This window comes from Nyctibius grandis, chromosome 5, assembly GCF_013368605.1.
Source record: "Nyctibius grandis isolate bNycGra1 chromosome 5, bNycGra1.pri, whole genome shotgun sequence".
NCBI lineage: Eukaryota > Metazoa > Chordata > Aves > Nyctibiiformes > Nyctibiidae > Nyctibius > Nyctibius grandis.
The window spans coordinates 44,199,478-44,271,566 of NC_090662.1; positions in this window are offsets into that span (position 1 = coordinate 44,199,478).

A 72,089-nucleotide genomic window follows, 5' to 3' on the forward strand; every position below is an offset into this window, starting at 1 on the left:
GTCTTTATGTTCTAGAGAGCTTCTGGAACAGGGCTGGGCAGAAAATGGATTGAGAGCAGCCCTGAGGAGAAGGACTTGAGAGTGATGGTTGATGAGAAGCCCAACATGAGCCCGCAACGTGCACTTACAGCCCAGAAAGCCAATCGTATGCTGGACTGAATCAAAAGCAGCACGGCCAGCAGGTCAAGGGAGGTGATTCTCCCCCTCTGCTCTGCTCTGGTGAGACCCCACCTGGAGTACTGCATCCAGCTCTGGAGCCCTCAAAGCAAGAAGGTCTTGGAGCTGTTGGATCGAGTCCAGAGGAGGGCCACGAAGATTATCAGAGGGCTGGAGCACCTCTCCTAAGAAGACGGGCTGAGAGTTGGGGTTGTTCAGCCTGGACAAGAGAAGGCTCCTTATAGCAGCCTTCCAGTACCTGAAGGGGGCCTACAAGAAAGCTGGCATGTAGTGATAGGACAAGGGGTAACAGTTTTAAACTGAAAGAGGGTAGATTTAGATTAGCTATTAGGAAGAAAATCTTTACTATGAGGGTGGTGAGACACTAGAACAGGTTGCCCAGAGAAGTTGTGGATGTCCCCTCCCTGGCAGTGTTCAAGGCCAGGTTGGATGGGGCTTTGAGCAACTTGGTCTAGTGGAATATGTCCTTGACTAAGGCAGGTGGGGTTCGAACTAGGTGATCTTTAAGGTCCCTTCCAACCCTATGTTCTATGGTTCTATCAGTTTTTTGTCTGAAAGCTAAGGTTTCTTCCCCAAATCCATCTTTGTTTCCATGCACAGATTTCTGTCCTACCTTTTTGATTGATCCTAAGAGATAGCTACTATCACAGAACAAATGCTTTTAAAGCATTTATTAATACTTGTTTTCACTGATGAAGAGAAGGGATTAGGTACTTCTTGTCTCCCTGTTGTTTGTTGATGTTGCCCTGAATTACTCCTTGGGGGTTGGTTGCTGTAATGTTATTTTTTTGTAACATTGCAAGTTATCACTGCCAAAGTCATGTCTCAAATCAGAAAGAGAGAAATTATAAATCTCCAGTTTGATTTCTTGTTTCCACCAACAAATCATATCCAGTAGAACTAAATTATGTTTCTAAAGATAATGTGATTTTGACTATGTTGACATTCTTTAGAGTTTAATTAGATGTAAACCATATGTTATATGACATTTGATATATGACTTGTTGCTTTGTGGAGATAGGCCACATCACCCCTGACCTTGAAATGCAGTGGAAATAGCAACCTAAAAGTATTTGTTGGAATCTAAAGGAAATTCACACAAACCTTCAGTGATCCATTCATAAGACAAGAGTATTTGAACAACAATGTTCATTTCATGAATACAGTTATAACATGAACTCAAGAGAATTTTGAATTCCGTTATGGTTCTAAATTAATAGTTCACATATGTCAATATCTCATGTGTGTATGCCTCTAGATAAATTTAAGACTGGTTCTATTCGTTTATTGCAGTAATCCTAAGGCATCTCAGACTAAAAAATTTCTGGAGAATTAGCCATTTATTCCTACTCTTCACTTTCTTCCCTATAACTAATTTTTAATATATATGTCACCATATTATGTTGTAATATATGCTAATCACTATATTATATATGGAGGTTGCCATATTTCTCTAAACAGGACTTTTAAAGGACTTTTTGAAAAAATATTTTAAAAGCCTGAAAAAAATTACAAATATTTCCCACTTGCCAAGGTGTAGCATTTTTTTAACTTTTTTAAATGTAGTTAAACAGGTAAAGTGTAATTTGTTTTTAAAATCTACACTAATTTTTGCAATTAAAACAAACAACATTTGAGCCCCACATTCACCTCACTTCTGGCCATCCATAATCTCTGCCCTATTCCTACATCTTCTTTGTGCTCTCTGTTCTGGCTCCTCAGAGCAGGTAGTTCAGTATAGGAATGTTACCCAGGTAGCATTGCTTACTGCAATGGTTTGGGCTAAGCCACAAGGAGCAGGGTGAGAAAGTAGTATGTAGCCTGCTGAGCCAAGGAGTTGATGTGGAAAGGGAAGCTGCCAAGATGCATGGTCTGGTCTCAGAGAAAGTTATTATGGTTCCATCACCACTTCTGACAGTCCTGTTTTACTAATTTCTGTTTATCAGTTTTACCTTTAAGGTATTCTTTCCCCTATTATCACACTTTCTAAAATTAACAGCAGCAGTCTTTCACATGGTTATCTGCCTTCTACTTTCAATCTTTTGCAAAAAGCAGAAGCAAAATCTGCTCAACCCATGCACCAAATGATCTCTAGTTCAACAGTTAATTACATAAATAAACTATAGAACATTTTCTTTATTAGAAGTCATTGTAGAAGTTGTTTCTGTGCTAGGATACAGTTCTTAAATACTCTGACCCCTGCACTTTAGAAGTCCAAGCTGCTATTCCAAACTGCAGTGGATTGTATACAGTGAATTTGAATCAGTAAAACATAAGTCCTCTGATACATCTGATCCCTTCTATGATTTCTTTCACATACGTCAACTTTGTACAAAAGAAGCACAATATCATAAATGCTTATGTTAGATGTTTTGTGGTTTAGATCACAAAATTCTCGTGAAATAGAAGAGTAATTTTACATTTTGTACTACTCTTTTTCCTTTGCTCACTTATATGTTAGGGACATTTTATTCAGCTAATATCACACCTCATAGTCACTTCTAAGGACGAAATAATTTCAGCTTGAAGGTTATGTAAACCTAGACACATGAACCAGGAGATTATATTCAAGGTTAAAAAGGTAAGTATGGAATTCATAATTGTCTCCAGAGATATAATTATGTCATGAGGAGAGGTATTTTAATTGCTCTCCTAGATAAGGATTGCATATAGCTATTACGTTCAAAGCTGCATATAGAAAAAAGAAATTGTGCAAACTAAAGAAAAGGAAGCATCCACTTCCCTGAAAAATTTCAGAAACTTTTTTTACATATGTATAGCACATTATTTTCTTTCACTTCCATTGTCTTCAAAGTAATTTATAGAAAATACCCTGTGCTACCCAACATTTAATTTTCCTACCTATTGTTTATGTTTCCAAACTGAACAACGCTCTCATGGCAACACTTTACCATGAGGCCTCACAAAACTGGGATTCAACATAGGTAGTTTTGTTAAATGAAAAATATAATTTACTTTCCATTGTTTTCGTATTTTAAACCCTGTCTGCATTCATACATTTCTGCTGTCTCAATATGTTCTGTTTCTGTGGGATACCCAGGGAAGCTCTCTCTAAAACAAACAGGAGAATTCTGTTTCCTTTTTTTTTTTTAACAAATTCCCTGACCTGAAACAATAGAAATGCTGAAGGATGGGAAGACCTTTTGAAAGGTCTATACATTCTGGAAAACTTAAACACGCTCCTGTTTTTACGAAGTGATAAAAGTAAAAAAAAAGTCAGTCTCATATGACAATTTCCTATCTCTAATTCAACAGCCACATCAGAACATAATAATTTGACACCAATATTTTCAGTTCTCTTCAATTTTATTGCAGAATACTAGTAAAAAAGCCCAACCAAACAAAAAATGGGGCTAATGGGGACTACCGAAATTGTGTAGAAAAATCACCGGTACGTTTAACTTGGTTTTTCTCTATCCTAGTTCAGTCTGCCTTTTTACTAGATTTAAAGTACAGTCACTACAAAGCTTCTCATATCTATTTCCTCAGGTAAACCATTTCATTAATCTGCATAGCCAATTATGTCTGCCAGCTTCAGTGATTAATGAAATGGTTTATCTTAGGAAATAAATATGAGAAGGGTTTTTTATATTTTTTGTATTAAAACCCCCTAAATTTAAAGGAAGGGCAGCAAATGCAGGTTATTGCCATAACAATTCCAAACAATGAGGCATCATACTTTTTTTTTTTATGATTTGGTATTCATCAGTTCCCCCTGGCTTGAAATACAAAAAAAAACACTTAAGTAAGGTTTCTCATAAAAGAAAGAGAAAGATCTACATTCTTTTTTTTCCTTCTTCTCTTGTTACTATTATGAAAACAAATACAAATCCATGTTCTGTTTTAAAGAAATTGCTTCTTGTACAGCTTTGTCATTCTGCTTGTGGAAATACTGTGTGTGCTACAACTGGTAGCTTGGTTTGGGTAAAACCCCAAGTCTTTCTCAATGAATCACCAGTTAATAGGGAAGATCTGGGAAGATGGAGGCAGGGAAGAAAGAGGGTCGTGGAGTCAGGCCCAGGATGCTCAGGAGTCTTAGAAGCACAGAGCTGGGAGGAAGTCCTGGATCACCGAGTCTGGTGGCTTGGTATCACCAGCATCATGTATTATACTCATTCGTGGTTTATATTCAGTCAGAATTAAAAATTCTTATTTTTCTGTCCTCCCCCGCTCTTGTTGGAATGTTATTTTTGACATTTTCTTTTCTGATAGTTGGAAACCTTCTGATCACCAAGTTGCTTATAATACTTTTGCACACATTTTCTTGATTTCTACCCTGATGCATCTGTAGATGTCATCATACACCAGACTTCCCTGTTTGCTAGATAAGATGAACCTATGTACTTTTAATCTTATTTTTTTCTGCTCTTGATCTCTTTCTCCATTACCTACCTATGTGCAAAACCTTTCAGGAGTAACAGCATTCTATATTGTATGTTCTCCCAACAGCACTAGACTTTGTCTTTGGGTACTTCTCTTCCTTCCTCATTAACTTTAAACTGTGTTAGTATAACCTCTTTAATCTGTGTTGATACTGACTTAGAGTGAAGTGATACAGCTACAAAATAGTCCGTGTATAGCTAACTCCTTTTAGGCAAATTCAGGATCTATTCTAGAAATGAGAAGTCAGCATTAGACAAAAATTACAGAGTTAAATTTAGATGCCTACAGTATAGGTCTCAACAGCTGAGCAAGTTAACCTGTACTCCATTTATGGGCAATTTTAGGCAATGACTCATCTGATTTATTTTAGATGCCTACTATAGGCCAAAATGAACTTCCCTCTTGACCTCAGTGATGAGGTTTCTATTAACTGTAAAAGGAAAATCAAGGGACTTATTCACATATAAGTATTATTATTATAGGCATGTAGATTTAACCAGATAAATCTCACCCTTACGTCTCGTGCAAAGAGACCATGTTTTCTTGCACAATAAAAGAGTAGAGAACTAGTTACGTAAACTTTAAGAAAATATTTAGAAGGAAAGATAATTGAAGAGAAAGTAGTTAACTCTTATCATTATCTATGTATTCAATAATAAAACGATTAACTATTCACTAGCTATTAAATGAAATAGAATATGCACATAATATCAGTATAATACACTTGCACATGAACTGTTGAAAACCAAACCAAACCAAACCAATCCATGACCAGTTCTTCCATTAATTTAGTTGTTGACAGACCCATTGTTAGAACGGATTGCAGTGAGTAACCATCTGGCTTGTATGAGTAAAGATTTTCTTTAAGAGACTTTGTCTTGTGGGATTCTGCTCCTTGAAAAGTAAAAAAAAAAATCAGAAAATGTTTTCTTCCCCTTTAGGTGACCTTTCTCCTTTCTGGATCTCCAGTTCTAGGGTAGAAAAGCAGCAGTGTCTTCCGTGAGCTTCAACACCTGTTTTTCCTGAAATACTTGTGTGCAGGGTGAGTTTTAAGCAGAGGTTACTTCACCAAATATCAAGAATTAAAGAAAAGTGAGTGATCAAATATTAGGAAGATTTATGAGCAAGAAGATCCTGAGATGAAACACTCCTAAAAATCCAGGCTAATAGTAAACATTTGCTAATTTTTGTTATGTTATTCAATGATATTCAAAACTCTCATCGTCTGTGACATTCCAAATTCCAAAATGTTCATCACCCAACTAGTGTGTAGTCACCTTACCAGCTTGAGTGAGAGCAACACGTAAGTGTCAGGAGTGGTTACAGGTTAGCTGATCCCATTGATCAGAACGAGGGCAATTGACTGGAGAGAGAAATTCGCACACACATTGCAGGACTACTGCTCTCAGTCGGACAGGCTTGTCTGCACATGCACCTGAATGATGGTTACTGGGTAACTCCAGGCAGTAATCCAGTCATTGGTCCTGGATAGTAACCAAGGACTGCAGCTGGAATCTGTTGATCCGTGACAGTTAAAGGTTGGACTCGATGATCTTAAGGGTCTTTTCCAACATTCTCTATGATTTCCAGGAGTATATTCTGTGAATGTTACAGCTATATGATCTACTTAATATGACATTGTTTTAATATCATCATGTACCAGGCTTGCAAACTGTACAGCTCAATTGGTAAGGGAAAGTTGGAAGGTATAATCTGGAAAAAAATTCTTGGTTTCCAGAAGTATGTTCTTCCTAATGTATGGCTGTCTATATTTTCAAAGTGTTTTGATATATATGCTGATGGGAAAATTGTTTTAAACAGTAGTTTTTCTATTTTTGTACAATGCTATTGAAGCATTGCTAAGACTGGAGCCTGGGGTGAAAATGTGGAAGCATGTTGTCAACGCTAAGGGTAATACTCTTCCTCAGAAATATTTATTGCAAAATTTAAATTTATTTTAAAAGTTGTATGTGCATTGCAAATGGTCTTGAACATGTTTGCTACCAGAATTAAAAGACAAATGTTTCTAAAGGACTGTGAGGATGGGAGTGCAGATGGAAACACTCTGAAGACAAGCCACCATCTGGAAAGTCTAGAGACCTTTTTTCCTGGTAAAGGATGAAGGATACAAACCATTCCCCTCCAATAATTATTGGGTCTGCATTCAAAACTGTATGAAAGGCAAAGAGTGATTTCCTCAAAAATACTCTTGTTGCCTTTTTATCAGGCTGGCAAACACAATTAAGCAATGGGACCAAGCTGTCCTCTAAATTTACTATCACTTGGCACACAGGAATAAATATCTTTTGGAATACAGATTGGAAAAATAGAGGTAGTCCATCAGCAATTAAGATGGATAAGTTTTGCTTCTTTCTGAGGGTTTGCTGTCATCTGACATGTCAGTTAATACTAGTCTGAGAAAGAGCAGGTATGTAAGATTTTCTTCATACCTATACAATCAATAGAACATTCATGCAGCTGGGAATTTCTCATTTTCATGCATTAAATTAAAATAAGTTTTCAGTCCCAGCCACTGGTCGATGATCCCACATAGAGCAGAATCAGTGGACCCTTATTTCATCTGCCATGACTGGATAAATTTTAGATAATTGTGACCTTCAGTGAGAGTTTTGTACAATGTTTGGTAGGTTATTTGATGGACCGATGATTTGGAAAAACAATTGTTCATCTTACTAATAAGTAATTTCAGGTTTCTGGAGAGTGTTTCACCTGCTGCACTAGATACTTCCAGTTGGAGTAAATAACATACCTGAGAAACTAAATCCTTCTTTAGACTCTTGTTTACACCAACCGTTGCTCTTACGTAATTTTACTGATTCTTTGCTCTTTTTTCAGAGCTAGATAATTTTTTGTAATGTTTATTTCGGCATCTAAACATTACTTTGTGCATCTCATCATTCACACTTAATCAAGGACAGAAAACTGTCGTTATATTTCATATAGTTACTTTCAGTATTAAAGAGCTATTTAACATAAGTTTATTATATAGATGTCTGTAAATGCCTTTGAAAAGAGACTTGCAACATGGGATATTATTCTTCAGCTCTCTATGCAGAGAACATAAAACTCATTTTGTATTATGACGTAACATCTTTTTCTGTGAAAATCAACCTGGCTTTGCAGATTCTCGGCTCCTGTGCCTACATAGTTCATCCAACTGAAAAGATGATAATATAATACAAGAAGTAGCATTTTTTTTTTTGCCTAGCACATGAAATTGCAGAAAAAGCAAAAGTACTTTTTTAGTGTTTAAATATTGCAGTAAGTCATCATGCCTTGCATTCAGGTGGTGCAAAACACAAAAGTTCTAAACCAAACTTTATGGACGTCACTGGGAACCACCTTCAGCTATTTTTTTTTTTTTATCTGTTTCTGTGTAAACATTGGTTCCAAATTCTTTGACTGTATTTCAGTTTGTTTTCTTCATGTTACATTGGTAGTCTGAACCATGTTAATAGTATTAGAAAATAATGTATATTCAATAGTTACTGATGGTGTGAATCACTCATATGCCAAGCTTAAAAGTCTGTAATGTTTTACCCTACCCAAAACATATACCCATTCCTGTCCCCAGAGCAGATGTTCCTATTCACAATCTAATACACACAAAGAAATACAATGGTAAAATAAGTTAACAAAGGCATTTGGCTCATACTACCTCGTACCTGGGTGTTAATAGGCAGAAATCCTATTTGCTGAGGGGAGTAAAAAAGATCATGCTTTGCTGGATCGGGATTAAAGTAACTGACATTCCCTTCAAATTAGGTTTTGTGCTGACAAGTAGGTTGCAAATCTGTTTACTAGATGATGTCCTAAAAAAGCTGTGTTCCCAGAGAAAAGAACTAAAGAAGCAACCTCTCCAGCATATGTTCGCCCTGTTCCCTGTTCTGTGTATTGACAAAAGTTTGTTTCTTTCAGGCTGTTGATTACTGAGCTTTCTCTCCTGTCTTAAAACCTGGAGTTTTCTTGGGGCAAAAGTGCAGAGAGATTGAACAGAAGGCAGACTCCCATCCACTCCTTCTCCATCTCCATCTATCCTTAACACTCTGGGAACAGAATATTCAGAATTAAGGTAATATATTCTTCACCATTTTCCCCCATTCTACCTAAAATCTTTTAACACGGAAGAAGTTGTTCTGATATTGAAACATTTTCTAGAGAATAACACAAGGGCCATCTCCCACATTCTCTGTTACCTAGTGTTCAGCCTATGACATTGAATTTAATTTCCCTATTGGTCTCTGCAAAGTCTATCGAGTAAACTAGCAAATATGTATTTGTCAGGTGTGACCAAAATATTTCTCTCTTTCTTCACTCCTGTGAACAATGACAGTTGCAATCTATTATATATATATGAAGTCTATGGTTTTCACCTTTTTAAAATAACCTCTTATTCTTAAGGAAAGTATTTGACTTTCAATCAAGTAAAATCTGACACCAAAGAAAGCTGTTGTAAAATGGTTGTGTTTTTGTTGCTTTTCTCAGACCAACGTACTCCTGGCTCTTCGTAAAATGGTGTAAAAATAATAGGCTTATGAGGCTTGAGTGATCTCTACATTTTTTAAAGCTTAATGGCAAAATAATCTGTTCAAACACATGGTCTACAGTCATCATTCCTTTAACTGCATGTTAAGTACAAAAGTAATCACATTAAACTGTAACATAAGCAAACAAAACTCCATTTGACAGCTGAAGGCTTTACACCTATATGCATTGGGGGCTGCTTTTTTTCTGCAGGCTGTTGTATAGGCAGATTATTTTTAATATGTTAATAGCTAAATGCTAGCCACCTTTACCTAGTTATATATGAGAAAGAGTATTTGTTTAGGAACTTGGATATCAGGGTTCAGTGCCCTCACTAGACTGAAAGATGTAAAAACTTTCAAAATGAAGACATCTCAGAAATCAATGTCTTCAATAGGCAAAAGAGATTTCAAATATTTTCATCACCATTCAAAGTTACACAAAACGAATTTGTAAAGTAGGCAGAACAACTCTGGAAAAAGGTCTTTTCTACTAAAACTACTTTATATTGTAAACCTTCCTCCTAATTATTGCTACAATTATGTGATTGCTTGAACATCCATTTATTCCTCACTTCATGCTGCTCTTCATAATTCACTAAGGAGTTTCTTTAATGTATATACTGGCAACACGTTCCAAAAAACCTAACTGCTTGTTATATATACTTCTTGGTTTAGAATGGCACATAATTATTAAGAAATAATAGAGAAAACCTATATTACATTTCAGCCATTGATGAGGGTGGATTAACATATTCTAACTGTAAGTTATGAAGTTGATTTATCCATTAGTAACTGATTTTTTCTCTGATTAATGTTTATAGTATGTTTAGTTCTTTGGTGAATACCAGGGCAACAATCTTTTATTTTTTTGTCCAGGGGAAAACACGAGATCCCTTGTAAGACAGTAATGCTAAGACATTGTACTGTGACTATATATAGATATTTTCACTTCACATTTCAATCAATTTCAAGGCCTGATGACCAACGTAACCTTCTGCTACTTAAGCTGTGGTTTCACAGTCAGGTTAACTTTGTAACTTTCCCAACACAAATGATACTTTTACCTTGGCTCTTATGGGATGCAAAAAGACCAGGGTTTTGACCCAGACTAAAAAGTAAATGTTTTTCCTCTCTGGGTTAATTTTGCCAGCATCAAGCCCTGATTCACTTTGCCACATCGCTATAACTGTTAGGACCAGTACAGAGAAGGGGCCAGCACAGAGGTGGGATGTCTTCATACCATGGTAGTGTCAGCTCAGGTCAGCTTCAACAGATGGAGATCTAGATGGTATCCATGCTTATATGTAATCCCTTGAAATATTTTTATCTACTAACTGTAAATGAAAATACAGAAATTGCCATCTAGGTTGAGACTGATCATTATTCCTTCCTGACATGTCAGTTACAATTTACAGGGCTGGGGAGGGACGTGTCTTGGTTCTCCAGCATGGCTGCCCTATCATGGTTACACAGCTTCATTTCCTGCCCTCTACCTTCTGAATCCAATACTGGTCAGAATCCACTGCTTTTTTCAGAACAGAGCTGCAATTGTTATAGGAAAATAAAGAAACAGTGAAGCTTACCCTTCTAGAAATAAAATTTCCTAGCCCATGCTAGTAAAAGGCAGGTTATGTTTCAAAGTGTTTGATACTTTTTCTTTCTATACTCTTAGGGAAGGATTTAGGTCCAGCTATAAAAATTTTAATCTCAGATTTGATCTTGCCCAGTGTCTCATTTCCTAAACAATCTCAGTGTTCTGAAAACATGAAAACCAAGAATATATTGGCCCAAATCCAAAATTTTCATGAATTAACCACTGAAAAATTAAAAAATCTTTTGTAAGAAAATTTTTTTCCTACATGTCATTACCCATTTTTCTATCACAATTAGCAATAAATATTGATCAGAGTGCCGTGCTGCAACAATTAATCTCATTGTTTAGTTGTATATTTATTAGTTTTAAATTTTCCCGTTCGGATTAGTTCTTTTCATATGGAAAAGGGAGAATAGAACATTTCTGTTCTATGTTCCTGTAACAGTATTTAGTAGCTTATTACAGTTCTTACAGTCTCAGTTTTTCAAAACCTTTCAACATTTATGCAACAGTAAGAAATCTGTGGCTTGAGTTTCCATTGAAAAACAACAATAAAAAAGTATTTTCTCTACCTTTGTTTTACTGTGTTGCCTTCTAACACTGTTTCTTTGTTCATTACTCTTTAAGAATCCTTGAAAATATTATTATGTGCACCTACAGTCCCCTGTGCTTTATCTATAATGCTGGATAGGAGAGGTCCAGGGGCTGATTTCTGGCTTCAAGGCCAAGTGGAATGTATGAGCTGGTATCCATGAGCCCTGCAGGCTTATCCCATCTGTAGCAGATTCATCCTGTGAGAAGTAGGTAGAGTGGTCCAAAATACAGTGAGAGAGGCAGCTAAATTTAAATAGTGCAGATAATTATGGGTTTCATATGCAAGCTCATTTCCAGGACATGTAATTTATCAATACAGCCATTGCCACACATTTATGTCATGGAAAGCTTGCACTGTACATCTGGGAGCCTACATGCTGTTTTGCTGAGTTGTGCTGACAGGCAGGAGAGACTGGTCATTTTGTCTCTAGTTTAGAAAGATGAGTACTGAATGTTAATCTGAAGTGGAAAGCACTAGAAAAAGTGCCGTGAAGTTAAATCAAGGTTTGTATTTATACAGTACTTTCCAGCAGAGAACTTTATGGCTAATCCACTATTGGTCACAATTAATCCCTAACCAGGAGAATAACTGGGAAATTAGAAGGCATGCTACTATACCGCAAGATGGATAATAATTACATTATTCATTAAATTATTAAAAATAATTTCATCATTAAATCAAAACAATAATTTCTATGCCTAAAAATGTAGGTTGGCTCAAGGGAAGGGACAAGGCCCAGCTTTTTAAAGGAGTTTTGCACAGGAGTTAAATAACGATATACTTGGGAACAGTGGACCTGAATGCTAGAATAATACTCTATGCATATTGGGTGAGAATGTGTATGAGATAGGAATAAGGGAAGAGTGGGAAAGATTTTTTTTGCACTGTGCAAGATTTTAAATAACTAGTTTCATTGTAAAGCCTGCAAAGCTCATGATAGAAAGACAAGTAACATGTGAAAGTTACCCTTAGGAAATTATTCATTAAAGGACTACTTTGTCCTGGGTTCTTATGATAATAAAAACACAACAATGACAATTAATCATGAAAGCCACAGCTGAGATGTCACCAGTGGATATAGAAACAAACAAAAAAGGAAAAAACAAGCTTGAAGTTAATCAAGAGAGGACAGAAAAATAAATGAACTGTGAGACATATTTAAGTACCATAAACTTTTGCCATAGTGTTGATTTGCCAGGAAAACTTAATCATTATAGGGGCTACACCCCAGGCATATACTTGAGATTAAATAATGAGCACATTTAGTCAATGAAACAAGTGAAAGCAAGGTTTCCCCAAGAGAAGAGACAGAAAATCTATTCCTTCCCAGCAAAATGATAAATAACCTACCATTAATGTCCCAATGGAAAATGCTACAGAAAGGTCATAATGTAATAGCTTATTCCTGGCTTTCCAATAAATGGTAAAAGAAAAATAATATTAAAAAAAAAGAACTTTGACCAAAAACAAGAAAAAAATAGAAAAACAGAAAGAAAATAGAAAAGCTGCGCATACGAGATTTCATAATAACCCCTTGCCATAAAAGTGTGCCTCTTCAGTGAAATTGTTGGCACTGTCATTCTACTCTCTGAGGAGGTCCAATTGCTTCTTATTACTTGAATAAAACTAGGCTGAAAATTAGAAGGCTTTCCTGTACCTTAAAACAAGTGAGATTGTAGAACAGCCTTCCCAATGGAGTAATGAGAACAGCCAGCTTCATTGGTTTTCAGAGGCATGTCATCACTTTTCTGAACAGGTTTAGTTACAGGGTTCCTCAGCCTAGGAGATACTTTCCACTGTTTTTAAGAAGTTTTAGCTCCAATGAGGGAGCCATTTTCCTCATTCTCTGTAGCCATTGTTCCTATTAACTAAAATGCCCTGTTAGTAGCTTTACAATTCAGTCCCCTGTACAAAGAGGGAAGAAAAAGTAGGCAGAAGGTCTTTTGATTTCAGCTTTACAGAAGTGCAAGCTATACACATACACACTAGAGAGCTCATATTTGCAGATTTAGAAAGAAGAAGGAAGACATCGTGAATGGGGGGCAGAAGACAGTACAAGGAGTTTAACTTTCAGAGAAGTATGGCGGTAATTATAACAGCCACAACATGGTTAAACTGACCTCATAGACAATGCCCTTGCTAGCACCACTAATTATATCACTTGCAAGAGTGTTAGAAGAACTATGATAATAAGCGTAGCATCATGCATTCAAGAAGTTTTTTTCCTAACTTCACACTCTACCAGCTGTAACCTGAGCAAAAAGGGTCTTTTTTGCAGTTTCAGTGAACTGCCCACTGAACTCGGCATGTCTAATTTCGCTGTAATTATCAACAAAAGTCTCTGCTGAAAGATTTTGTTCTTTCACTTTTGGTAGACACAGGTACATGTGGTTTCTAAAAAGGAGAGTTTTCCATCCTACTATCCAATAACTTCATGCATTTAACAGCATACTTTCACAAGAGGTGTCTGTGATTGCTTTGATGTATAAAGGAAAGTAGTCATTTAGCTAAGAACAAGCTAACAAAAACAAGGAAAACTTTTCTTCACACAAAAAGTTGACACTCCTGATTCATGATGGGTACACACAGACAAGCTGATAGCATTTTGTTTTCCAAAGTAAAATTAACCATTCACATTTGCCAGAGAGGTTCTGAAATATATATGCAGGCTACCCAGTGATCATAGGTACACTGAAAATTTATTTTCTGTATTAAAGGACTTTATTCCCACTGAATATTACAACCATACTGAGAGCAACAAAAAAGTCCATATAATCTTCAGGCAGTTAGTAGCAGGTGTTTGTGAAAAGAGAGTAAGAACAAGCTAAGTGCAGAACAACATTTCCCAAAATATTTGCTCTCAGCTTCCAACTATCAACTCACCTATCTGAGACAGAGGCTGCATTTGCTTGGGTGTGTTTAATAGCTCTTGACAGACATTTCCTCCATGAAAGACATTTTCTAATCATTTATGAAAGCATTTATACATGTGTTACATAAAGCACTGAATGGCAGTGAACTCCCAAATTAAATTTGCTGTGTGTGAAAAAAATATTCTATATCAATTGTCTTTTTTTTTGTATTGTGACGAACAGTGATAAATATTTTCTAATATCTTCTCTGTGCCAGCCATGATTTTATAAACTACTGCAGTATCCCTCCCTTCAGCTAGCTCTTCTTCAGCTGATGAGTCCTTATCCAATTGACATCTTCTCCTACAGGAGTCACTCCATCTGATGCTCCTTTTCTCCTTATTTTATACCTCTGTATAACTGGTTGCATCAGGTTGTAATGGAGGATACTTCAAATCATGGAACTATGTAAAAAAGAGGCAGAAGAGCAGTCTTTATTATATGGCCAGAAGGTAAACTGCTTTGCCACAAGTTTCGAAGCAGCAGCTTGTCTACACATCCACAATATATCAACAGAAACCATACCTGCTATACCATTGCGTTGTTTGCCTGTGGAGTCCACTGTCTGCACCATACCTAGCTGTACTGAAATAATAGCAGAATTTGCAGTCAGGAAGAAACGACAACATTCTGACATTTTGTTTCGACTGAGTGGAAAGTAGGAATACAAGTAAATGTTTTCTGATCAACAAAATTTCCCTCTATGTGATTTCAGAAATCTCAAAAAGTTTTATGGTCATGCTTCGCTTTGATAAGAATAAAGCACTTCTTTGATGTAAGGTAGTACTTTCTTTTGACTTTAACACTTCAGCTTTTATTTATATTCACATTAATTATACATAACAACATTAAGGTCAAAATGCAAAAGTCCGAGGGAAGTACCTTAACCTTGTCAGAATGAAATATTTCAATGTTATCTAAAAAGGTTTCCAACAGTTTGTTAAAATTTTTCACTGAAAAGAATGTTTCCACAAAACATTTGGACTTACCATGAATCAACATATTTTGAAAGAACACTGTTCTCACATCAAATGTTTGACCAGGATTAATTATTATTCTCTCCTTCCTACACATAAGTGTTGTCAAGAAAAAGCATATTTCCTATTAAATGAGATGCAGGGAGGCAGAAAGACTGCAATACTTAAATGATCCTTGAGGAACCCTTAAGGACTTTATGCCCAAAATTTAGATGCTGAAACCCTTGTCCCAGCTTCTATCTAAAGCTTAAAGTGCCTGAAAGCTCCGAGAGGCAAGCATAGGAAAACCTTATTTATAAGTTTAGGATACTATATTCCTAGTGTTTACCTTCACACTCCCCTCACCAGAGATGACAGCTCTGCAAAAAAATGGGTAGAAGGGAAGGTGGATCCTTACTTCGACTACTTAAGTTCTCCATTGTTTGTATTAGTTTAAATTGAGGTAGGAAATGAGCCTGCATGAACAGCAGTAATCAACATTACATTGTCTTTGACACAAGGCTGGTGTAAACCACTCCAGTCCTCCCTTACTCCTTTTTGTCGGGTCTTGCCCTATTGCTGAAGCTCACAGCTTGCTCTGAACTGTGCAGAGCAGCAGTTCTTTGGAGGTGGACTGTAAAATAGATGACCTAAACTATCTCCTGGAAATTAAAAGTAGCAGGCTGGGACGGAGAGAGGACTGTCAAAATCTGACATCCATGTAACTTTGTCCTACACCACCAGACAAAAACCCAGGACTTTGGTGGCTATTTTTAACCGTGGTCTGGTGTGTGCAAAGCTGCACAGGCTGCTTGTACCGGCACACCTGATGTGACAACTTAAGAAGGGGGAAAAAGCAGGAAAGGCCAGGAAGGGGAGGGTGTTTAATTAGCAGTACTGCTGAAAAAAAGTTTGCGAAGGTACATCCTCAAGCCCTGCTACAGCTAACTGCCTGATACTGGACTGAAGCTAAACCAGAGAGTCCTCTGGGGGCAGTCAGAGCAGTCTGACTCAGGACTACCCTCACTCCTGCCCACCACCAGCCTTCACTCCCAGCACCTTCATTTAACTAAGCTACAACCTGGTGCTGAAAAAAAAATGAGATGACAGAAAAAAAAGGAAGGCAGATAGTTCTGCATCAGTTAGCACACTGAAACAGCTTGGGCAAACTCAATGTAGAAAGGGGAGGCAAGGAGGTTGTGGGCTGGACCACAGCAGCCCCACAGCTCCCTCCTTGCCAGCCCCACAGTTGGTCTCACAGGTAGACCACAAACTACTTGATCTGCAGCCAGTAGTATAGCTCATAGTTTGTAGTCAACGTACTCTGCAAAGCATTTCTGAAAGTGCCATGACTTAATCTGTTTGGCTGCTTTAACTTCTAGTGTCTCATTGCCCAATTCAGAGCTTTGGTGAAGGCTCAGCCCAAGGGTGGTAAGATGACCATAGTGCCTTTTTTATGGCCAAGTGGGAGAGGGTTTCTAGCAGCCTGAATAAAACATGTTGAAACTTGTTTGCCCGGTGTAGCATGATAATATAATATGAAAAATCTGAACAGCAAAACATTAGATGATGCTGCTAACATTTTTTTGGTTTTCTTAATTAACGTTTCCTGCTGCACTACATAGCAAGAAACAACATATGTTGTGTGAGCTCCAACTGTTCTCCACCCACCTTCTTTCTCACAACAAAAACAAAGGGGAAAAATGTAGAGCTATTTCACTTATGCATAATACGTTTTTTGGATATCAACTAAATCTTAGGCAGAGAAGTTTCCAAAATGCAGTGTTGAAGTTTTTATTGAATACTAGAACTTTTAGTGAATGACTTCTTTCTTCCTTCTGAGGTTATATGGTACATGCATTTTGTCCCCTTTTATTCGTAAAAGGGCAGAATGTTCTAAGTACCAAAACATTTTGTATTTCTGAGGCAACTAAAGGTCTCCAAGTGGTACCAAAAAGGTGGAGAGTTAACACAAATACACAACACATTACATTCTCAATTCAACAGAATGAATTACCTCTAATCTATTTTTATGTCTCCTGCTGACCCATATGGTTAGTATCCAAAGCCAATTGTAAGCCTGATTAAAGCTTGATCTAATAAAAATAGTGATTTTTAGCCTTCATCTTATTTAATACCTGCACTGCTTTTCCTTTAATTCTCTTTAGACTTAGACTTAGACCCCTAGCCCTACACTGATTAAGAGTATGAGAAGGATTCATTTTTTTTTTTAATATTGAACAATAAATAAATTCCGTCCGGATGGAAATATACCTCTGATGAAAAATATTTTCATGTATTTTTGTGTATATTTTTCTAACTTGTGTATCATTAACTAACTTGTATATATTTAGTAACATCAACACATTATTCCAAATGCATTACAAACCAAGACTTTGTTCCTGCTTACACTGTGCATTCAGGCAAGGCATGAGGTCCTAACTAAAATATTAAGCTCATATACTGATAAGACTATAACACGAACACTTAATTCCTCGCTATTAGCCACTTTACAAATTTGTAAAAATTTAAAAACAATAATACAAATGAACTTGAAAATCTCTGGGTTTCATGTATAGCATATGTTTTATTGGTTTTTATATCCTTGTTTCATGAAAATACCAATTACAATTCAAGTCAAATCACAAGCTGCTTATCAGGTTTAATACTACTTTTTCCTTTATCGTACCTTTAATCTTGAGCTAAGTGATTAATATTTAATATAAATTATGGTAGTATTTTTAAAAAGCAAATTAATCCTTCAAAAAGCCACTGACTTTAATAATCTAAGTGAAACCACTTCGTTGTCTCCTCTGTATTCTCAATAATATAAACAAATAGATATTCTGTAGCAATCTTTTTTAAGAACTTTTTCTTCTTGTATGACTTTTGTTCCTTAAAAGTAAAGACGCTGAGAAATGAAGTCAAGACTACTATTTCATGGATAATTTTAGCTAGTTTTCTTCTTGTTTGGAAGGTGTCTTTAAAGGTATACACCTAAAATAGTTATCCTTATCTTCTTTTATAGTCAATGGAGAGAAATAGATTCTTCTGAGTAATAATTCACCTCATCCTAAGGTAAACATCTAAAATAAGTAAAGTGACTCACATATTTTTAGGTTCTACTTCTTTCCACTGACAGTAAAGAGAGCTTATGTTACATGTTTCAGGGGTTGATGTAGATGCTATATAATAGTTCAAACCACTTCTGGCTTATTTGCTAGTTTTCCTTTCCATTTCTACTTAAGTTTATACACTGGTGTAACCTCATAAATTGTTGTCTTGTCACTTGTGTTCACCTACACCTTCTCACTAACTTCCAACATTTCATTCTGTAGGGTTTTCTTTTCTTAAAGCTATGATTCCTAGAATTTCAGGAATTTTACCTTCAGTTAGAAGGATTCTTGTCACAAGAAAAATTGATGGGCTAGATTTTTGTTCTCTACTGTGAATGAAGTACTAATAAAACCCCCTTAATTAAATGGTCCCATCTTTCCATTCATTTAACTGTAGTTCTGTATTGTAACAGGGATTTCATTAACATAATAAGAGTGGTAGTTTCTGAGACTGATAGTTAAAATGAAAGATTTATTTTATATTTATGACATGGTAAGATGCTAACCTAAGGCACAGCAATTCTTTCATCATTTAGAAGACCTTTCTAAAACAAGGTTTACAATGAACTCACTAAAGAACTTATATTTATTATGTCTCCAATTAACCTAAGAGGTACTGAATGCAATTCTGCTTCACTTATACTAAACAATAAACATCATAAAGAAATGGATGTTTGTCAATTTTTTGGATGATTCCATAAGACTGACTTCAGAATTGATGAAAGGCCTTGTTACAACATCAGCTTTAGCAACATATATTAGTGTGAAAATAGGCATCTTTTTTGTTTTTTTTTTTATAATTCATTATTGAAAACTGACTAATTTTCAAGAAAGAAGGCAGTTCAGTATTGTTCCCAGGAGTGAAAGCACATACAAAAATTAGTTGTCAATTTCAGAAATGTAATTGAAACATTTAAGAGCTTTGCGGATTCCAAGTCATTAATATATATTCCACGGTAACCTAGTTCTGGATCAGTCATATTAATCTCAGCCATAAATGCATGTCACTGAAATGTCCATTTAAAATAGTGGTCTAGGCTTCCTTTGTAGTCAATAAGAGAGAGAGGCATCTCTAGAGAGCCATTAATCTTAGGTACCATTCTTAAAATAAGACACATTCCCCCTCTTGGAAGTCTGTCCACTGCATGCAAAGGAAACTTAGGCTAAACACCTATATCTCTGTGAGATGGGAGGAGTGATCCAGTTGTGTACACGTATGCAGCCAATAGCATCTGAGACACCTTTGGGTATACAGGATGTCTATATGCAGCTGGAAGATTCAATTCAGAACTTATAGAATCTGTACCCTTTTAGAGTAGTAGTGTTGGCTATACCAGACAACCTAGGAGCACTAAGCTGGTCTCAAAAGGCACTACATGCTAATGTTTAGTTCATGTGACTAATTTCAAAGCTTTTATACATCTCAGGGCATCTTCATCAAGAAAAATAGGTTTTGGAAGAAAAAACTCTGCACTGTTCTTTGCCCAAGTTGCTGAAAAGCAACATCGATTTCATAACCTGTTAGGGAACAAGCCTTTTGATTTCATTGTCTAATAACCGGACTGCAGCCTTTTCAGAAATGTATGCATGTGTGTTTGGGGAGACAGGTGGAGAGAAGAGCTCCAATCCTTCTGTTGAGGCAGGGACAAGGAATAGCTTAACCACCAGTTCATTGTGTCACTTACTTTTTTTTTCCAGTAAATAATCCTTTGTTAGAGCTGTTTTCTTGCCCACCCCCTCAGTCTCAATTCCAATCTGGCAAATTTACAGGTATGAATCAGTTATCTTCAAATTCTGGCCATAATTCCATCCTTTAACCTTCCAAATGTGCCCTTAGGAAAAAGGAAATCCTGTGCTCAAGAGAAACTAAAAGTGAGAAATCAGGAAGTATTTCTTGAAAGGTTTAATTTATCATCAAATCTGTTTCTCAATGAAAGGCTTTTTGGAATACCATTTTTGTCTTGCATTTATATTTTGATTTGTTTTCATGGTATCTCTTGATGGTATCATATAAGGATTCATCTCATCAAGAAATCTAATAGGTAAGTCTTTGGGGTAAATATTGTAATTATGTAGGCTGCATCTAACAGAGTTAAGTACCCAACAGGTTGATTCCATCTGGGTGTCCAAGACTGACAGAAAAAGTCACCCTCAGGAAGTAGCTCTCCTTCTGTTGGCTACCTGAGGAGCCTCAACAACTGACTATTACATACCTAAAGTTAGGTGAGCTAGATCTTGTCTACAGTGACTTCAGCACAATTGTTAATTCTTCATGTGTTGCTACTTGTAACTCCAAGACATCTGAGCTGTTATCAGTAGGGTAAATTGACAAAGATAAAAGGTAAATCAGTTTCTGAGTTTCTTCCTTTTTGCAGTCCTATGCCTCTCAGCCTGGTGCTCCTTGTGAATTTCAAAGAAGCATTTATGAGTTGTTAGCTCTTGCCCTTGACCTTCTGTGTGGTTTAACTTTCTCAGACACCCTTTTTCATCTGCTCCTATCTTCCAAATACAATCGGGTTGTCAAAATAAATTAAAATCTCTTCCACAACATTCTCCGCTGCATATGAAAATGCACAGGAGTCCCGATTATTCATGCAAATGCAGATCCAAAAGGAAAATGTCTTTTCTTTTTATTGATTGACTGCTTTGACTATTTTGACTACATTTAAAGAGTATAGTCAGCCATCTGGGAACATTTGTTTGGTAAACTTTTTCAAAATCAAGTGCATTCATTACAAAGACAAAATGGTCTTCCTTTTGGGAGGAAGGCAAAGGGCAGGAAATTCATGTATTATTGAAGTTTTTGATTAGCTCAAACTGAGGCAGTTGGACATAACATTACCACCTAATCAAATTATGCCTTCTCATTTGACAATGCAGGATACATTAATTGAAAGATAGCATTACATGGGTGTAAAAAGGCAGATTTTGCTAACTTGGTATTTCTGCAGACTCAAATATAAAGCTTTTACAAAGTAGTCTAGAATTAGGAAATGGAAGCCTTCTTGCATTGCATAATTGCAAATAAATACAACTAAAGTGTTAGCACACATTTATCATATGAATGTTGCTCATTGAAACTCTGAACATCAACAAGTGACAGTAAAGAAACTGAGGACTTGTTTTAGCTCCTGAAAAGCAGAAACAAATAATGGATTTAAGTCTAGTGTATAGTCTGAAAAAGCTCCACACAAAAATCTATAAGAATTCATGTTTTAATACCGACAAATACATCATAGAGGTTTATAATAGATGTTATCAGTAAAATCATAGTATCAATACCCAGATGGTGGATTTTCTATTCTGAATAAAACTTTTTTTTTTCATTCTGGTGTCCTAGTGAGATATGTAGCATATTGCATTTTAAGCAACATAATAAACTGTTCTCTGGCTTAATATATGATGAACTATGCGTAGCAATGTCTCACCTCCTACATTAACGGCCAAACGTAGCTACAGTAAAAGATTTATCATCACCTTGATGGCTGTGTTGTCCATTAATGGACTAATACTAGACACTAGTATTAGTGTCCAGAACCACACTCTCTGAATATAAAACCAGAACCACATTCTCTGAATAAAAAAAGCACATAATTTATCTCAGGGAACAAAAGTAAGGTGTGCATAGACAGACAAGAATGTCCAATGTTCTTATAAATTAACTAGGCAATATAGATCATAGTAGAAACACCCGATAGAAATTATGTCAGTGCTCTACTGCCTATCAATAACTCTTTATTTCTAACAGCTCTCAGCACTAGAAACTTTTGAAATTGGATTTTAAGGAATATTGAATACCGAGATATCTTTGTGGTTGTTTAAATTGGGTTCCTCCTAAGCCTGGCCAGACTGGGAGAAAGTTTGAAGATGTTTGAAAATTCAGCAAATAGACTATAAAGTTTGCATTAGTGAAAGAGACAGGTAGAGTGAGAAAAATGTAAGACAGCCTTGAAAATGAAGACTAATTATTTGTGTGGGATACAAAGAGCAGGCGAGTCAAATAAACTGAAAGTGCTGAAACATTTAGCTTAGAAGATGGCAGAACTGAATTAGGAGAGTAAAAAAATCAGTATTGTGGAGGGATTTCTACCAGACATATTCCTGAATGCAGGAAGAAATTCAAGGAAAACAAATGCTGTAGAAGTCATGACTGGCATATGGCCTGGTAGAATTTACAAGAGGAAGACAATAAGAGCAATGACTGATAGACTGGAGTCAGTGTGTCATGGATGTGAACTGAAATGCAACCATGTATTTGCAATCTATGTCTGACTCTCATGCAGTCACTTCTTTCCGTCATTTGTACCAGGTAGCTAAAACAGTCTACTTGGAGACAATCTTAAGCTAGTAAGGAGAGAGGTGTTAGAGGCTGTATCAGAGTCAAAAGAACGATAAGAGACATAGTATTGCAGGGAAAATCTGCCATCAGAGCTACAGTGAGCTACACTCTTGGAAGTTAGTATTTAAAATAAAGAAAACCCCTCCAGAATGTCACTTGTTCAATAACCATATGTTGCTAAGTGAAATTAAGAGACAAGACTAATAAACTTATTATATGAATCTCCCAGAGTGAAATTTAAACCAGTGCAAGAGAGGTTTGAGACCATACGATTAGGATAAGGCTCAATCTTAACTTTTTAAGTTGATTCCTAGCCTATTTACAAAATAGTATTGTGGATACCATCCCCTTATGATTTTTTAAAGAAAGTTAGTAGTTTTTCAACCTTGAATGTAAGGATCTTTAACAGGTTCACTGGAAAATTGGTTAAAGCAGTAGAAAGCAGACATTGATGACAGGATGTATATGTAAAATTGCTTCTCAAAGCCAGAATTATCTCTCCTCAGAGAGTAAAAGACACTTCTTCTGGAAGTGGAATTCAAAAATGTTAACAAAAAAGGGGAGATGCAAAAAAACTTCCAGGTGAACTGTAACTCATTTGACTAAGTTTTACATTTATGGCTGAAAAAATCTAGTGATAACAATTAATATGTGAAGGAATACCATAATGGAACCAGTAAGAATCACAGCAGATTCAGGTCAGAAAAAGCATATGAGGACCCTATGAATTATGATCTACTCACTGATAAAAAACATCAGAGGAATAATACAGGATAGTTGAAATACCTGAAAGTTTAATCACTGGCAGGAAGCTAAGAAGAAGGGTGGCGAACACTAATATGAGCAATGATAAAAAGAAGGAAAGAAAGTTACTGTTTGGAGTGTGAATTTAGTGCTCTGAAAAGATGTTTGGTAAACTTAGATATTTATTTACAGAGTTGGTCAGGATCAGCACTGAATTCCTCACACAGTCCTGCCAAAGCATCTCTGAATTTTCTCGAAGAAAGTTCATAACACATTTCCCAAAGTTCTTTGCGTACCAAAGTTGGGATAAAGCTGGCTAAAGGTGATGACTGTATTTGGCCATATGGCTTTGCATGTGAAGAGAAACATGAATTTTTACAGCACAATTAGTCCCAAAGGAGACATGAGATGAGTTTTTCTCTGGAGGTAACTATCTTTTGTCAGTGAGTTGTCAACGAGAGCCGAAAGTTCATAGCCAGATGTAGGCAACTACACAGACAACACATAAAGCTAGGTGAACCCCTGGGCAGTTTCTGTGACTGTAGATGTCCAAATGTCGTGTGAGATAGAACTTGGTTAAGATGAACTGCCAGAGGGACAACCTTAAGTCCAGATCTTCAGGGGATTATTTAGATCCACGTTGGATGCTTTAATATCTTTAATGATATTGAACTCCATGCTTCACAGAAAAATTAATTATTCTGAATAGTAGGTCACAAACAATTAATTACCTTTACCACTCACACCAGAAATAAGTGTATTTGCACTGTATGGTGTAGGAAAGTATTTGGATTTTTGATTGTTTAAATAAGTATTTGGTTACTTCTACATGTTTGTATGACAGAAAAGAAGGTAGAAATATCCTTTGCATTGGATCAGAAGCTGTGGCTTGTAGTAAGCTTTGGGACTTGCTCTGATTTGAGAAAATTCCAGTGTGCTTGAGAAATTGAGTTATTTATTATGGTTTTCTGTTTGGAGCATTAGGTGATATGTTGTAGTTATGGGAGTCAGGCCGTTGAACAGAGGTGAGATTTTTGGGCTCAGGTTATATATTTTACAGAAGGCAGGGGAGCAAATAGAATGACAGGTCTAACATTTCTGTTGTTTCTCACCTTACAAAAACCACACTTTTTAGAGTTCTGTCCCAGTCCCAATTTTGTAAAAGGTGATGCTTCACAGTCACAGACAAGCTAGAAAGGAGCTAATAAGAATGTTTGGAAATAGCAGAGTGTAGCTACTAGGCTGTATTCAGTGAAGTTAGAAAAGATGGATGTAGAACACTGTTCTCTGTTAAAGAAATTGCTGTTCTAGAGTACTGTGTCTTCCTGAGATATGCATTGGTTTTAGTGGGAATAGACTGGCTTACTGATTTTAAAATTTTAGGAATATATTCATTTATGGATGATAGTATCACATTCCTTGTGACTAAACTTGGGCAAATAAAAAAAACAGCATGTCAGTGTAGCTCTGTAATAGATTAGAATATTGTACTATATAATTAGCATTTTAATAACTGGATAAAACAACATTCATTTTTTTAATAGATATAAAACCATAGAATTGGGTGGAGTCCAGTCTACCTAATTTAAGCACACAATTTATAGCAAACTTTTAGGGGCCTCTTAGGTCATTCCCAATAAAATAAAATTTTTCAGTTATCAAGAGGAATGAGTATGTCTGGTGCAGATGTAAATTTAGGTAAACACATTTTCCTCTGGAGACCTTCAAGTAATCTGAAGATTATGAAGAATTTAGAAGCAGGGAATACTCTATAAAGGCTCTGAATTTTAAAATCATTTTGGGTAGTAAAGATGAAGAGGCAGATTCTACACAGCATATTTGCTCCCTTCCCAAAGGAGAACAAGAAGGATAAGTGCTGGCTACCCTGAAAGTTTTTGATTCCATGCTGGAGTTCAAGGAAGAAATATCAAGAAAACTGTAGTTCAATTTCCTCCTTGAGATGTTTCCTCAGTGGTGATCATAAAGGTTATTCATTACTCAGGGCAGCATCCTTGTAATCACCATCTAGTCCATAGTGATTACATTTATAGAAACCCAGTACAGAGACATGTGAAATACCTCTCTGGAAAAAGTATAAACTGGTCAGTTCCTGTGAAAGCCTCACATACAATCATTACTGTATGTGAGTAATGTTGTAATCAGTAAAATTACATATGGAATTTAGTAATACTTGGAAATGAGAGAAATAGGTCAAAGGGAATTTAAAAAATCAATAATTTTATTGATTTAATTTTTGTTTACTGTGGAGAACCATTATATACCTCTCATAAAGGAAAGATTTAAGAATTTGATTCGTGGTGTACTGAATGGGTTTAGACACTTAAAAGCTTAATATTTTCTTGTTGATGAAGACTTGTGACGCTTTTTAGATTATTCTGAAATGCTAAAACCTGTCTCTTCTGGAAAAATTGATTATCAACATAATGAAGGCATTTGATATAATGAAGGGTTTTGAGTCATTGTTTATTTTCAGATCTGGTTTTGAAGCATAATTGTAAAGACAGACCAAAATACAAGAAATACAATTTCCTTGGACAGCACTTACTATTTTAGTGATTATTTCTTTTTTTTTTCTCCATTGAAATGGAGACCCAATTTCAGTTGTAGATCAGAGTTAACCTAAACATTATAGTATAACTTTATAAATCCATTAAAGCCCATTTTTTAAACAACCTTGAGGTTACATTATGAAAATGAATAAAATGATAAAATAATGTAGCACAATAAACTTTTGTATGTTTTATGTTACGTTTTTAAAGCAGTAGGTGGCAAATGAAATAGGAATTCCAAAGAATTTGAGTAAGAAGAGAGAAAATGTTCATGTCTCATTCTGTGAGCTGTAAGAGGAGCTATTGAAATTACAGACACAATTAAAGAAAAACTGCAGCAGGGTGTATTCTGTTTGTGCTCACTTTTCAAATAGGTCCCCATGGGCTTGCTGCAATCAGTTACTTTAATTCTTTCTACCCTCTGCATCAAAGTCATCATTACATAGCCCTTCTGCTTCCTTACAGAGTTTGGCACTTCTAGTACACCTATGACAATCAAGTTCTGAGTAGTAGGTTCTTTATATATATACCCTTTCTTTTGTATTTTATCTTTCTGTGATTTCAGTGAAAACATTGGTTGTCTTGAAATTCTTAGACATTGTTTTCAGTAAGGTTCTTTACCCAGACCCATTTTTCTTTACCCACAAAACTGATATTTATAAAACACTTTGTACACATATTGCAATGCACTGAGTTCACAGGCAGCTCATATTGTTGTCTGACTTATGGACTCTGCACACCAAGATCAGTCCTTTGAGTTCATTATATTGAAATCAAATGCTTCATTGGGGTACTACAAATAACAGCATCAAGATACACATAAAGGACTTAAATTTATTGTAGTTTCTCTGATCAGTGATTAGAAGTGAAAGTAAAGTAAATGAAAATGCAATGCTTTCTGCTGGAGGAGGTATCACTTGCACCCATGAGCACAATTCTCCTTTCAGATAATAACAGGAATAGAGAATGTGAAAATTATTGTTAGTGACAGGGCTCTTTGTCCAACTGTTAGAATTCTGCAGTCAAGTCAAGGGAACACCAACTGTAACTGAATACAGCTCTTTTGTTCTCATGGCTGGGCTTGATTATTGGACCAGAGAGTGTGACAAAGATTATAATATGCTGAGGTCCTGAGGAAATAGGAGACATACCATAATGGGCCTCTGTGTGTGTATGTAACTCAGTTGAGATTCTTTTTGCGTGATGACTATGGACTTTACAGTTCTTCTTCCATCATGTTTGGACACTACTGAAAGATTACCTCTTACTTCTTGCAGGAGACATGCTTGCTTCTGGCTTTTTCTGGAATTCATTTCAGATACCACATCCAAAAGCAGTATCAACTGTCAATGTCTCCCAACAAGCAAAATATGCATCTGGGTAGACTTCTTTAGTGCACCTCCTCGTAGCTGCTGATACTGCATCAGAAATTGCCCTGGGAAGAATTTCTTTTTGTTTGGGCAATGGCTCTTCCCTGCCTATCATCTGCACTTGTCAACTAGCTTGCAATCTCTTCAGAATGCTCCCTCTCTCTCTCTCTCTCTCTCCCTCTCTCTCTCTCTCTCTCTCTCTCACACACACACACACAGAGCATCAGCCAAGTATTTATACTTGGATGCCCTACAATTTTTTAGCAACGTGAAACAGCAATAATTTCCTAAAGCTCTGGATTCCCAGTCCATGGGAATGAACAGCTAATATCCTTAAGGAGCTCTAAATTTCTGCTTCCATGTTTGTTTTTTCCTATGGCAAATGTGGTTTTGTATGAGACAGTTGTCTCCTATAGTAATACCTCTGCATATATGGAAGATATTGTATTCCCATCCATGCAGAAGCTAACATTCTTTGAATTCTCCACCCCCCTGTCCCTTTCCCTGCCCTCCCTCAACACCTGCTCTGCTCTACTCCACCCCAGACACAGACAAATAAATTACATAAACCAGCAGAATTTCATAGTAAGATAAGTAAATTCTGTTGGTATAAATGTCATCCTGCCTTATCTCTAGCTGTTCACTAGAACTCCTCGTTTTAGTGATCACTGTAATTTTTATTGTAATATCATCTTAACTGATCTACAGACACAAGGATTGCCTTTAAAAAGCACATCAATGTTCTAATTTTTATTAGCCTTTTCTTTTGCCCTCTTGCCCATTTGAAGCTGGGATTCAAAGTTTTAAACAGCCTTGTGTACTTTTAGTTTATACTTAAACAAAAGTCATGTGGTGGTGTTTATTCCTGATTTGTTTTGTAATAATCTCATGATTACTTCACCTGAAATGAATAAATACTTCATAGACCAATCTACCTCTTACCAAGCAAGTCTTTGACTCATTAAGATAGAGAGTCATGTTTTCTCAACAGTCATCCTTCTAAATCCATGATTCTCATATTCCTGATTCATCAGCGGCCAAACTTCAATAGGACGTATGACACATGATTCCATTTTATCTATCCAGTAATTGGATTGATAGGTAGCTTTCAGGGATTTTGAAGCTATAGGTTCAAATTCCTTCTAGATGAAAACGACTGAAGTCCAGAACTCCTTCCATGAAAGAAGCAGTCTCACTACTTGTGATTACGGTAGTAATATTCTGCAAATTAATTGGGCATTGGTTCTCTGTGGCAGATGGGATATCAGGCGCTATGCAATGTCCTGGCCTGGCTTTCAGCTGCTACTCCAAAACGGTGTGCATAAATTCTGTATTATACCCGTCATCCCTGTATGAATGTCTCGGATACCCTAAGGCTTTTCAGATAGATAGACCCAGATAAAGGGTGAGGTATTTGGCTTAGCAAAGGAAGGGATTCAGCTGGTCATGGACAGCAGTAAAACACTTGGAGACAAGGAGCTTTAGCATGTCTCATGTGCTTGAGACAGCGTGGCTCGTTTTTCCTGGCATTATACTCTTAAATTTTGTATAAATATCCTTTTTCACATTTTGTGATTTATTATGTGTCTGCCTTAACTTTCAGCTAGAAGCCCTTGGTGAGAGAGAGAAGCATCTGTGAAAAACAAAACCATAGATTTGAAAATATTGGCCCCTAAATCAGTTGTTCCTTCATGTTTTAGAATGAATTTTTTTAGCTTCCAGGTCCAGATAACACTCTTTCTCCCCCCTCACATGTACATGTCAAAGAAAAAAATCTCACTTCCTATTAATAAAGTTAAATTTTGACTATTTCATCATCAGATTTTTGCTTTAAACCATGGATCTTCTGTAACTGATATGAAACTATTGGGACATGGATAATTAGCGTGCTGTATGAATCACTGTTGGTGAACTGGAGAAATAATTAAGGCAAAAAATGGCTAATTTCACAGTTTATCTGTGACATAAAATTCTCAGAAAGGGTCATTTATATTGCTGAAAAGGTTCCTAGCAATTTTGATTTTTTTTCAGTGGAACAAAGTAATAAGAAAGATTAATACTGGCTCTCAAATGGCCTATAATTCATTCTTTTAATCAAAAAGTAAATACAGAATATTACATAACTCAATTCTGGAAAAAAATAATATTTTACTGGATGAAAAGCAAATCTATACAGAATACTCGCTCCCTGCTACTACTCCTGCATCTCCAAATGCTTAATGTTTAATAGACCCAATGCAGGAAATGAAGACTGTGTCTTGGTCTTTCCTTTGTTCTTCTCCCCGCAGCAGAAACAATGTCTAAATAACCTGTTTCTGCTAAACAATGCTGGATTCCTGTGGTGGAACTTGTGGAATCCTGTGGGTCTTCCTACATTTTTGCCACATATTTTATACATGCTTTATGAAGCCAGCTGCTGAATGCAATCTTAGCTCTACTTGACATAAGGAGTTCTTCTGCCCCCTGCCATTGCTGCCCAGAAGAACCATTTATTTTTGTGAACATTTATTGCAATTTGCTTCTTTATTGTAGCATCGTTCAAGAGAAACACTACAACTCAGTTTAAGAGACGATGTTCAATAATAGCCATATAAAGGGCTGAAGTGCTCAACATCTTTCTGCAACTAAACGCAGTCTGACTGTCAGAATGGTTCTAATCTGAAAGGCTATTCATGCCAAGACCATAGAAAAAACCACAGATCTCAAGCCATGAAATCAGCTGCCCATGCCTAGAAGGGCACTCAGCAGTCTGGATACTATTCATTGTCACAGCTGCCCACTAACAGCAAGAGGATTGAATGAGACGAGAGAGGAAAATAGGAATGGTGTTTTTGTCGTAATTCCTCCATCTCTGACCAAATCCACAAACATTTTAGGGTTAAAATCATGCCCATGTTTAAACAAGAGAACAGGATTATAAGAGCGTAGAAAGGGGAAAAAAAGAAAGGCTACACATGGGGGACACATCATTATGAGATGCCAGAATGGGGTATTGTAGTTTCAAGAAACAACTCTATTGTCCAAATGTAAATAAATGTATGTAGTACTAGAACAGATTAGTCAAAACTGTCATAAATGTGCCCTTTCAAGTCTCTATTAAATCCCTATGTGCAACTTTCCATCGTGTTACAGGACTAAGGATACTCAACTGTTGGACGAGATGGATCTCAGTTCTAACTCATTCCCAAAAGTTGACAACTGTAGTGGTCAGAGTTAACCTTTATTTTAGCTTCACTGTTTGTTAAAGGGTAGGATAGGGAGAAAGTCTAAATGAGTGTAGATTAAAGTCTAGATGAGTCTACCGAAAAAATTAGCTACAGCACAAACCCCTTTATTTGTAATGAAAAACTTACCAGCACTTGTTTAATTTTCTCACAGTTGAGTACAACAGTTATGTTTGAAATTGTGTGAAGATTTATTCAGAGTGCTGTTTTTGTGTTTATTGATAAGTTAAGATGTGTATAAATAATTATTGGGGTTTTATGGAGCACACATAGAACAGTGCAATTTGTAAAATCATGCATTAACAGTTTTATCATTTCAGCCTGACAGATCTCTTCTTCCTTAACAAAGGTTTATTTCTGTAAAATACATATAAGCATGAACACAAGCTTTATAGAAACACTTCAGGTACAGAGCAGGAGAGATGGAAGATGTCACTACTGATACATTTTGTTCCTGCCTATTTACAGGCTCTTTCAGTAGCTTGTACAGGCAGTTGTCTAAACAGTGGTCTTCACGAATGGACCTACAAAGCATGAGCTTCATCTCATGTAACTTAGCCACCTAGAAATTAAATTCTTCTCTAGTTAGAGGAAAAAGATAAACAGGAAGAAGGTGCTTATCTCTGTCCACTGACCACCTAGGGAGACCAATGACTGGCTCACACTCTCTGACTTTCAGGCACTACTGGGTGAGTTAAACCCAATGCACATTAAATCCAGATGGAAATTTTGATCAGCTTCAACTAGCTTTGAGACCATACGTTTTGTCAAAGTACTTCTAACTCACTTAGCACAGTAAACTATATGTTAGCATTTTTTACCAAGTTTATATCAGATAAGAAGTTTGTGGGATATATGGGACAGATATATAGGGCACAGGCATTTCTGAGCTCCAAATTCCTCTGCAACAAACAGCAACAGCAAAAGGACAGAAATCAAAACAGAACCAAATGCAACAAAATCGACAACAACAAAATCAACAACAACAAAAAGAAACTGTCAGAGCCTGAGGGAACATATAAAACCTGTTATATGGTCAGCTATTTAAGTAGCAATGGTAACGGCAACAGCTTTCTTTCCCTGCTGTTATTCTGGAGTATTCAGCAAATATTATCCACTCTTATGTCATAGACACTATCCACAAAAAAGATGATCCGTTAACAATTTCTTCCCTGGCTGTTTGCAGTTTCAGAACAGAGTTTGCACAGTTGTTGCTTCCTGGTTTCAAAAAGCTAGATGGCACATAAAAATTTGCAAAGGCTTGTCCTCTGAAGGCTGAGAATGATACAAAATGTTAAAGACTAATTTCTTTCTTCTTTTAAATTTTTTATAAAGCCATCCACTTTCTCCTCCTCACATGCCCCCCCCCCCACCTCCCCCCCAAAAAAAAAGAAAAAGAAAAAATGTCTCCTACTTTTTTATACTAACATTTGGTGGTGATTTATGTCATTCATAGCAGCTACTCCCAAACCCAAGCTGATAGATAGGACACAATATGACATAAATCCTAAATGGCAAACATAACTGCTACATTCAGCTGATATTATACTGTTGATTTCACATAGATGTTATAAAAGGAGGCTAACCCCTTTTGGCAGACGTGAATTTTTGTATTATTCCTTTTATTTTTTCACCTTCAGTCTTGATTTGGGAAGCTGTTGAAATCTTTATTATTGTTCGCTTGATTTTGCCTTTCCTGCTGTTTGGCTCCTCATTCTGAGGGACTTTCTCTTCTGTCACTGTAACTTTGTCAGTTTGTTCTCAAAGCTGCCAGTCCAACAGACACCCCTTCACACCTTCTCCTCTGCTGTTAAACCAAACTGCGCAAAACGGTTCAGTCTTAGTAGTAAAAGAAATAATGAAATTTCTATTGCACTTTCCCATTGTATAAGGAGTTGGGGAAATGACAAGTTATCAGTGGGTGGGTGAAGATGTACATTGAACTCAAGAAAAAAGTTAAGATCTCTGATGGCACAAAGAAAAATTGAATAAAACAATACAAACACACAGTTAACCAAAAAATGAGAAACTAATTAATCATGATATCTAAGTGAAAGTCATGGATTTTTCTGACTGAGAGTTCAAATATACTGAGAAACAGGTCAGAAACTCAGGTCTACCCCAAGACCATCCCTTTCCTCCAGTTTTGTACTGAAGAGAAACCTTCTTTCTAAAGGCAACACTGACTATTTGTAATCTTTATTTTATAACTTCATAGTTGAAAATGTTTCTAATAAGGAGAACCAACTGCTGTTGAACATTTTTTTTGTTATTAGTTAGCCAGGAAAAATCTATTCTAAATACATCCACTTGTGTTAAAGTTTTTCTGTAAGTATATCTGAAATCTACTTGGGAGGCTCTGAATTTTAGCACACTGGATAAAACATAATAAAAAGGCTAAAATCAATAAACAGGATGAGATAATCATTGTTATTCCAAACCCGTTCCAACTGTCAACAAAATTGACAGTTGTTAAGCCTTTTTAAACTAAATTGAGACCCAGAGTGGATGACGTACCACATGACAGGGATTTTCTTTTTAGGCTCCTGTGAATTTTGCTGTGATTTGTAAGCAAAACTTAGATGCAACTGTAGTATTGTGTCAAAAATTATACTCTCTAATGTCAGTGAAAGGAAAAAAAGTCATCAGTTCGTTCTTTTGGTGACTGGTGATGCTTTTAAGATATGACTGAAATATTTTCAACTAAATATTGACGAAGAAATATTTTTCATAAGTCGAAAGTTGGTGGGCATTGATTGATGCTAATATCCCTGTTCATGCTACCTAGGCTTTAAAAAAGGTCCCTAGTATTGTTTGTAAATCTATAGTATCAATAAGATTTTTCAGACCATGTAAAATTTCCACCCTCTCAAAATTTCTGCATTATTAATCCACCCTAAAGAATTTGTTAGCTTATAAAGAAAGCCTAAATTACCCCACAATTGAGAATAATTCGCTTAGCTGAAAATGTCTGCTGGCAGGAAGGGGAATGATAAACCTCCCAGGGTCACATTACATTTCTGTGTGCACATCTCTGTGCATCCTCAGGAGAGGAACAGAGGGAAGGACTGTGTGAGGGTTGCCGAGGGAGACAGGTTAGTGCAAGCCTATTTGTCCCAGGCTTCTGGGTAAGGCACTGCTACTCTTTCTAGTCTGCAGGTATGATATTATGTCTCTGGGAGAGCTCTGTATCCTGCAGTTTAGGCAGTGAGTTAGAAGGATAAATGAAGCACCTGGAGGCCTCCAGGCTTCTCTTGCATACATCTTGTTTACTGACTTCATGTACATAAAATTAATTTAGTGAATGTTTTAGACTGATGGTCTATCTTTTTAATCCCTCAGTAATATTGTTACCTAAAGAATCCCTCAAAAGCCTATCTTACATATTGCAAAAGAGTGAATTTCTTGTACTTTTTTGATTTTTCTTTGAAGATGGTGGTAAAAGTTGAATGACAAGTTCAACATTGCAATAGATTTTAGATTTCCCATTAACTGACTTCACTCGGAGCTCAGAAATATGCAGCATTTAATCATCACCCATGATTTGTGAAACACTGTGAGTGAAAGAGTTTTTGTGGCATTAAAGAGGCCAGAGAAAAGCACTCTGCATCAGTCTAGTACATAAAGACTAAGACCATAATGTCAGTAAATGAAGAGCTTCTTGACAACCTGTGTGATCAGCCAAAAAGCTGCATTTAGGACCTGCTACAGTGTCATTAATCCTGATTTAGGATCCTGCTGAGTATGCCAATTTGTCAAAAAAGAGTGAAGTAGCAATATGTTTTATTGAGGTAAAAATAATAATTTGAAAGAGTTCAATTAATTCAATGGAATTTAACAGTGATTTAACAAAGTTCAATAACTTTGATGGCAAGGTTCACCTTACTAATTACTGCATGGAAGAAACAACAAAGGAAAATTGAGTTACGTTTGAGTTAGAAGGATTCACATGAAGACTGGAGATGCAAAAGGGTAAGGAAGACCTACCCGCTGAGTCACAAGGTTCAGAGCAGACCCCCCTGATTTCTAAACTGCTGATGGAGTTTAAGTGCAGCTAGATCCAATCTTAGTCTCAGACTTGGACAACAGTTTATGTCTAATGGAATTATCTATAAAGTGTAACTCAATTTTCCTTTGTATGTTTCTTCCATGCAGTAGTTAGTATGGTGAACCTTGCCATCCTGTTAAACCACTGTTGCATTTACAATTGAACTTTGTTAACTCACTGTCTTATGTCAATAAAATATATTGTTGAAACATATTGCTACTTCCTTCTTTTGAGTGAAGTGCATTCCCCTCTTTCGTGACATACAGATGAGGCTACAAGCTCTTGGTGTTCCTGAGTGCTTTGAGCAGTAGTAGCTAGGGCAAGCAGAGCTGCAGCTGAGCTTCCTGTTTGATAGCTGGCTTTCCCACAGAGCTGGCTCTGTTAAGGTAAATTCCCTAAAGATAATAACATGAAAAGATGAGCTAATCTAAATGCAACTAGTCAGTTAGGTTTAGGAAATAGTCACTGCCAGGATCATTTATAGTTTTCAGCTTTTCACAGCGTTACTGACATACCAGATCTCAGAAATTATTTTAAGTCATAGGCTGACATGAGTGCAAAGTAATTTTCACAGAGCATGAAAGAAGAGTTGCAAAGAACTTTAATATTATTAAGTTTCATTTGAACTTTGTCTTCACACTAGTTTCTAGGAGTTAATTCCTATCCTCATTTCTAATAGACAAAGATTAATTGGTCCTCTTTATCAGAACATTTGGCGATTAGGAATGTTCTTCTCTCACAAGTATCTTCCATCATGGAGTGCAGTCGCTCAATAAAAAGATGTGCTCCAAACCAGAGCATCCATTTTTCAATATAGCAATGTACAGCAACAGGTTGCTGCTTTTGTAAAGCTATTACATTTATTGTCAACATGACTGCTGCTCGAAGTTGTCTCATTAGACAGGATAAATTGGAACTGCATAAGAAAATCTGACCAGGCAAGAAATGAAGTTTCATTATATACCTATATATACCTAAACAGACACACATGTGCACGTGTGCATACACATACAAGATAGTATGACTGAAAGAATAATCATAAAATGAGTGGTAAAGTAGACAGGTGGATATGACATTTCTGAAACAGAAATAATTGATAACTGCTTATGGACAGATTGAAAATGTAAGTATAATGCCAGCCCTATCAGAGGCATTAAAGTAAACTGTAAAGTAAAAATGCCCCGTTGCCTATTTTGGGGATGTTTTGGAGGGGCAAGAATAGAAAAGCAGAAACATGTTTTCTAAGAAAATGAAAATTGAAAGTGATATTAAATAATGTTGTAGATATGTCATTTCAACATGAAGTCCTGAAGATGGCTCTGGGATGTAAAAATAAACTTAAAAGTTTGAGGAGTAATTGTTTTCCCTACAAAATCTAGTTTAATCATATAATTTCTTTGGTGTCAGAGGCATTAAAATTGTAATCCCTGAGGGTACACAGATGAAGGAATGAAGTGAGCCAGCACTGAAGTTCTAGCTTGGGTTGTCACTCATAATTAAGTCTACAAGTGGCTGGTTTGATTGCATGTTGAGCAATGGTTCAATCTGCTTTAAGTATTCATCCCGCAAAAGAGATTTCTCTGTACAAGATCTTTAGAGGTTGAGAACTGGCAAGGTAACCTTGTATCTTCAATTCTTTTTCTGACCATTGATTCCACTGTATATAAATGTAGATATCTTACGTAAGTATAAAGTTGCAGGTTACATAAATGAATAAGCCTCTACAGTATTCTGAATTTTCCCACTCAAAGCAATATTTGTGTATATGTATGAAAGCGTGTTCATGCACATACATATCAACCTGTCTATACAGACACATGCTTTTCCTCACCGTTTGTGTCATGTTGCTCTTTGTTTGTATTTGCATCTATCAGTCTTTATACTTTCTCAGCATTTTGTTTCCATCTATAATAGCCTCTTAAATCAGCTGCTTATTTAGGTACATGTAGATATTAACTACATTGAATGATCAATGCTTCTCTCTTTTCCTGTTACTTACAAGATAGCTACATTGCTGATGCAACATGTCAGCATCAAGTAAACTCTGCAAGGCTTTGCCAGGCAGAAGAATTGTAGTGTTGAAATATACATATTTCAATCCATTGACACTCTGTGATCCTTCCACTATATGGAACACCTCTTGAGGAAAGAAATAGAATCTTAGGTTATTTTTCAAGACACCTAAAATAGGTAAGAAAGTGTATTGTCCTAGATCTTGAGCTCATACAGATATTAGTGCAGTACCACCCAGCCACTGGAACAGCACAAATGTGCGTCATAATTAAAAGCATTGTCGAGGATGTGTGTTTCATATATGAAAGAGAGGGGTGGATTTTATTGGTAGGTCATTTATAAACAAAAAGCAGATTTGTCTGAATGTGTCTGTCTACTCATTGGTCATAGCAAGGCTAATTTAGAATCAGATACTCAACCACACAAGTTTAGAAGGTATAAATCATAAATTTTAGAAGTCAGTCAGTGATGTAACATTATGATTTTATGCATTCTACTTGGAAGAGAAATAACCATTCTGATTTAGGCTAAAAGTCTAAGGCCAATTATACTGATTTACATCAGCAACATATCTCATTTAAAAACTTCACATCTTCTCTGAGGAGGTTCTTGATCCCACAATTTTTTAAACCATGTATAAAATGCTTTACTGACATTTTGTGTGTGTCACAGTGACTGCATACAATGATTTATTGCCATTAACATGTATCCTGATGATTCTGTTGGCACTCTTCATTTTAGGTAGAAGGAATGAAACTCTATCAGAGGCCTAAATTACCTATATAGTGTGACTAACCCACTGTTCTTGCATGAAGGATGGGAATCACAGTCTGCAAATTCTGCCACTTTCATAATTACATTTAAGTAGATCTTAAAAGCGGCAACAATAAAACTCTCACTTTCCCTGCAGCAACTAAAAGCTATCTAGGAGAGTGAGGGTCACTTTTTGTAACACAATTTCAATACAGTAATGTGGCAACTAGAAAACTGGGCCAAAACCAAAATGGCAACTACAACCATAACCTTAAGGAAGGGCAGCCATCTGCAAAGAAAAAATAAAATAATGATAGCATCTCCCTGCAGAAGGTATTCACGGAAGAGGTGCTTAAAACTGTTAACATTAGGGGTTTATCTTTGACACCTTACGGAGGACTTGAACAGGGTCTCCGTGAAGATCAAGTATGACAGCTTATACTCATGGGTCACAGTTTGCAATTTTTCTGTGGCAGTTCTATCTGATATAAGGGAATTGTGTAACATTTGATTTGTTTGAGTCCAGACTGGCATTTTTCTTTTGGAATGTTACATTTCTGTTTCAGTTCCACATTAGCAGAATCTGTGGGAGTTCCCCACGAGACAGAGCTCTGGGTACCATAAGGCTTTCCAGGACTGGACTGTCCAATCCTAAAGAGGGCAAGTCTGTATTGGGAAGGTACTTACGAAGCCAGTAGGTACTAAAGCTTTGTCTACTCAGTTTCAGCAACCTACATGTTTGCTTGGCAGTGATTCAGCCATCTGCTCTGTGTACAAACCTTACACTTTGCTGTTAAGCCTTTCATTGATTATGTAAAGTGAGTTTGCACTTCTCATTCTTTTTCTAGTTCTAGACCTACAAATTCTATACTGCAAATCAGTATTGTTCCTGGTTTTATCTGTGCTTCTTAGGGCAGTTGTCAGAGCAGTTGGGGACCATTATATGATGAGCTTGGTGTTTAAAGATGAAATTTATCCTATGGAAGAACATAAATTCTTGCCAGATGGTACTTTGACAGAGCTTAGCTTTTTGTAGTGCAAGATTTTTGCATCCAACAAGCGAAGCTGTGCAACGTGATATCAGGGAGCTGGAGGAGTGGGGTTGCCCCATGAGGCAGGGCTGGTGTCCATCCAGGGAGCCCCATTGGACTCAGCAGAGCTGGGCTGGATGCAGGGCTAAGGTCCCAGCTGGAGCTTGCCCTGAGGTCCTTGACCCACAGATGGGGCTGCCCAGCCAGGCTGCTTGGGGTTGAGCAGCCCTGTCAGTGCTCTAGAGGTCCTGACACATGGACCAACGGATTGTTTCAAAAAAGAAGTAAATTTCTCAAAAAAATACATACATTTTTTAACCACTAGGTTAAGAATCTTATTCTACCAGTGAAAGCAATATGTGGTTGTCACGGTTTAAAGCTGGGCTGGCTATTAACCCGGTGGCAGATGCTCTCTCTTAACCCTCTCCCCCTCGCCCCCACCCTAAGGGAAAGGGAAAGGGAAAAGGGAGAGAGACTTACAGGTTGGAAAGTTAAAACAGTTTTAATAAACTATAGTAATGAAAAAGAATATAATAAGAATAATAGAAATAATCAAATATATACAAATATATACAAAACCAAGATCAAGAGCTTGGAAATCCTCCTCAGGCAGAGTCACTCCCCCCAGCACAGGCAGAGGGGAAAATGCAGTAGCTCCCCCTGCCATCACACCTGCAGGCTTTTAACTGGAGAATTGGCAAAGCTGGTACCAATCAGTGGGAGACAGGAGGGCCCGTCCCTCCTGGGCTCCACCTCCAGGAGGCAGTGGGTTAGTGATAAATAGGAAAGTGAGAATGATGTGCATGGGATGCAATATCTCGTTGGTCAATTCTGGGCCACATGCCCTGTCTGCTTCTCCCTGCAGGTGCGACCCCCCTTTGGCTCTTCACTTGTAAGCAGTGAGGAATTTAGCAGTGACCTTGGTTTCTCTAAGACTAATTGGCCTGGTTTGGGCCAAACCAGGACAGTGGTATAAGGTAATAGTAGTCTGAAGAAACATGCTCAAGTTCAAGGATTTGTTTGTGTTTATTCTAAGAAGTTTAATAGGCAAAACTGAACAGAAACAGTAGATTATATTGGTTCTAGAAGATACATACAAGTGCATAGTTTTATTTACTAAATATATAACTACCTTTCATTGTAGCAATTATTTAAAATTCACTAGCCTTCTTGTCTAACAACTTTTATAAAGAGCAATGGCATTGTAGTTTTCTTCCTAAAAAATGCAGTATTTGGTCAGTTCGCAAAATATTGACCATAATATTTCCAAACGCATCAACATTTCCAAACCTATTTTTTCCAAGCTGGAGATGCAAATGCTGATGATATGCTATTAGAAGGATACTTTATGCCGCACATTTATAGCTAGCTACAGTAGGGTGTAGCTGTTCTAAAGATTAAGATCCCATACAAACACATTAAATTAAAATGTAAACTGGATTTGTTGCTCTGCTTATGATGGCAATTACTTCTTCCACTTATTTGTTAAAATCCAGTCAACAAATATGCCAGTCCACTTAATCTAATGCTCAATTAGCAAGGTGATACGTCCATTGTCAGCCTCTCTGTAGGCAGACATGAAGAAAAGGCAAGAAAGACAATCTGAGCTCCATACTTAGGCCTTGTCATTGCATCAATCTGAGCTCCATACTTAGGCCTTGTCATTACATTAATGTACAGATTTCAAGCTCTCTACTGAAACAGGGCAAGTTCATATAATCATGGACCATGAAATATGTGACTACAGTTAACAGTCTCTTCAGGGGAAAGAAGTAATTTCCATGTGAAGTGACTGTTGTAAATTTAATGAGTTTCCAAATAGTTGCAAGACAAGATAAAGTAATTTTATATTAGAGTTAATCTTTTAAATGAGAGAGGCTTCTTGCAGATGTTTGCTTAACTGTTCTTTTTTAATCTCCATACCAGATAATGACCAGGGATCGGAAGATATTTATTTTGCTGCCACAGATCACATACCCAATGAAGAGTGGGTCTTTACATTGTATAAAAATGTAAAACCATCAGGAAAAATATCTGAATTTCCCAGGGGCAAATTTTTTTTATCAGAAATTTGATCCATGACTGTTCCTATTTCTTTGACATTGTTTGCACTGCATTATAGATTCTCTTTGCCCCACAGGCATCAAAATTTGATTAATTCTGAATTTCTATGCAAACATAGGTATTTATACTTGTCACTGTTTTTATCATGCAGAAATATGGAACTTGTTTCCTTTTATGGCAATAAATTATGACTGAGGGATAGCAAGGATATTTTTGCAATTTTCCAGTCAGTAGTTTATCGTGTTTTTATACGTAGATTCCCCTCCCCTTACGTTATAATGGTAAATACAAAATACCCTTTCAGTGACATTTTTTCACATAGGCTTTTGAAACCCATTCTTTACTGGTCATGAGTCAAGGAATTCTTCACACTTTTAATTCAAGTTGAAACATCATGGTTGTTCTTAGATGTATGCAAGGTTTGGCCATGTTTTCTGCCTCCCATTATTCATTCTCATTTCTACGTTCTGCTTTTCTTCCAGTTCTGAGATTAGAAGGACAAGGAGCAAATTGCTGCAAAAGAACTTGTTTTCAAGGTTTTCTGATTAGAGGGATACCTGCATAATTCATGAGGAAACATTTCCTGCAGTAAAACGGATGTGGTCAGACCTTTGATCCTGGGAGGAACCCCACTGTTCTCAGGGAGATTCTGTGCATGTTTAAGAGTCTGCCCAAGCTGAGTGAACTGCAGACTGGAGGGGTTTATTATCATTACTTATTATATTTGAATAGAGTGACTAAATTTAGATAAATATCTGAAATTTCAGCTGCTAATCTGAGCTAAATAAGGTTTCAAATCTAATGGGATTTGACCGTTATTGCTAATTACTTTTTTTTATTATCATGTTGAAAAGGACATGATGGAGCTGTTTTGCCAAACAACTTTTTCTTTCCTTAGGTTGCTGTGACCCTGTACATCATCTCTGGGTGATAAAAATATTTTATTGTTTGGTAGAGCTTTATTAAGGCTTTAGAAATATTATGTGATTGTCCAGATGGAAGAATTCATTTCTGAAATTTAAAGCAACACCATAATAGTAGCATATATAAGTTCTTGTAATATTTGTTGCTAAATACATTTTTCTTATGAAATTAGACTGCAATCAACTTATGATGTAAAAATCCTCCTTCAGTTATGATACAGAATATCGCTGGTAATTATTTTCTATACAGTACAAAGAAGATAAGTTCTTCTCCCTGTTTCCAGATGGCAAAGATGATAGAAGGTAATTGTAATGGCTTGACAGCTACAGTGCATATAAAAGAGTAAAAGTAAACAAGCCATATTTTATGAGAGCATTGCTACAGTGATTTAAAGATAAAGGAGCCTTTGAGAAACTAATGATTGATAATTGTCAGCTATTTTTATTGACTAACTATCTACGAAACACATTGTAAAGACTTAAAAATAAATTATATGGTCTATAACCTCTAGAAAGATCAAGTATTTTGACAAGTAAAAAAAAAAAGACAAAAGCAAGTTACCTTCAGTTTTGTGTTATATAAGACAGAAGTAGATGTGCAGGTTCATATTTTGTTGGATTATGAGGGATGGTAGGAGACTTGATCTGACATATTCTGACCAGGAAAAATTATAACTGAGTATCACAGTGTCTAGACCTCTAGACAGTATGGTGTACCCATTTATGCAAGAAACCTGCTATTGGTTTCTAGTTAGTTTTCTGCAAGATCTGTATCTTGTTATTTAATGCAAAATTGCACTGTCTCCCCTCTTTGTATATCACCATAATACTTCAGTAACATAGATTCTGGCTTCTATATTACATAGATATATACTACTCAGCAGCATATAGCTCAGAAGGTGCAACTAGACTAGCTCCATTAGCTTTTGTAGCAGCTGAAGATCTAGCCCAAGTTATTATTATCTTCATCAGGCTATAAATTACTTTGGATGCATATGTTCACACTAGTAATAAGGGTGTTGCATAGATGTAAGAAAGCTCTACCTGCAGCTTTTATTTCACCTCAGCTCCAACCATGTAAAGTCACAGGCATTCTTAATAGGAATGTTTGTCCCAGGTCTTCCAGGCTCATGATGTTTTTTGGATATTAAATGGAGTAAAGCACAGCAACAATTCAATATATCCTTCACAGTGATCATCCATCTCTCCAGTTATTACAGTCTCTCTGTGCTAAGGAAGTTCCCAGTTGCCCAGATCACATAGCAAACAGGGAAGAAAAGGACAGTCCATTATTCAGGTCTCCCAAGATAGGGGAAAGATGCCCTGAAAATACCATCCCAGGTTTGCAAAAGCATTCTAATCATTTTCCTCCATAGAAACTGAACCAGTAGTAACAACTGCCTGTCTATTTTCTTACTTAACAGGCATAGGTTTTCTCAGGTAGAGGCAAGTCGGGAATATTTGGAGAACTTCAGAAAGCTTATGGGAATGAGGGAGGCTGTTCCACGAGAGAAACATTTTTGTTGAGAAGCAAGAGGAGCATAGGAAAAGAGAGAAAAGAGAAGCCCTCATGATGTCTCAGAGATTAGAGGGAGAAGAGCAGGCAAGAAAAGGGGTATAATGGTAGAGTGCGGCTTTCCTATAGAAGTGGACAAGCAGATGCACCAGTAGCTGATAGAAGTGGTGAAGAGACGTGTCCCAGATGGAAAGCGCATTCAATAGACACAACTTCTTGTCTTTTATTTCTTTCCCTTTCCTTTCTCACTGTATCTGCCCCCAGGATGACTAATCTCAATTTACAGACTGCAGGGAGTGTGACTGAAAGCTCTTTCCTTGAACACTTGTAACTCCTACTTGCCTGCTTCTGAAAATGGCAAAGGTGGACTTCTTGATCTTAACAACTAAAACCAGAATAGTGCCAAAATATTCCTTTCTCCAGGATCCCTCAATAGCCACCTAAAGACTGGTTAAAGAATTGAAGAAAGGAGTAAGGAAAGCAAGACCAGGGACTGTTCTCTGACCCTGAGGCCAAGTAGCACAGATGTGAGATACGTACGTTGTGCCTGGGTCTCCCCTGTGCCTTATGCACTTTTCCTGTGGTGATAAATCTTAAATAATTTTTAATTACCCTTTTTTCAGTTCAAAGTGCATGAAATCACATGTGAGAATGTTGACGTCTAAGGAGGATGTAACAGGAATTTACAAAACCATGAGTCGAAAGAAGAGTGTGGATAGGGATCTCTGTCATTCTTTCTGACAGTAGATGAAATAGTGAGCAGTACTCAGACTCAGAACAGACAAAAATAAAGAATTAAACCTGTGTAATTCCTTGACAAAATCAGGTTTTGGGGTCCCAGATGTTCACACTGACTCACAAGGACACCGGGCATTGACCTATAAAAGAGTTACAAAATATTTTTATGTACATTCAGCACAGAAAGTTCTCTGAACTGAAGAAAGCTGGACACTGGGAGTGTGTTGGGCTGTGGATAGACAGCTACATGTGCATGTCTTCTTTTAACACTTCCTTTATGCTCCTGTTTACAGCTGTGTCCTTGTTGATTTTCCCCCTAAAGACAGGGATCAGCCCATTCCTGGGAGCAATAGAAAAGCGAGAAATAGCCAAATGATTATGGCAGATGACAAATGGAAAAAAAAAAAGAAGGATCTGGAATGCCAGAGAGGATGAAATGGTCATAAATGTAGAAAGACTGGAGGACATCAAGTAGAAGATCACAACAGCTCACTCTCTTCCCTGACGATCCAAGGAATTAGTGGCTGTTGCCTGGGATTGCTCTGCCTGAACTTATGACAAGATGAGGGGAAGAAAGGATTCTTATAGACTCTAGGATCTCCCACATCTCCCAGCTGCCTCCTTTTGGTGGAATGGATGACCAGCTGGGCTACAACCAGGAAATGGTTAAAGAGAAAGTCCCATAACTTGACAGATTCTCAGATATAACAGGTATAAATAAAAAGATCAGAGAAGAAGTGGACACTCTACTGTCATCTTACAAATATTCAGGCACTTGTTCTATCCTATAATCCACTAACAGACTTCATAAACCATAGGGAAGGCAGATCAGCAAACTTCTCTGAATAAGAGTAGAAGTTGTCTCATCATCAATATCAGCGGTGTTCTCTGTGGTGGCAAATTAATCCTTCTGCAAAAAGGAAAACAAATTAGTGCTCCTAAAGATATGCCATAGCCATTTACTCTCCCAGCGTACATTAACAAGGGTTTTCTTCCATCAAGACAGTTTCCAGTTACAAATTCAAGCCTTACACTAAAAAATTCTAGAAATGTGGGTCCCTGCAGTTTCGCCAATGCGATTAGATAACTCCATTCCCATGTGCCAAAACACCACCAGATTTTTTGAGTTTCAGTTTTAGTTTGCGGCAACGGAACATTTTTAATAAGTTTATTCATTTCCACTCTAACAACATCAAGAGCTGATCTGCCTCTGCCAAACGGGGCAGCAAATGCCAGTGTCAAGCTATAGCTGGGAGGCTCAGTGTGGCAATGGTCACATCCTAGTGAACGGACAATGAATTCTCACAGCAGTGAGATGGCTCCTTAAGTCAGAGGAGCCTTGCACAGTGGTGCAGTTTGCAGTTCCTGTTGTCATCTTGAAGTCTGTAGCCATTGATCAGTCCTTTTCCCATCAGCTTCACACTAAAACATGAAGTGAAGAGATCCCACACAAAGGCCCTTGTGAATCAGCACCTCCGGATACTTTGCTTCCTCGCTTTTCCTCTATATTCATTCTCTTGGTGCAGCTGCAGCTGTGAAAGAATGTAAATGTAACTGCTGCAAAAATTGCAGCCAAAAACTATTGATTAGTGCAGCAATTGCAAAGTTGCAGCTGTCCAAATAAATATATTTAGCTATGCTCAAATCTAAGCACTACAGCAACGACAGATGGTTTTCCCCTAATTAGGGCTGCCATATTTCAAACTAGGATTTTTCAGAAGGAAATAGGTAGCTGTTACTGAGCAGTTGTATGCCCAGAATTCTTGGACAAATAATAGAAGTGTTCAAAACCCTGAACAGTAAAACTTCCAGCTGGAAAAGACAAAGTGTCATGGAAAATCTAGACATATCGTAACCTTATCTCAGATGGTGACTTAGGAGTTTTAGAAAGACTCTCGCTATCCAGAAACAGATGGATCCTGGGCTGGAAGAGAGGAAATATGGAATTTTTAGAATTTGTCCCCAGATACAAAACATACTGGCTTCTAGTTGGTTTGCAATAAATATAATGTCATCCATTTAATTGAGCATAAGCTTGGAAACAACATAAGTGAATTTGGGACACTATTCACAGTATTTAATGCTTAATATATAAGAAGTGTCACTGTGGGAAGTGATTAATTATTGGTTAGGATTTATCCCATCTGATGCTAGCCATCTAAAAATTACCTCTCTAGTCACAGCTGGTCCCTTTCTACTCAATTTTCAAGACAAAGGAATTGTCCTTAAGATGGAGATCTAGTCTATTCTAAAACAAGTGTCTGAAACAGGAGAGAGAAATTTCTCCACTCTCCTTTTAGGAGTGGTTTATACCTGACAATTCATACAATGAAATAATGCTAATTGTTCTCACTTAAAAGTAATCCCCCTTGTCTAGACAAATCTCTCTACTTTCGACTGTTATGCTGTTCAGTTAAATGATCAAAGTACATAGGCATGTGTCAAACATAGCTTCCAAAATCAACTGGCTTTCCACTTCTGGCAGCAAAGATAAGAATTACCACACGCATATCATATTTTAACACTGATTACTCTTCTTTTGAATAACACTGAACTTTCAAGAGCAGAATAGAAACAGGAAAACTGACCTTTTGAATAGAGGATAACAGTTAATTGTGTACAGAAGAATATTATCCATCACTGACGTGAAGTCTTGGTTCCTCATAATAGTATCTTAGTGAAACAAGAGGTGACTGCATTAACACTGTCTGTTGGACAGAGAGAGAGCTTGAGCTGTCATCACATATATGACAATATGCAGGGAATCTAATTTTTTCAAATGATCTGATTTTTCTTTTATGCATTTAAATTTGATCATAGTTTTCTGTGGTTGTGATAACATCAAATAAGACTTCTCTTTTTAACAGTTCACCTATCTTACCCATAATCTTTTTAATCCTTTCCTTTCCTTTCCTTTCCTTTCCTTTCCTTTCCTTTCCTTTCCTTTCCTTTCCTTTCCTTTCCTTTCCTTTCCTTTCCTTTCCTTTTCTTTCTTACCACTTGCAAATGAGGAGTCCCAGTGTTGAATTTACAGCCTGGCTGTAAGGAACTTTTGAAAATCAATTGCCAACTTAGTTCCTTTTCAAGAGAATTTCAGAACCTACCTTTCATATCTTTCATGAAAAGAGCAACAAAATCACAAAGCAGAATATTAGGTAATATTCTGCTTCTAGAACTCTGAGTTTCTTGTTTTACACTGATGAAATACTAATTAGAAAGGGTTATGAAAAATGCTGTAAATTTTATTAATGAAAGCTTCCAAATTCCTTTTTCTAGATGTCTTAGTCACTGTTTAGTTATTTACATGTTTGTATAGAAAGAAATTCTTCACTTCTTAACTGACTGTTTGCCATGGACCTATGTCAATCTGAGGTTTAATCAAAGGTCAAAACATAAATATTTACAACTGGCAGGATATACAACACCTCCTTTTCTGGGTTAGAATTGATGCCAGAAAAGAATTTTTTTTTTTCTGTCTAAATGACCAGTATTGATTAACAAGTAGAAACTTCAGCAGAATTGTTTTTCAAGGTCTATAGTTAGCTTGAAGTAGTTGTTTTGCAGCAGTTTGAATAGCTACATTTTCACTCAACAGTATATTCCCACAAAAACAGAGCAATAGTTTAAATTACACTAGCTATTTCACTTCTAAACAACTTTGCTAAGTAACAGCCCTTCTTGCCCAAAAGAAAAAAAAAAAGAGATATAGCCGTTTCTTGTGGTAAAAATTTTCAGTTTCCATAACCTGGACAAAGCTCCCAATTTCCCTCAGGACAGCTTCCACATGTAATTACGCTTTACCAACACACAATTTTGCAATGCATTGAAACTTATAATAAGGTCAATAAACTTGAATAACATGCTTAAATTAAGACGTTTATTGAAATTAATATGTAGTTCAATTGTAGCCCACATGTACTTGTGGTTATACAAATGTATGAGTGTTCTCTAGAATTTATCATCACATAATTTTTTCTTGTTGCAGAACCTAATCTGGATCCAAGGAACCTTGCATTGAAATTACTAGATCAACAGAAAAAAAAAATGGTTTTATTTTGAAGTAAGTGTTAGGTGTACTTAATATACTTAAACTCCCATACGTTTTTCATTTGTTATCTTGTGGCTATTTTCGTTTATGTTTTAGCTGTTTAATCTGAGCACAAAATAACATTTGTGAAATGTTAAGCTGCATTTTACAGCTATCATATCAAGATTGGATTGGGGGGGTGGAATTAAGAATTTGCTGTAAGTCTGGAGAACATCTCCTATGTCCAAGATTTCCCATGAATTTGAACATCATTGTGTTTATGTGTCCTATATGTAGGACATGCAATGGAATTTAGAAATCAAGTATAAAACCTGGATGAAATATCATGCCACTATTAACAGAAGATGGGAGCAATGAATTTTCTAGATGTGAATTTCTCCAAATAGTTTTCTTTTGAAAGTTTTTATGGCTAATTTGTCAGACAATGGATGTTTAAATTAACTGCTTTGAGCTACTTCCAAGTTTCCTGGATCATTATTAATTATACTTCTGATATGTCTAACCTCTTGTGTAGGGAAAACCACTGCAAGGTAATACTCCAAGTCATGCCTATTTTAGCATACACTTTAAGCTTACCAATGATCTTGTTATAAATATTTGAAATTAAATGAAATTTAATTTAAAATCATAAGAAGATAAGTTTAATTGAATAGGTATAATGGAGGAAGGGGTGCTGTGTTCTGCTTTAGAGTCTATGAAGTTAGCTATAGGATTGTTAAATTTTAACAGGTAACCATAGAAACCCCACTGGGTAAGTTACTGGACTTCTTGTTTTGTTAGAGACTGTCATGGACACTAGTTAAATACAATGGAGTTACTGGACTTCTTGTTTTGTTAGGACACCAACATGGATGCTAGTGAAATACAATGAACACCAGTAATGCTACTTGGAAATCCCCTTACCCTTCTATCTTGATTCAGCCAGTAAAGCTAACCAATGATTATAATAAAATTAAAATATTGATGTGATCGTGTGATGGACAGCTAATCAATGATTATAGTAAGATTGGAACAGTGATCACAGAATCACAGAACATTAGGGATTGGAAGGGACCTCGAAAGATCATCTAGTCTAATCCCCCTGCCGGAGCAGGATTGCCTAGACCATATCACACAGGAACGCGTCCAGGCGGGTTTTGAATGTCTCCAGAGAAGGAGACTCCACAACCTCTCTGGGCAGCCTGTTCCAGTGTTCGGTCACCCTCACCGTAAAGAAGTTTTTCCTCATATTTATGTGGAACCTCCTGTGTTCCAGCTTGCACCCATTGCCCCTTGTCCTGTCAAGGGATGTCACTGAGAAGAGCCTGGCTCCATCCTCATGACACTTGCCCTTTACATATTTATAAACATTAATGAGGTCACCCCTCAGTCTCCTCTTCTCTAAGCTAAAGAGACCCAGCTCCCTCAGCCTCTCCTCATAAGGGAGATGTTCCACCCCCTTAATCATCTTCGTGGCTCTGCGCTGGACTCTCTCTAGCAGTTCCCTGTCCTTCTTGAACTGAGGGGCCCAGAACTGGACACAATATGCCAGATGCGGCCTCACCAGGGCAGAGTAGAGGGGGAGGAGAACCTCTCTCGACCTGCTGACCACACCCCTTCTAATCCACCCCAGGATGCCATTGGCCTTCTTGGCCACAAGGGCACACTGCTGGCTCATGGTCATCCTGTTGTCCACTAGGACCCCTAAGTCCCTTTCTCCTACGCTGCTCTCCAACAGGTCTGCCCCCAACTTGTACTGGTACATGGGGTTGTTCTTGCCCAGATGCAGGACTCTACACTTGCCCTTGTTATATTTCGTTAAATTTCTCCCCGTCCAACTCTCCAGCCTGTCTAGGTCCCTCTGAATGGCTGCGCAGCCTTCCGGTGTGTCAGCCACTCCTCCCAGTTTTGTGTCATCAGCAAACTTGCTGACAGTGCACTCTATTCCCTCATCCAAGTCATTAATGAATATATTGAATAGGACTGGTCCCAGTACCGACCCTTGAGGGACTCCGCTAGACACAGGCCTCCAACTGGACTCTGTCCCATTGACCACCACTCTCTGGCTTCTTTCCTTCAGCCAGTTCACAATCCACCTCACTACCCGATCATCCAGACCACACTTCCTCAGTTTAGCTGCGAGGATGCTGTGGGAGACAGTGTCAAACGCTTTACTGAAATCAAGATAGACCACATCCACAGCTTTACCATCATCTATCCACCGGGTTACATCCTCATAAAAGGCTATCAAGTTGGTTAAGCATGACTTCCCCTTGGTGAAGCCATGCTGAGTGCCCCTAATGATCCCCCTATCCTTGATGTGCCTAGAGACAGCACCAAGAACAAGTTGTTCCATCACCTTTCTGGGGATAGAGGTGAGACTGACCGGTCTATAGTTACCCGGGTCCTCCTTCTTGCCCTTTTTGAAGACTGGAGTGACATTCGCTTTCCTCCAGTCCTCAGGCACCTCTCCCGTTGCCCACGACTTAGCAAAGATGATGGAGAGTGGCCTAGCAATGACTTCCGCCAGCTCCCTCAGCACCCGCGGGTGCATCCCATCAGGGCCTATGGATTTATGGACGTCCAGATTGCTTAATTGGTCCCTGACCCAGCCCTCATCAACCAAGACAGATTCCTCCTCTATCCTGACTTCTTCTGGGGCCTCAGGGGTCCGGGGCTCCTCAGGACAGCCTCCAGCAGTATAGACAGAGGCAAAGAAGGCATTCAGTAACTCTGCCTTCTTTTTATCCTCTGTCTCCAGGGCCCCCACCTCATTCATCAGTGGGCCTACATTGCCTCTAGTGTTGGTTTTACCTGCAATGTATTTAAAGAAGCCCTTTCTGTTGTCCTTGACCTCTCTTGCAAGGTTTAATTCCAAGGAGGCCTTAGCTTTCCTAGTTGCCTCCCTCCATCCTCTGACAACAGACTTATATTCCTCCCAAGTGGCCAGCCCCTCCTTCCATGATCTCTACACCCTCTTCTTCCACTTGAGTTTGCCCAGCAGTTCCCTGTTTAACCATGCAGGTCTCCTGCTACCCTTCCTTGACTTCCTACCTGTTGGGATGCTCTGATCTTGAGCTCGGAAGAAGCAGTCCTTGAATGCTAACCAACTATCTTGGGCCCCCTTACCTTCTAGTACCCTGTCCCATGGGATTTCCCCTATCAATTGCTTGAAAAGGCCAAAGTTGGCCCTCCTGAAGTCCAGGGTTGTAATTCTGCTAGCTATTCTGTTCCTGCCACATGAGATCCTGAACTCTACCATCTCATGGTCACTACAACCAAGGCTACCCTCAACCTTTACCGCTTCAACCAGACCCTCCTTGTTAGTGAGGATAAGATCCAGCAGCGCTTCTCTCCTAGTTGGCTCATCCACCATTTGCGTCAGAAAGTTATCATCAATGCACTGGAGGAACCTCCTGGACTGAGGATGTCTGGCTGAGTAGGCCTCCCAGCAAATATCAGGGTAGTTGAAATCGCCCATGACAACCAGGCCCTGTAATTGCGAGACTGTTCTCAGCTGCCTGTAGAAGGCCTCATCACCGTCCTCATCCTGATCCGGTGGCCTGTAATAGACACCCACAACAGTATCACCCCTGCCAGCCTGCCCCTTAATTCGCACCCACAAACTCTCAACTCGCTCCTGATCCGCCCCTGGACAGAACTCAATACATTCTAGCTGCTCACTCACATAAAGAGCAACTCCACCACCTCTCCTTAGTGGCCTGTCTTTCCTGAACAAGACATAGCCATCCATGACCACATTCCAGTCATGCAAGGTGTCCCACCAAGTCTCTGTAATTGCCACTAGATCATAACCCCCCGACCGAACACAGATTTCCAACTCCTCCTGTTTATTCCCCATGCTGCATGCATTGGTGTACAGGCATTTCAGGGAGCAAGCTGAGCACACCGATTTCACCCTAGGGGGATGGGAGGCCTCCTGGTCTACCTCAACACTAGAGCGTTGCCCCAGTGGTGCAAGCCCAGCTACTACCCCATCCCCCTTCGAATCTAGTTTAAAGCTCTCCGAATGAGCCCTGCTAATTCCTGTCCCAGAACCCTTTTGCCCCTACGACATAAACCTTTCCCATGTATTACCGTCACGCCTGGTGTCTTATAAAAACAGCCATTATCAAAGAACCCAAAGCCCTGCCTGTAACACCAGTCTCGTAGCCAGGCATTTATAGAGAGAATCCTACTATTCCATCTCACGTCATCACCTGAAAATGGAAGGAGGGAGGAGAAAACAACTTGTGCACCAGATTCTTTCACCAACCATCCTAGGGCCTTGTAGTCTTTCTTTATCCCCCTCAGACTATGGGATGCAGCTTCTTCCCCACCTGTCTGGAAGATCAGCAGGGGGTAGTAGTCTGTGGCCTTCACCAGGTTGGGGAGTTGCCTGGTGATATCCCTGATTCGGGCTCCCGGCAGACTGCAGACCTCTCTGTGATGGGGGTCAGCTCTGCATATTGGGCCCTCAGTTCCCTTTAGGAAGGAGTCTCCAACCACTAAAACTCTTCTCTTCTTCCTTGTGGAGGAGGTAGCTATAGGCCTGTCAGGTTTTTCTGACTGTGGTGGGACCTCTGATACAGGTTGCCTCTCCACCACATCCCCATTGGACCGGCTGTATTCCACTAGGGCTTCATATCTATTGCTCAGAGGCACCTGTGGAGGCAAGGTAGGCAAGGAGGACACTCGCCTTTTGCCACGGCCATAGACTTGCCTCCACTCACTCCTCTCCTCTAGGTTATCGTTTTCCACCTGAGAGGGGCAGAGTACAGGGGTCCCTCGATCCTGGGAGCTCTCCGGTAGGTGCTCCCATTTTTGTTGCAGGGAAGGCAGAGCCTGACTCCACCAGTCTATCTCCATTTCAGCCTCCCGAATGCTCCTAAGCCTTTCTACTTCAGGTTGAAGCCTTTCAACCTGTCTTTGCAGCTGTGCCGCTCGGCCGAGCAGATCATCTACCTGCTCACAGCGCACACAGCCCCCTGTCACCACAGAGACACTGTAGCATTCCCTGCAGCCTGTGACCTGCACCATTGCCTCCTTCCGTGGGACCTCTGTCTGGGTTCCCACATCCATTTTGGTCTTCTTCCGCCGGGTGGAGACCATTGTTCTTTCACTGAGCTGGGAAATACCTGTTGGTGACACCCCTGGTTCACAGCTCCTTGGCACCTTCCTCGCCTTGTGCACTGGGAGGGAGTCAGCGCCCTCCCCAATGAGCTGCAAACGGCTGTGGCCTCCCCCGCCCTGGGACACACACAGTCACTGCTGACTCCCCCTCTCCCCTGTGGGCAGGGACTAGTCCCTGTCCTCCAGGAGGCTTTTTATCACCCGATCAACAGGGGGTGGTGCTACGCCCCCTCCTCTCCTGATTCGTTGCCGGGAACTTCCGGGTCCGGGGTTGGGGGGGAAGCCCCTCGGGGCTGCTACTCGGGGGGGTCCAGAGTATGAAAACCGTCCAGTAAAGCCCGATCTCGCCCCCGCACTCACCTCAGTCGCTGCCGCCGCTGCCGCCGCTGTCGCTGCTGCCGCCGCTGTCGACGGCAGTGATCATATGATGGGTGAAACCAATCAATGTAGACGTTATGTAACAATGACTTGACTGAAAAAGTGTATAAAAAAACTTAAATTTTGATGCTAAGGTGGACACGCAAGGTGGAGCTATCCCCCATGTCCCCAGTGCTGCAATAAAGGTGTGCCTGCTTCTTAATACTACGTTGGTGTTAAGAGGTTTTGTTCCCGATTTTGGTGACAACCTGAAAACAAGGTTCCAACAACTTTTTTCTCAAGCGTAAATTTAAAAAACGCAGTCCAAATGTTTGGCACAGAGCTGTGCCACCAGAGCATTTTTATAAACTCATTTCTCATGGGAAGATGTATTTTTAGCAGTGTATCACCGAATATAACCTTGTATTTCTAAAATGGTCTAACATGTAGTTTATTGAACATCTAAGAGTAAGAAAGTAACAAGTTGTGTAAGGACACTTATGTGACTAGAATCCAAATTTTGCTAATGGCATCACACAGTGGTACCTACCTCTGCATAGTATGCGTTTAATTTTGTCTAAACTGCAGTGCAGTATGGAAGAAATGAAGATCCCAAACTCATCATGCTTCACCCACCCAGGAACTGAAGAGATCTATACAAGCACAACTTTTTCTAAGGCATTAGTTAACAATAATATTACTGCTTAAGATACTTTGCTATGAGTTTATATTCACTTTGGCTCTGGATGTGAACTTGGTTTGTGCTTCATCTCTGTAATATTCAGTTGCCATTATGCCCAAATCTGCCTTCTCTGACTGGCTAATCACATGGTTTATTTACATTAGCACCTAATGCTGAATCAGCATCTCAAATTAACACTAAAGCAGAACTGTGCTATAATGTGTCTCTTCTCCTTTGGATCTTTTCCCCTTATTATTACTACTGGTATTCATTTAAGGCTACATCAGTTTACCATATGTGTCATACCCAGCAACAGAGTGTAAACTGATTGGAAAGATTAGATTTTGTTCATTACAAGCAGGAATATTACTCTGCAGACACCCTAGAAATTGTGTTTTCTAGCCAGTTTTTGTTCCAAACTAATTTTAGTGAACATTAAAGCATATGGCAAACTAAGATATGTGTGTGCCTTTCCTACATTTGAAAAAATTCTCCAGGGAGAAAAAAAAATGCACTACCTCACTTGGAAAACTATAGGGGCAAATCCCAATGATGGCTGCAAATAGCAATTAGTTTTTCAAGTTCACTTTAGTTATGAGTGCAAACATTAGCCTTGGCAGTATATACTGCCTAATATCCAGTATGTGAGAAAGCTGAGATTTATAAAACTGTAATACTTCTCCTAGAAGTACAAAACAACTCCTAGACAAACTGGCAAGATATAGACTGGAAGTGTGGTCTGCAAGATGGGTAGAAAACTGGCTAACAGGTCATGGTGATCAGTGTTCAACATCTCCATAAATGGTCTGGATGATGGGATTGAAAGCAGCATCAGCAAGCTTACTGATGACACCAAACTGGGAGATGAGGTGGACACATCAGAAGGGAGAGCCATCTTACAGAGAGACCTGGACAGGCTGGAAGACTGGGCTAGCAAGAACAGTATAAAGATTAACAAAGAGAAGTGCAAACTCCTGCATCTGAGACAAAATAACCAAATAGCTCAGTAAAGGCTAGGATCTGTGTGGGGAGCAGCCTTGCTGAAAGGGACCTGGGGATCCTGATGGACAACAAGCTGAACATAAGTCAGAAGTGTGCTGCTGCAGCAGCAAAAGCAAATCGGATCCTGGGCTACATCTGCAGTGGCATTATCAGATGAGGTAGAGATGTGATCACCCTACTCTACTCACTGCTTGCCAGGCTGCACCTGGAGTATTGTGTCCAGTTCTGGTCCCCACAATTCAAGAAAGATGTGGACAGACTAGAAAGGGTCCAAAGGAGGGTCAAGAAGATGATCAAAGGGCTGGAGAACTTGGCCTGTGAGGAAAGATTAAAGGGGTTAGGTCTTTTCTCCCTGGAGAAGAGAAGTCTCAGGGGGACCTCATCGTGGTATTCCAGTAATTAAAGGGTGGCTACAAGGAGGATGGAGGCTCTCTCTTCACAAGGAGCCACATGGAGAAGACAAGGAGCAAGGGGTGCAAGTTGCACAGGATAGAGGTTTCATCTTGATAGAAAAAATAATTCATTTACAGTGATAACAATAATGGGAAGAATGTAGAGTCCCCATCACTGAAGGTTTCAAGATGCAATTGGACAGTATGGGTACTATATAATCTCATCTAAGCTCCCTTTCCTGTGAAAGGGAGGACTGGATGATCTTTTGAGGTCCCTTCCAACCTAGGCTGTTCTATGTTTCTACAGTTCTAACAATGGAGCATCAGCAAAGTGGAAATGGTTACAATATGAATGTACCAACAGCAACAAAAGTAGGACTACAGGACTATCTACTCCAGAGTACCGAGTGGTAACATTTGCTTCACTGGTGTAGTGCAAACTGCTACTAGGCTCATTTGGTCCTTTGAATACTTTTATGTTTCATGATTCAATGTCTTTCTCCCATATATCTTCAGAGGGAGGGCATGATTCTTCACTGTCCTGCCACATTGTTTTTCTACTTGTACAAAGCAGGGTCTAACAATCATTTCCATGACTTCTGTGACCAGTTTAGACTTTTTTCATTAAATATAATTATTTTTTTTGCAGGTTCTTCCCTCAGTTACTTTAGGGTGAAAACACACATTTTCGTTCACACCATCCAGTCTGGGTCTTCATGGCATTGTGATCTTCTTCGCTGATCATGTTTTTTTCAGAAAGCCCTATCTGCTTTAGTGACAGTCAGAAATCTCCCTTCAGAAGGGAGATTTTCTTGCGAGGTCCTTGCAGTAGTACAGAAAAAATTGTTCTTAAATAAGAATTTCTTTTCCTCTAAGAACATATGAACTGGATAGAAAAGGGGTAAAATGACTAAAAGACTTCACACATCTTAAAATTACTTTCCAGATCAGTCTGATGTATTCTAGATATTGCAACAGTCAGGATGGCAAAGCAGTCTGCTTTTCTCCAGAGATAGTCTCTTCCCAATATTTGTAGGAGCTGAGTTTTTCAGAAGTTATCTTTTCTGATCTTTTCTTCAGACCCTTTTCTATGGGTGTAAAGATATATTCAGTGGTGCAATGTGCAAGGTCTGAAAGCTATATTATCCCTGTGCATTTTGATAATTGGTGTTACCTAAAGCCTTCTTTTGACTTTGTCCAGAAATACAAAATCATCCAGTTCTGAGTTAACCTACTATTCGATTATAACAAACAGCAGAATAATAATCATAAAGAGAGGTATAACAGTCACACTGATATCTATCTCCCACATTTTTCACACGGTTTCCAGGACAACTGAAAATGCAACAGAGGGTCTTGCATTGAAGAGTGTCTTAGCATAAATAAAAAAATGTCAGGCTGATTAAGTGTACCTTTAAATTTCTCAAAATTTAAAAACACCATAAATTATTTTATTAAAAATATTATCAGACATGATAGACTGCCCAGTGCTATTAGAAATGTTACCTTTATATCCCACCTACAAGAGGGCTTTGTTATTTTCATAGGAATAACTGACAATACATGTTTTTTCTTAGACAGAAACCTTTCCCAATCTTTAATCACAGAATGGTTAGGGTTGGAAGGGACCTCTGGAGATCATCTAGTCCAACCCCTGCCGGAGCAGGTTCCCTTAGAGCATGTTGCACAGGGTCGTGTCCAGGCAGATTTTGAATATCTCCAGAGAAGGAGACTCCACAACCTCCCTGGGCAGCCTGTTGCAGTGCTCTGTCACCCTCAAAGTAAAGAAGTTTCTCCTCGTATTCAGACGGAACTTCCCGTGTTTCAGTTTGTGCCCATTGCCCCTTGTCCTGTTGCTGGGCACCACTGAGAAGAGTCTGGCCCCATCCTCTTGACACCCGCCCCTAAGGTATTTGTAAGTTTTGATAAGATCCCCCCTCAGTCTTCTCTTCTCCAGGCTAAACAGACCCATCTCCCTCAGCCTTTCCTCACAGGAGAGATGCTCCAGTCCTCTAATCATCTTTGTAGCCCTCTCCAGGAGCTCCTTGTCTTTCTTGAACTGGGGAGCCAGAACTGGGCACAGTACTCCAGGTGTGGCCTCACTAGGGCAGTGTAGAGGGGGAGGATAACCTCTCTCAACCTGCTGGCCACACTCTTCCTAATGGACCCCAGGATACCATTGGTCTTCTTGGCCACAAGGGCATATTTTTGGCTCACGGTGAACTTGTTGTCCACCAGAACTCCCAGGTCTTTCTCCACAGAGCTGTTTTCCAGCAGGTCAACCCCCAACCTGTACTGGTGCATGGGACTATTCCTCCCTAGGTGCAGGACCTTACACTTTGCCTTCGTGAGGTTCCTCTCCGCCCGGCCTTCTAGCCTGTGAGTGTAATGTGAGTACAAAGGGTCCAACAATTTTGTAGATTTTCCTTAGACAACATTGGAAATACTTCAAGACACAACATATGGAAAAAGAAAGTAGTTATGCTAATAGTTTAAACATCAAAGTGTTTTTGAGAATACACATAGATACTGTGTTTTCTTTCCAGTAGCGAGGACAAAGGGACATTACTCTTTGGTTTGACTTACAGATACAGATAACAGATAAATCTCTTACTGTGCTGTATGTAGATTGCATTAACCGAGAGGCCAGATCAGTAGCTAACATTAAATCTTTTCTATCTGTACCCTAATTATTAGGTCTTCTGTTTCTGTGCTATAAGAAGATAATACCCAGGCAGATGGTTTTCCACAGTTAATGACTATGGAACTAGCTCTGTGAATGCTTCAAGGTATTAAGGGGAAATACTTTCAGGCTGAAAAATTTTGAAAATTTTTTTTCTACTCTGTTCACTATTCATTTGAAGTAAAAAATATGTTAATGTCCAATGACAATTTTTTTGTTCTTTCAGTATGTCTATTTATCATTTCTCTTTTACACTGTTCATCGTGAGGATTGCTCATTAAGGCTATTCACAGAGTACAGTGCTAGTCAGCTGGACTAAAGAAATACTAATGAAGTAATTGTAAGTTATTTGTTTAGACTGAGTGTGACTAGGATCAGCAAAATTTCACCTAAGTTATCTCACAGTGCTCATTCAGGAAATCTGTGGCACAGATCAGAACAGACTGTGAGGGCTGCTAGCCTCCCAGAATTTTTCCTTGAGTGTAGCCCTGCCAGGATATACAGCCAGAGGGGTCAAACTATATCACTTTTTAGTAATTAGCTTTTGAATAGAGCTTTGGAAATACAAGTGCTTCTCAAGTGCTATAATTATAATTTCCCTATATAGAAGCATAATTGAGTTGCAAAGCATGAAGTAAGGAAGTAAGATTGTCCAAACCTCTAGCACTTGGTTATAGAAAGTATTGTCAGAGAGTAAGAAATAAATTGCATTTCAGGTGAAGCCTGCTGGTTTATTGTGTATTTTTCAAAGTTTGGCTGTCTCTTGATTACAGACCGAGAAATCTTTATATCTCCTCCAGCAAAGAGACAAACCATGTTTAATCGAACTCAGTGATTGTTACGAATGAAAATGTTGCTCAGCAACCAGATATCAAAGCCAGATGAGTGGACTTGTGATGGTAACTTTTGCTTTAAATTTTCTATTTTATTTTCTAAATGCTTCTGCTCTGAGTTTGTTCTTCACCTCAGTGAGTTATCCCCTATTTTCCACCTCTTTAGAGTATCTTCTACCTTATTACTCTACCTTTTTTACATGGAAGTGATACAAGATGACTGTCTGAGAAAAAATAGACAGTCACTGAATGCTCACAGTTGTGATGTTCCCTAGTTACCATCATTGCTGTGGTAACTGGAAGTAAGGAGACCCAGTGATTCTGAAGGGACCTCTTGGAAGCCAGTGTCCTAGGAGCATTCCCCAGAGTTCCCTTTGGCAAACTGCTCATGAACATCAAAATAAATCGACATGGGATGCTATTGAGGAGATGGAGCTCCAGGCAGCCGAGGCAGCCCACCACCTTTGTTGTATTCTAAGAAGTCTGGATGACAGAGTTGCTATATAAGGTATATTATTCCCTCCCATCCTCTTCACCACTGGTTTATATTGTGTGGCTTGCCTTAGAAATAACCAGAGTCACTGCCTGGCTGCATCTCCCAGGGGTTGTCACAGATTTTACATATCTTCATATTCTATTTTTATGACTCACATAAAAAAAAAAGTGCTATGAAGAGCTTCTTTATAACAAGATGCTAATTAACTTATGTAATATTTGGGGCTTCTGATGATCCTCATGCTTTCTAAGCCAGTTATTCTTTCAGGGGCATCACTGATGCCGACAATCTGTGAATAAACTTTTAAAATAGCACTGCAAGTCACCAAGGCCACCTGCCTGACTGATGATTCCCTATCACTACGCTGCTCATCCACAAATTCACAGTAATAGGAGACACCCATTTTCAGACAGGAAGAAGGTCATTTTCTTTTGCAACGAATGAATAACTTTCTTAACCCAAAGGAAACATCATCTCCTTAAAGCCATTCTTGTTTCTTGTGCTCTGCTTAAAGGCTTTCCAGTCCTACCAGTTTTCCATTGTGGTTTAAGAATATAGTATGTATTTCCCCACACATACTCCCCTCAGTTTCCTCTGAAATACATGGATTCCTATGTGAAATCTACCTGAGGGTATATTAGTACAAAAAGAATGAAAAAATTCAGCAAACTGCTGATGTAATGGAGAGTGTTGTGATGTTATTCTCTCTGTGATTTCACTGTCCTCACATTCAGATTTTGTCTTGCTTAAGTGAACATAAAAGCTTTCTTCTTGACATGACTCTCTGGTGTTTCCCTTACTCATCCTTAAAATATTTTTTGGCTTATCCTCATTTTTGCTTCAAGTGCATTTTTGTATTTGGCCGTGGCTCTCAGGAATCTTTCAAGCCTTATTGTTCCGTAACCAGTGTCACAGCTTGTTTCACTGAGTCCTTCTCCTAGTTAATCTATTTGAGAATAAAAAAACTGAGTGCCTGGGAAAAGATTACCTTTTCTATGGTTGTTCATTCTGAAAAGGGGAGGAGAGAGAGACCAGTTAGCAATCCCTTGCTTAATAATAATTAAACCCAGCACAATGGAATGTATTTTTATGCTCATTTTATGCTGTTTATGGTAAAGCGAAAGGTTGATAATAACAGTGTGTGAAGAGAAAGACAATGTTATCAGATGAATATTTGAAAAGGCTGTCTCTATACAGGATATGAAATATCTAAATTCCAGTTTCAGTTTTTGGCTATAAAGTGAATGCTGATTCTGAAGCCATAAGTGAAGGGAAAAAAAGTATAACATCCTTTCTATGGCACAACAAAGCTTAAAAATAGTATCACAAAATGTCACTGATTAATTTTATTTTGGTAGTGTATAGAGACTGTACCAATATGAGATTATTTTCTTATAGGTATGATCATAGAATAAGATAGTTCCTGACCCAAAGAATTTATAATCCAAGTCTTCAAGATTAGAAGAGGTTTTGATATTCCAGGGAAAACAGTAGCCCAAAAGAAGAATGAATACAATGCAAAAAAATTTTTACAGGAGTTCCACTGTTTTGGGGTTTGGAGATAAACAGGAGATGGGAGTGATATTGCAAAGATGTACACTATGTGGATTTAGAGGGAGGGAAGAAATCATTTGGGAGGGGATATGGAAAAAGCTAAAAAGGTAAGGAGAGCAGGGCAGGTAGGAACAGGGGAGAGGGGACTGTTAAGTATCTGACTGTATGTGTTCACTTGAATCCTCATCATTTTGAGTCATGTAAAGGAGATATGAAAGTAAAATTAGTGCTGGACTATTGTCACTGGGATGACATATCAGCTGAAGTGTTTCCTATTTGTTCTGTGAATATGTATTTTTCTTCTTCCCTGAAGACCCGTGGTTGTATTTCAGGAGTAGTTTTAGCTGCTTGGAAAATTTCTTAGAACATTTTTGATGTGTCCTTCTATGAGCTTTTTAATGTAGAAGATTGGTTTAAGAAAAAAATACCATTGAAAAGATGATTAAAATATATTTATGTTGGTAAAAGCATAAAGTTTTAAAGATTTAAAAGAATATCTGAAACATCCAAGTTAATAAAATACCATTGTCTGGAGTAAAAATTAGATGAAGTCTGAATTAATTCTCTTCTACAATGAATTTTTCTTGTTCTGCTGTTTTATTGGATATCAGCATAATTTTCCCCCAGTTAAGTCCTGAGGACTGTCATTTTGAAAAGAAACAATTACCTTCCTTGTTGCAGGAGTAACTCGTATTTGCTGATAATATCATGAACTCAGGTTAAATAGCTGAATATCTCAAACTATACAATGTTTCTGAAAACATTGCTAATCTACACACAAGGTACAGGTATTCATCTGATTCCAGAGGTATGCTGTTAAATTCTGGGACACTGAAGAATAAATCTAAACTGTATGTAAATCTGCTTGTCACGGTTTAAAGCTGGGCTGGCTATTAAACCTGGTGGCAGATGCTCTCTGTTAACCCTCTCCCCCCCCACCTAAGGGAAAGGGAAAGGGAAAAGGGAGAGAGACTTATGGGTTGGAAAGTTAAAACAGTTTTAATAAACTATAATAATGAAAAAGAATATAATAACAATAATAATAGAAATAACCAAATATATACAAATATGTACAAAACCAAGATCAAGAGCTTGGAAATCCTCCTCAGGCAGAGTTGCTCCCCCCAGTACAGGCAGAGGGGAAAAGGCAGTACCTCCCCCCAGCACAGACAGAGAGCAAAATGCAATAGCTCCACTGCCATCACACCTGCAGGCTTTTAACTGGAGATTTGGCAAAGCTGGTACCAATCAGTGGGAGACAGGAGGGCCCCTCCCTCCTGGGCCCCACCTCCAGGAGGCAGTGGATTAGTGATAAACAGGAAAGTGAGAATGACATGTATGGGATGGAATACCTTGCTGGTCAATCCTGGGTCACCTGCCCCGTCCACTACTCCCTGCAGGTACAACCCCCTTCGGCTCTTTACTCGTAAGCAGTGACCTTGGGTTCTCTAAGACTATTTGGCCTGGTTTGAGCCAAACCAGGACATTCCACCCCTTATTCCATACCATTCATGTCATACTCAGATCACCACTACCTTTTCATTTTCAAATATATATATACATATCACTAGTCTATGATTCATCTTTATGCAAAAAGTCCATCAAGTTCATTTGGTTCAGGATTGTGGGTTTGCATCTGGTTAGCAGTCTCTCAGCAGTCTCTCTGGCTAGCAGTCTCTCTTTTGTCATGGTTCGTGCCCACGGGTTGCAGGTTAAAGATGTCAGACTCGAGGAGGTTACTGGACGCCACTTGATGAAGCTAGCTCCGGTCTCATCACCACTGTCTTAACCTGAAAGACACTTATGCAGCAACAACATACAGTTCAGGCTTAAGTAGTCTCACCCATAATCAGATCACCTTCAGGGACACATCGGACTTCACCATCTTGCAACATCACCCACCAAGTACATCCAGGTCCCTGAGCAAAAGCAATCCCACGAATGGGTTTACCTTTGCCCATTACAGGAAGAATCCAGACAGTTTTTCCCAATAGATTCCTTTCATGCACCACAGGGACTTTATCTCCTTCTACTGTATGTAGAAGGTCTGACTGAGCAGGGCCAGCTCGATTGATAGATCCCCTGGTGTTAACTAACCAGGTAGCTTGTGCCAGATGTTTATCCCAGTTTTTAAAGGTTCCACCCCCCATTGCTTTCAGGGTAGTTTTTAACAGCCCATTATACCGTTCAATTTTCCCAGAGGCTGGTGCATGATAGGGGATGTGATATACCCATTCAATGCCATGCTCTTTGGCCCAGTTGTCTATGAGACTGTTTTTGAAATGAGTCCCGTTGTCCGACTCAATTCTCTCTGGCGTGCCGTGTCGCCACAAGATTTGCTTTTCGAGGCCCAGGATAGTGTTCCGGGCAGTGGCATGGGGCACAGCGTATGTTTCCAACCATCCGGTGGTCGCCTCCACCATGGTAAGCACATAGCGTTTACCCTGGCGGGTTTGAGGGAGTGTGATATAGTCAATTTGCCAGGCCTCCCCATATTTATATTTCAACCACCGCCCCCCATACCACAAAGGTTTTAACCGTTTGGCTTGCTTAATTGCGGCGCATGTTTCACAATCATGGATAACCTGTGCAATAGAGTCCATGGTTAAGTCCACCCCTCGGTCACGAGCCCATCTGTATGTTGCATCTCTTCCTTGATGACCTGAAGTGTCATGAGCCCACCGAGCTAAAAATAGTTCACCTTTGTGTTCCCAGTCCAAATCTATTTGGAACACTTTAGCAGCTTGATCCGCTTGTTGGTTGTTTCGATGTTCCTCAGTTGCCCGACTTTTAGGTACGTGGGCATCTACATGACGTGCCTTCACGACTAGTTTCTCTAGCCGAGCAGCAATATCTCGCCACAATTTAGCAGCCCAAATAGGTTTACCTTTGCGCTGCCAGTTGCTTCGCTTCCACTGCTTTAACCACCCCCACAAGGCATTTGCCACCATCCATGAGTCAGTATAAAGATACAGCCTTGGCCACTTTTCTCGTTCAGCAATGTCTAAAGCCAGCTGGATGGCTTTTACTTCTGCAAATTGACTTGATTCACCTTGTCCTTCTGTGGCTTCTGTGACTCGTCGTATAGGACTCCATACAGCAGCTTTCCACTTCCGATGCTTTCCTACAAGACGGCAGGATCCATCGGTGAACAGCGCATACTGCTTCTCATCCTCTGGTAGTTCATTATATGGTGGGGCTTCTTCAGCACGTGTCACCTCCTTTTCTGGTGGCATTCCGAAGTCTTTGCCTTCTGGCCAGTCCATGATTACTTCTAAGATTCCTGGGCGATTAGGGTTTCCTATTCGAGCCCTCTGCGTAATTAATGCAATCCATTTACTCCACGTCGCATCAGTTGCATGATGGGTAGTGGGAACCTTACCCTTGAACATCCAGCCTAGTACTGGTAGTCGAGGTGCTAGGAGAAGTTGTGCTTCAGTACCAATTACCTCTGAAGCAGCTCTAACTCCTTCATATGCTGCCAGTATCTCTTTTTCAGTTGGAGTGTAATTGGCCTCGGAGCCCTTGTATCCTCGACTCCAAAATCCTAGGGGTCGACCTCGAGTCTCCCCTGGCACTTTCTGCCAGAGGCTCCAGGTAGGACCATTGTCCCCAGCTGCGGTGTAGAGCACATTTTTAACATCTTGTCCCGTACGGACTGGTCCAAGGGCTACTGCATGCACAATCTCTTGTTTAATCTGTTCAAAAGCCTGTCGTTGTTCAGGGCCCCACTGAAAATCATTCTTCTTTCTGGTCACTTGATAAAGAGGGCGTACAATCTGGCTGTAATCTGGAATATGCATTCTCCAGAAACCCACAACACCTAAGAAGGCTTGTGTTTCCTTTTTGTTAGTTGGTGCGGACATTGCTGTTATTTTGTTGATCACCTCTATCGGGATCTGGCGACGCCCATCTTGCCATTTAATCCCTAAAAACTGGATCTCCCGGGCAGGTCCCTTGACCTTGCCCCTTTTTATGGCAAAACCAGCTTTCAGAAGAATTTGGATTATTTTCTCCCCTTTGTCAAAAACTTCTGCTGATGTATCACCCCACACAATGATGTCATCAATGTATTGCAAATGTTCTGGAGCTCCACCCTTTTCTAGTGCAGTCTGGATCAGTCCATGGCAAATAGTAGGACTGTGTTTCCACCCCTGGGGCAGTCGATTCCAGGTGTACTGGATACCTCTCCAGGTAAAAGCAAACTGTGGCCTGCACTTTGGTGCCAAAGGAATAGAGAAAAAGGCATTAGCAATGTCTATGGTGGCGTACCACTTGGCTGCCTTTGACTCCAGTTCGTATTGAAGTTCTAGCATGTCTGGCACAGCAGCACTCAGCGGTGGCGTAACTTCATTTAGGCCACGATAGTCCACAGTTAATCTCCATTCTCCATCAGACTTTCGCACTGGCCATATAGGACTATTAAAGGGTGAGCGAGTCTTGGTAATCACTCCTTGATTTTCTAATTGTCTAATCAGTTTATGAATGGGGATCAGGGAGTCTCGATTGGTGCGATATTGTCGTCGGTGCACCGTGGCAGTAGCAATTGGCACCTGTTGTTCTTCAACCTTCAGCAACCCCACAACAGAAGGATCTTCTGAGAGGCCAGGCAAGGTAGACAGCTGTTTAATGTCCTCAGTCTCTACAGCTGCTATACCAAAGGCCCATCTATACCCTTTTGGGTCCTTGAAATACCCTCTCTTGAGGTAGTCTATGCCAAGGATGCACGGAGCATCTGGGCCAGTCACAATGGGGTGCTTTTTCCATTCATTTTTAGTTAGGCTCACTTCGGCCTCCAATACAGATAACACTTGAGATCCTCCTGTTACTCCTGAAATGCTGATAGATTCTGCCCCTTTATGATCCGATGGCATTAGGGTGCACTGTGCACCAGTGTCTACCAGGGCTCGATACCTTTGTGGTTTTAATGTGCCAGGCCATCGAATCCACACAGTCCAATAAATCCGGTTGTCCCTCTCCTCCACCTGGCTGGAGGCAGGGCCCCCCTAATCAAGAAATGGATTCGTGCTGCTCACAGGGACTGGACCTTCATTTCTCCTATTCACACTTGGGAAAAAGTGATTTGAGGCCCATCTCCCCTGACTGGGGTCCTGCTCACTGGTAACTGGAGCAGCCATCCTCCTAGAAAAATTCTCTCTGGTATTTCTTTTAGCTTGCAACTCACGTACTCGTGCCTGTAGGGTACTGGTAGGTTGTCCATGCCATCTGCTCATGTCCTCCCCATAACCACGCAGGGCAAACCACAGGATACCTCGTGATGTGTTCTGTTTCCTTTGAGCTGGTCCTGTAGGAGAACGTTTTCTCTTAACGGCTGCAACGCGCACCTGTGTAGGTAGAGAGTCAAGTTTATTCTCGATCATGGACAGTTTGTCTGACAGTTGTTTAAATGAGTCCTTGTTCTCCTTAGTCAGTTTTTCCACAGCCGAGATGCGTGCCTGCAGTGGGGAAGAAATACTATCTTCATACTGTCGCATACAGTTAGCCATTTCGCCCACAGTAGAATGTGCCATATCATCTTCTCCCCATACTAATATTGACAATGTATGGGTATATGTCGGTGGAGCATTCTTCACAACCTTCCGGAACATGGATCGGTTGCATTCCACTTCATCAGGATCTACAGGATCTACAATGTCCCGTGGGTGTCTATAAATGATCTCTTGCACAGCCAGTTCTCTAAGGTAGTTAATACCTTTTTCTATAGTGGTCCATTTGCTTAGGTGGCTCATAACATCATCTTTATAGGGATACCTGCTCTTTACGGCTGACAAGAGTCGCCTCCAGAGACTGACAGTGTTTGACTTTCTTGCGAGCGCTTTATCAATACCACCATCTCTGGACAGGGATCCCAACTGTCTGGCTTCTCTGCCATCCAATTGCATGCTGTCTGCCCCATTATCCCAGCATCGGAGCAACCAGGTAATAATAGGTTCACTGTCATAACGGCTGAAGTCTTTCCTTATATTTCTCAGGTCCTTCAGGGATAAGGAGTGGTAGGTTATCTCTACGTCCGAGTCCTCTTGTGATAGTTCTGCTTTAGAAGGACCTTTCTTCTGTGATGGGTCTGCTTTAAAAGGACGATCGAGGAAACCCCCATCTGTGTCAGGCCCTAACTCTGCCTGAGAAGGGCCCTCACCTGGGTCATATGATGGCTCTGCCTTAGAAGGCTCTGAGTCATCATCCTTCACTTCACGAGCTGATTTCTTTTGGTATTTCTTCCTGGTTACAGGAGCAATTGGCAGAGATTCGATAGATGCTGGAGTCTGAGTAGATGCAGTGGCTGTCTTGGGAGTGCTGAGAGTCTGAGTAGCTACAGTGGCCATCTTGGGGGGTGTAGCAGCTGTGGTACAGGCTGCCGAGGTTTCAGTGGGTTTAGTGGCTGTAGCGGCAGTACACACTGTAGGATCTGAGGCTGTAGCGGCAGTACACACTGTAGGATCTGAGGTGGCTGCATAACACTTACAACTGTCCCTGCACCGATATTTAATCTTATCCCACATCAGAAACACATTCAGGACAACCAAAAATAAAAACATGCCACCTAGACAGCACCATCCTAATTTCGCAAAATCTAGTGGAATCAGCTTGGCAGAAAAGGAGAAGGTACTATTTCCCAAAGTAAAACTGGAAGTGTAATCATTAACAGAATCAGCTAAAGGACGCCTGGAGCGTGCAGATGAAGTCGCTGCTACTGATTCGCGATTAAAGCTGCCCATCATTGTGTCATAGAGATAAGAGATCGGAATATTAACTGCCCAGTTTATCACAGCATAAATCAGTATCAAACCCCATACCAAAACAATACATTTCGACCAGCGCCCACTGCTAAACTGCATGTAAACATTCATAAGAAGCAAGCAATAACACAGTGCCCACGGCAGGTAAGGCATCATTGCAATACTCAATTGTGAAAGAAACTCCATAAAAAGATGAGATAACACAGCATTCAAAAATGACATCACCATCTTCACTATCTGTTTTAACTTTCCAACCCCTCGTAAATCTCAAAGGAAGAAATCTGATATTCTCTCAGCTGAGCTCTCTGGGTCTCCTCCCACCAGAGCCAGGATTCAACTTATCAGAGCAACCTGTTGGAGCTTCTCTCGAGCCCCACGTTGGGCTCCAATAAATCTGTCACGGTTTAAAGCTGGGCTGGCTATTAAACCTGGTGGCAGATGCTCTCTGTTAACCCTCTCCCCCCCACCTAAGGGAAAGGGAAAGGGAAAAGGGAGAGAGACTTATGGGTTGGAAAGTTAAAACAGTTTTAATAAACTATAATAATGAAAAAGAATATAATAACAATAATAATAGAAATAACCAAATATATACAAATATGTACAAAACCAAGATCAAGAGCTTGGAAATCCTCCTCAGGCAGAGTTGCTCCCCCCAGTACAGGCAGAGGGGAAAAGGCAGTACCTCCCCCCAGCACAGACAGAGAGCAAAATGCAATAGCTCCACTGCCATCACACCTGCAGGCTTTTAACTGGAGATTTGGCAAAGCTGGTACCAATCAGTGGGAGACAGGAGGGCCCCTCCCTCCTGGGCCCCACCTCCAGGAGGCAGTGGATTAGTGATAAACAGGAAAGTGAGAATGACATGTATGGGATGGAATACCTTGCTGGTCAATCCTGGGTCACCTGCCCCGTCCACTACTCCCTGCAGGTACAACCCCCTTCGGCTCTTTACTCGTAAGCAGTGACCTTGGGTTCTCTAAGACTATTTGGCCTGGTTTGAGCCAAACCAGGACACTGCTCAAATAAAACACTTTTAGGCTGTATACAGTACATTTCAGTGAGATACTCATCCTAACTAAATATACTTGTATGTTCTCTTTTGTTGTTAATCAAAATGTGTTGTTGGACTTTACCAATAACAAAAAAAACCCCCAACATTCAAAAATCACAAAAAAGTCTGCTCAGCACAAAAGGAAACCCAGCATGGGAAGAAATACAGCCTGGAGCTCTGGGTCTTATGGCTGAAATTTAGAAAGTGCTATTTCCTATCGACACACATTAGCAGTTTCTGGTTTAGTACTGTAAAGTTAATTTTGATGATAAGACATTGTACAGAAAAGTTGTAACTGTGCATAAAAACAAATTCCATTTTATTATTTCCGTTTTGATTGTATTACGCTAGGAAAAGGATGGTCACATACTAGCAGGGAAAAAACAAAAGCAGAGTTAGGGAATACTAGGGGGTTAAAGTAGCAGCTGAACAAGGTTAAATTTAATGACAGAATAGTCACTCCCAGGCAGCATACCATCATCAAATTGCAAGATATTATTTGATTGTTGACAGGCTTCACATGTATGTGTATAAATATATATACATACACATATATATACACATACACACTTTAATATGAAGCTCCTGGAAAGACTCACTCCTTTGTTTTCAGGAATTGCCCTGTAGGGAATGCCACCAGGATTACAGCTAACTCAAATGGTGCTACAAGCTTGATCAGTTTATTCATTGTTTCAGATGTAGAAATCAGAGTGTTTATAAATAGAACTCTGGTTGGCAAATGTTCCCCGTCCTTCTCCTTTCATGACCAAAATCTTCCCTCCCCTTGTATGCGTGTTTCAGATGTAAACAGAAGACTTCTGAGGAGGGAAGTCACTCAAAACTGTTACTGCTATGCAAATCATAGTAATATTAATAACAACATTTTGGTGAATGTTCAAATGAACACCAAAATTACTGTGCTGTGTCTTATGTATTTAGAGAACAACGATATCATGCTATTTTTCTGAACAGCACAACAGGGCTGGGGGTGGAATCCAGAAACCACTGCTGTCCCAATTTAGATGTCTAAGCCTTTGAGAGTGATAATTTTTTATTAAGAATTCTAAAAACGTGCTGAACACAAGTCTGTAAGGAGAGAAAGCACTGCGATTAAACATAGAGACTGCAGTTGTTGGGGCTGCAAGGAGACAAGAGAAAAGCTGGCAATATTCTCACTGCAATCTTTACATTTAATGCAGGAGAGGGCAACAGTGGCAAAGTAAATAGCAAGCTAATAATATAAGAGGAATAGTAAGTTAATACATGTCACATTCCCTAGCAATAAAGACTGACGTTCTTGAAGCTTCCCCTCTTGGGACTTGCAGCTGTGCACATGCACACCCACATGGAGATTCATAGATCTCACGTAATTTTAATACGATTACACCTTACATTACATCTATATGTAGGTTTCTACACTTCTTTCATGATTCATTGTAGCTGAACTTCAGGGCTTAATAGTACATTTGCCGACACTTTCAAATGCCTACGTGATTCCCTTTAAACTTGAAACAACTAGGTTTTTCTCTCTAGAAAGAACATAACCTTTACTATTTCCAACTTTATTGTGACTATAAAGTTAATTTCATTTAATGAAATTCTACAGCTAGAGTTATTCACCATGATTACTGCCATGTGGCTTTTCTTCCAGCATTTTACCCTGACTTGCTCCTGTCTCTTTAATAGAGAGCTCCTGTTTTGCTAGGCTGCTAATACAGTCTAATGATGAGAGATGCAGAGACCTTTGGAAAGGTTTCACCATCTGTATGCAGACTGCACCTCTCACAGTGTTTACTGCTTTTACAAGCAACACTAATCTTTCTCACATTTGCTGTGCCAATAATGAAGTCTTTATTAACACCCCGCCCTCTTTATAGACTTGATAGAAGCACATGCTCCATCTGCTTAAATATTTGAAAAGTTACTGCTAAACCAAGATTTATAAACACGCTCAGGAGTACATCTGGAAAGAATACTGTGTATGAAACACTGTCACATATTGCTATAATAACATAATAGGAGTAATCCTTACTTCTATGTTGTTATTTTCCTTATTGAATGCTGGATTCATAAGAAGACAAAAGCTAAGTTTGGGTGCCAAAGTAAAATGTATGGATTTGTAACTGCTGTCACAACAGTCTGTTTTAAACCACATCCAGGCCCTGATTGATTTCAGTTACATTTAAGTGGTACCCTCACATTCCGCTTGATTATTTGGATATCTGGGCTAAGCTCTGAGCTAGTGGAGAAAACGGGTAATGCACTGTGGAGTTTCATCTTCAAGGTGAAAGAACAAAAGGCTCTTTGTCTTTTTTGGGAGGTAGGGACGCCAACTAGACACCTTTAAAGAAAGGTTATGAGCATCCCACTCTAAGACAAGGTTAATGATTGCAGAAGTGGCATTTCCATACACCTCTATGATTTTGTATGAAAGCTCTAGTACTTAACACATTCTATCAGACATGAGACCTAGTGGTATATACAGATCCCATCCTTAGACATCTGACTTGTCCCATGGTTTCAATTAATCCACAACATACCTAAGAGATATATGTCACACTGTTAACCCTGACCATTTGTAATGGTCCTTGAGACTTAACAAAGCTCTTCTGAGCTTGTGATACTACAGTTAAATCACTTGACTTTCACTCCAAATAGGGCTGAGTGTCTCTCTAAGGAAAGCTCACAGTACTTTAGGGACAAAATGTCTTTCAGCACTGCTCTCTGAATAACAAAATGTGTAAGAAAAAGGGGAAGAAGAAGTAGTTATATCTCCTCCTAGAACACAGACAAATTTAGGAAGTAGGGGAAGTGACAAAAACAAAGTGAAAAATTTTTCTCGGAAAGTAATAAAAGAAGCTGGAATTATTAGCCATTTTACCATTTTCCCTCATCTCATGTTTGAAAATGCTGTTGACGTGGCTTTTTCATATCTGGTTGAGCATCAGTCCTGCATGTCAGTTCAACTGCAGAAGGCTGTAGCAGAATGAGAACATGTATGCCATAGTCCTGATCTTGGCTAGACAGCTTCTTCTTGATGGAGGATCTGGGCTCAAAGAAACAAGTTAAATTTTTGTTCACAGAATAACAGAATGACTGGGGTCGGGAGGAGCCTCTGGGGATGGTCTAGTCCAATCCCCTGTTCAAAGCAGGATCAACTAAAGCCGGTTGCTGAGGGCCATGTTCAGTCAGGTTTTGAACATCTCAGAGAATGGAAACTCCACAAACTCTTTAAGCAATACCTGTGCTTGACACCTATTACAATTAAAAAAAAAACACCAAAATTGCCATTTGAAAGCAATAAAAAATAAAGCATCATATTAGATTGAGTCTGGTAATAGAATTAGCAGTAATCAATAAGAAGTTAAAAAAGATGATTCTATTTAATTAATTTGATATCTATTTTTATCAGATTACAGGATTGATTGATAAAACAATGGATTTGCTGTTATTTATTCAGCCTTCTGTCAGACTACTGTTCATAGCA